The 72089-nt window shown below is 39.3% G+C and overlaps 1 pseudogene; it reads right to left on the bottom strand.

Moving 5' to 3' along the window:
- Nucleotides 1–36347: 36347 nt before the first annotated feature.
- LOC144368345 (KH domain-containing RNA-binding protein QKI pseudogene) lies at nucleotides 36348–71857 on the bottom strand (annotated as a pseudogene).
- Between the last annotated feature and the right edge of the window lie 232 nt (nucleotides 71858–72089).

The raw sequence follows: 72089 nt of genomic DNA, 5'->3' as shown, positions 1-72089 counted from the left end.
AGCTCTATCCTTGGTCCTATGCTGAAGGGCCTGACTAGAGGGATCTGAGAATCAGATAGTGGTGGTCATTACTAACAGAAGGGTCCCAGGGAAGGTAATGACCAGGGGATGCCCTGAGCAGAAAAGTCAATGACTAGCCAGGTGTGGTGGCACACACCTGTAATTCCAGAGGCTTGGGAGGCTGAGACAGGAGGACTGCAGTTCAAAGCCAGTCACAGCAAAATCAAGGCACTAAGCAATTCAGTGAGACCCTGCCTCTAAATAAAATACAAAATAGTGCTTGAATGTCCCTGAGTTCAATCCTCAGTAACCCGACCCAAAAAAAGAGTAGATGACTGAGTGAGTATAAGTATCCTCACTTCCTGTGGTCCTACAATTCAGAGAGGCATCAAGGAGACACCATTCAGCCTTTCAGGCCTTCCTGAATTTATCCATTGTATCTACAACCTGGGAATGCCCTCCTCTTTCACCAAGAAATCTTGCTCATGGATTCATTGTAGAATTACTACAGGGCCAGTGCATGTGGATGCATGACCAGTGTGCATTTTTATCAAGTAAAGGTTACCAATTGCCTAATATCCATATCTCCAAATAGCCTTAGAAAGGTCCACATATGATGTCAATAGCAGGGAACAGTGGCATACACGTAGATGACAAAAGAAGATCCTAGTGTTATTTTAACACTAACACTCTCTCAGAGGTCCTCTCTAGTAAGAGATTAAATATTTGCTTTAGGTTCTTCTTTAAACTTTCCCTTGGTTCCTTATTTCTTAAAGCATATGTATTAATTTTATAATCAGAGAACAAACAAAAATGATTTAAAATACAAGCTCTTCTGAAAACAATGTCTGAGATCTGAACAGCATGGAAAAGGTGTGGATGTAGTGTTATTTCAAAGTTGTCATAAGACAAGATGTGAGCTTGGCACAGTGTTGTGCACCTATGGTCCCAGCAACTCAGGAGGTGGAGGTAGAAAGATCACTTTAGCTCATGAATTCAAGCCAGCCTATGTAGCATAGCAAGATCCATCTCAATAAATAAATAAATATATTAGATTTGACATATATATATGTGTGTCTCTATATCCATTCTATATCTATATCTATATCTATATCTATATCTATATCTATATCTATATATATATATATATATATATATATATATATATATATCCACAGCTCTATCCATAGTTAATCACTGGGCCACTTATGGGACTGGAACTACAGGTCACATTGGCTTTCTCTTGTACATTTGACTTCTCATTTTTCAACAATGATCATAGACTTATTGTGTAATTATAAGAAATAGAAGACTTATGTCACTTGAGTCTATTTCTTTTAATTCACTTATCAATTCAATAAATATTTACTGCTTTTCTACCACAACCTTGACAGGTAGAGTGCAGGATTTGGTATTACACTAATGAAAAAACAAGAGTGCCATCTCTCTCAGGAAGTGGTACAGTAGAAGAATGTATGTATGGAAAGAGGTTCTCACAATTCAAATATGGATTCTGAGATTCTAAGACTTAGGTTCTGCCCAAAACCAAGAAACTGTGTCACAGCTCTACCCAGCAGATCAAGGCAGGAAACAAAGAAAAAGCTGGATGAGCCATAAAAATAGAAAGAGAAGGAATTTCAGAATCAATGAGTATGGAGCAGCATGTATTTAGCAAATAGGATTAGAGAAAAGAAACTCTTTAAAAGTAAAAAATGGAGCAAAATTAAAATAGTAAACAATTGCATGACAAAAGTTTAAGAAATTTCTGCAAAGAATAATAAGTGCCTTACTACAAATAAAGTAAGTTGGCATGGGACAAAGTCAGGTCAGGATCAATTCCAATTATAAAAACAAGATACACTGTCTGGGGGCTGGGGTTATGGCTCAGTGGTAGAGCACTTACTTAGCATGTTTGAGGCACTGGGTTTGATTCTCAGCACTGCATATAAATAAAAGAATTTAAAATAAAGGTCCATCAACAACTAAAAAAAATACACTTTATGAACACTAGAATGTACTTCAACAGTTTTTACCAGTTCTTTGCACAGGATGATGTGGTTGACAAATTTCTCTACCATTTAGAGATGACAATACACTTTGACAATCAATCTCTCTCCTCATATTTTGTTCTAGTCAATGTTGATAATATTAATAGCTGTCTTACATGTATATTATGAGAAATACATGAGAGAGTGTGCATAAATTCCTTAAAAGAATATGTGACTCAAAAAATGGTAGAAATAGGTTAAAAATTTTTATTGGAGTTCTCTGCTTTCCATTTGCCAAGTCCTGAGACACTTTCCTCCCCCACACCCTTCTTCCATGGTGTTCTACCTCACCTCAGACCAGAGCTATGGAAAAGGCCAACCATGGACTGAAACTCAAAAACCAGATGAATCCTTGTTTGATTTATCTGGGACCTTTGAAAAAAGAAAAGGAAGAAAAATGTTATAAGATACCTTACTCATAGTTGTCTATACTATTGAGAATTTTCACTCAAGATACAAAATTTCATCAAAATTAATGTCACAATAAATCAAGAAGCTGAAGAATTATAAATGCTTCTCAATCTCATTAGATAAATTCTAATGTCAAATGGCAATTACCTCTTGTTATTATTCTTTTTTTAATTTCTCTAAAATTATGACACATTGGGCCAAGATTATTTCAGAGAAACTATGAAAGATTTGGAAATTTTCACTCTAAGGAGGACAATGGTTTGAAACTGAAAAACTTAATGTTGCTCAATGTATAGAATAACTTTAAAAGTGTGGCAAATAAATATATCAGTTTGAGTGTGACAAAATGTCATTTGATGACATTTTCAAAAATGTCTCAAAATATAGTTTAACAGTTAAATGCAGTCCCTTTCCATGTCTCCACACTATTCATCTCACCTCCAGAAGCCAGTAACTTCAAGGCTATCAATCAAAGAGGAAGGAAAGGAAGGCAGGGAGGGAGGAAGAGAGAGATTGGTAGATGGATAGATGGGCAAATGGAAGAATGGTTGGCAAATGCATGGATAAGTGGGCACTTGGATAGGGGAATGGATGAATGGTAATGATGTAGTGAGTAAATAGATGTGTGAGAGGTGAATGAATGATTGATGGATGCATGGGTTAATGAATGAGTGATGGGTGGGTAGATAGGAGGATGGATGGATGAATGGATAGATGGCTGAGTTGGTAGATTGGTAGGTGCATGCGTGGGTGGATAACAAGTTAGATAAATGAATTAAAGGTGAGTGGGTGGCTAAGTGAATCTTAATCATGAGAAACATGGAAACTTGGTGCCTGGAAGTTCTGTGTAAAGGGACTAAATTCAATACTTGAGTTCCAATACCAGCTCTGATCCTAACTCAAAGTGTGACCTTGAGCCATTTCCTTAATGTCCCTAAGCCTTGTCACCTGGCCAAAAGGATGTCAATACCTGCTCTGCCCACCTCACCAACTGTTAAGCAGGATAGTAAAAGGACAGTGATACATGAAGATACATTTAAAACCCTGGAGAGAGAAAGGTGGGATCTCAGTATTGGAAGGACCCAGGAATCATAAATCTAACTCCTTCAAGGTTAGATCATAGTTTGTGGTGAGGACCTGAGCTTGGAATACAAACAGACCAGGGTTCAAGTCCTAACTCCTGCCCAAGTGTGTAACTTTGAGCAGGTGACTGTCCCCTCTGCATCCTCCACTGTGATGTGGAGGTGATAACTGTGACAGCTATCCCTCAGAGCTGTGCAAGGTTTTGGTAGCATAATTGTGGAAAGCATTTGACACAGCTCCTGGCAGCTGGGCAATTATGAATCCAAGGTCTGCTCTCTGGAGTCACAAAGAAGATGCCCAAATACCCCTCCCTGGAGGCCTCAGGTTTGGGGAAATTATTTAGGACATCTAACCCAAGAGTTCACAAAACCCTGAAAAGTATCTATGAAGGTGCATTATGGGGAGAAATATAGGAATTTATACAGAAAGAGACCATGACTCATAGAGGGTTAACCACATTGATCTAATCCAAGACCCTCATTTAAGAAACAGAGACCAAAAGCCCATTCAGTGGATTAAAGCACAACAAAATCCAAACATCCAGCCTACTGTGGAGACTCTCCCAACCCAGGAGCAGAGACCTCTTGGGATGCCAGACTTGGGGTAAGATTACTGTCACTGGAATCAGTATGCATTGGCAGGGGTAAGAGGGACAGCAGGGCCACTATTTGTACGGAGTAATAGGATTTGTGAGGCATTTCAACTTTCATTTTAAACTTGTCCTCAAGGTTGTTATATAAGGGTTTTAATAATTAAAGTTTGGAGAGAAAGAGGTAGTAGCTGGTGGCAAAAATATCTTGACACACTCTCCCAAGGGACTATCAGTTCTCTATTTCATGAGCTTATACTAACAAACAAAAAAAAAAAACCACCCAACAAGGGCTGAAAGGAAAAGAAATCAAGTGTACCAAACATACATGTGACATGGAGTTGACCAAAGAACCTGGAACAGATATTCCAGGAAGGGAGTCATCACCTCTAGGAGAGATTTGTCTCTTGTCTATAGGGCCATTCTAGCAAAGAGATTCTGGGTGTTTTCAGGGCCCCCAAACTCCAGGTTCAGGTAGAGGCAACAAGGCGTAGCTGAGACTGAGACAACACAGGTGGCAGCTCAGCATAAGAAAGCATTGTCTTGTTTGTTTTCTTTTTCCTAAAATACATGTTATTAGTCTTGGTCTTTGGTTTCAAAATAATAACTGCTCACTGTAAACAATATGGAAAGTTCAGAAAAAAATTAAAAAGAGGAAAACAATTAATTCAGAAAGAAGAGCCACTGCTAATATTTTGATACATTTCTATTTTTGTTGCAAACTACAAAAAAGTATAATGAATAAACAAGTGCATTTGTAAAGTTTGAAAAATAATTATAACAGTAGTGATGCATTGGATGATGTTGTGAATGTACTAAATGCTACTGAATTGTATACTTTACAATGCTGATTTCTTTTTTAAAATATTTATTTCTTAGTTATAGATGGACACAATATCTTTATTTTATTTTTAATTTTTCTTAGTTGTTGATAAACCTTTATTTTATTTATGTATTTATATGTGGTGCTGAGAATCAAACCCAGTGCCTCACACATGCCAGGCAAGTGTGCTACTGATGAGCCACAGCCCCAGCCCCTCTTTATTTTATTTTTATGTGGTGCTGAGGATCAAACCCAGTGCCTCACACATGCTATGCAAGCAAGCACAATAGGTGAGCACTCTACCTCTGAGTCACAACAACAATGGTGATTTCTATGTGATGTGAATTTTACCTCAATTAGCTTCCCAGGCTAAGAATATATCCAAGACATCAGGAGCCCCAGAATTAATTTTCTCTTTCCTCTTCCATATAGTTTTCCCTTCTCTCCATATACCCTTCAACAAAACATTTTTCAGCTTGGCCTGTTTCTGAACTTCATGTAGATTAAATAAGGCTGTATATATTTTCCATGATGTGATTCTCAACATGGTATCTTTGATATCCACTCCCATTGATGAATTGCTTGTTATCGCTACGAACTACTGAGAATGAGTCCATCGTGAGGAGGTGCCACTACCCAGCTGTCTACCCTGTTGCCAGATGACACATGGGAAGTTGTTCCCAGGAGCAGGGTGCCATGGACACCCATGTGGGGTTCAGGGTGAGGGTTTCTCTGGGGTCTTATCAGTCTGTAGCACACCCATTTAATTTGCTTTTTCAAAATCAAAGATAGTTTATTCTGATTACAAAAACAATAAAAAGATTCTTTTAAAATAAAGCAGGGAAGAAAAGAACACAGCCTGGTGGTATGTTCTGGTTTATGTGGTGTGTGTCCTTCCAGTTCAACCCCGCATTTCACATAGACTGAGGAGATGTTTATGTGACAAAGACAAGGTCTATTATCTGTTATCTACAACAGGCTATATTTATATTATGATTTCCTTGTGATATTGATTTTTACCTCCTAATATTAGACTATCAGTTTAAGAAATGTTCTCGTTTATCCTGGCAATAGAGTCTCCTTGGGCCACAGCTATATCTACTGTGAAATTGGAAGACTTGTATGGCTTTCTATTTTTCTTTTCAAATTAAATGACATAATAACAGAAAGGGTCTCATTAATTGAAAAAGGCTCAGCCTGGATCTCAGTGATTGTGGCGATTCTTGGAGTCTTGTTCTTACTCTGGAGAAATGTGGGAAATGGGATCAACAAATAGTTGTTTTTCTGTGTGGTGGGAGAACACTTTCCCCAGAGAAAAGAGAAGAAGTCCTCAGTTTGAAGAAAGGACACGTTGAGCTGATGGAGAAGTCCTCCCTTATGCACTGCAAATGTGGGTGGTGGAGTAAAATAGTTGTAGCAGAGGTGATAATGAGGAGGAGGAAGAAGATGGTGATGGTGACAGTGATGGTGATATACACACGGTTGGACTGCTGCACCAGAGCAACAGCTGTTCTGATAACATTGCTACTACTGCTATTGGAGCAGAGGAAAGCATCAGTCTTGATTCCTGCATAAAATGTGAAGGAAGTAAATGCATCAACATGTGTCACAAAAATTTCTGTGGTCCTGGACACTTTAAAGAATAGCTATAGTTTATTCAATAGGCTTCATTTTCTATTAAAACACAAGGCTAAGCGACAGGTTTTTATACTAAGACACAGCTACAGGAAATACACCAATGTCCCTCCATGCACGGGACAAAAGCTGCCTCTCTGTGCTGTGCAGGACAGGGTACAGCTGGCTCAGTGAGGCAGCACTCCTGTCTACATTATTCCAGGTACAGAGGCTTTTGGTTTCATCTAGAGGGAATGACAAGCTCTTGGTCTCCTCCATCAAAGAACAGAAACAGAGGTACTACTCCAGGTCAGAGGATAGAGCTGCCCAGGAGAGACAAAGAGGAGGCCAGTGTGGCGGTCCAGAACAGGAGATTAAAGGTCAGGCACTGAACTGGAAGTCAGGACAGTCCATCCTATGCCCTGGGCTACTGTAACCCAGGTCTAAGGGATGAATCTCTGTGTCTCTTCAGGACATTTAAAGAAGTCCAGGATATAGAACAAGACTCACCTAAGAAAGGCACTGGAGGAACCTGGCCTTAGGTATCAGCCTGAGTAGATTTTATAGGGTGAAAATCACTCAAGAGACAAAGCTGAGGTACAGGTATCTTAGAAGGGATCTCTGGAAGGTGGATGTATAAATATCCCTTCAGCAAAGAGGATTCTTTCACTTAAGCAAGTTCAGGCCCATGATCGTACCTGAGGCCCTGAGGCAAGTGAGATTATAGATCACTCTGCAGAGTCTCCTCAAGGAGGCTGTGCATGCTCCATCTAGGGAAGGGGCCCAAGTGTCCCCTCCCTCATCTGTTACTGAACATGATCTGATCAAAGAGCCTTATATGATGATGTGAGTGAACATGGGAGACTTAAGCAAGATCTCTCTCTTTTTTAAATATATTTTTTTCCAGTGGTCAAGGGCCTTTATTTTATTTATTTATATGTGGTGCTAAGAATCAAACCCAGTTCCTCACACATGCTGGGCAAGTGCTCTACTACTGAGCACCACCCCAGCCCCTTAAGCAAGATCCCTTAATCTCTAAATAATTATTCCTTAACCAAAATACAAGGGGACATATTATGCTCAAGCATAAATTTGGGTTATTGCAAATGTTGGGGTGAAGTATCTTGTTTAAGATGCTTGTCAAGGAGGCTGCAATACAATAATGGTGAAGAATTGATAATTCTGCATGAACTGATGATGCACTTTGGGTGCCACTTATTCTGTGAGCAGCAGGTGGCACTGTGAGACTCAGGATGGGAACTCCTAGAAATGCTCCAGTGCAGAGGGCATCATTCATTCATGATTTTCGTCTGAGGCTGCTGCTTCCAGGTAAATTGCCCTTTCCACCCCTAACATCCACATGTACCTCTTCTTTTTATTTTCTTTCTGTTTTTTGGTACCAAAGTTTGAACCCAGGGGCATCAGCCTTTTTGATATTTTATTTACAGACAGGATCTCACTGAGATTCTTATGGCTTCACTAAATTGCTGAGGCTGGCTTTGAACTCAAAATTCTCCTGCTTTGGCCTCCAAAGCTTCTAGGATTCCAAGCATGCACTACTGCAACTGGCACCATGTGGCCCTTCTTCTGAAATCAGAAAAATACTAGCACAAAGCCACCAGGCTCAGTGCTCATACAAGAGCATAGACAAACAAGCTGCTGAAGAGAACAAATTTGCATCCACTGCTCCTCCTGTCTCTAGCTGCAAGAACACAGGATGAAAAAATTATTGCCTAGTCCAGGCCCAGCTGGGCACCTCGGGACATAATGTTTGGAAATACCTCCTGTCCACCTTGGACTGGCTTCACACTTACTTCTTGCTCCTTGTTTTCTCCATAGGCCAGATATTCCCAAAGCATTATGGGGATCCTCTTGGTATGTCCCTCCAAACAAATCTTCTAAGGTTAAGTCTTTCCCATTGTTTTAAGCACCCACTGTCATAAAAGTGTATATTCTCAAGACTTTGTGCCCTCCTTCCCCATCTGCTTCTGCCTCACTTGGGAGCTCAGCCACAGTCACCTACATCCTGAGAAGTGAACACAGCAACAACTTCATATGGTGGTATAAGCAGAGGCCAGGAAAGAGCTGCCAGTATGTAATGAAGGTGAACAGTGATGGCAACCACAGCAAGGGTGACGGGATCTCTGATCATGTCACAGGCTCCAGCTCTGGGCTAATAACTACTTAACCATTGCCAATACTCAGGCTGAGGATAAGGCCCAGTACAATGGTGGAGAGAAACATACAATTGATGGCCAGGGGGGTGAACCACAGGAACAAAGGCAAAGGAGAACTGAAGCCAAAACCTCTTTGCCTTTCCTCCTCCTCCTCAGAGACTTGAAGTTACAGCCCCACATTCCTCTCCAGAACCCTAATACCCATGACTTTTCTCCTTGTAAACTCCCCTTACTCTGCAACTCAGCTCCCAGGACATTCCTAAGGAGAGGTGACTTGGGTCATAATTGAGGTCATTTTGACAACATAATGTTGTGGTCCTTTAATATCAGCCAGTGGGGATAAGAATGTGAGAGAGGAGAGCCGTCCAGGGAAAAATTTGTTCTGGGGAAAATGGTTGGGCTGAGATGATCCTGTGTCCAAGAGGCCCATTAGGCCTTGGGATCCATCTGGATTTCTGTTTGTTGAAGGGACGCTGTGGGAGGTTTTCATAGGTGACAATGAAAGTTGGCTTCTGTGAGTATGGCAGTGCCTGGTCACCATGTAGTGCAGCAGGATCCGTCAAAATTGAGGATTGCTAACCAAGAAAGGATAAATAAGATTAAGCTCATAGTGAAGACAGATTCTATTCAGGTAATGAACAGATTTGCATATCAGGAAATACAGTTTCGGTTAGAAACCCAGCAAGTGTTCTGTCAAGGTAAAGGCAGACTTGGGTTTTAAAGAAAAAATAGGGATCAACAGGTGAAGGACCTTGTTTTTAAGAAACTTCAATTGATTATTGCTTTAACCAAGTTGTTTTGGAAGAATTTGGATTGTTTATGAGGTCTGTTCATACATGGAGCTACACACGCTTGTTTGTTAGGGGCATATCACAGGGGGGATTATCAGCAAGCTCTTAATCTTTTAAGAAAGCACATGTCTCAGGAATAGAATTCTGTTACAGTTGGTAGTCTTATGAGCCATTTTTTTCCAAAAAAAAATATTTTTTATCCAGACATTCAATCATGAGTCTTTGTCTAAAAACAAAAGGGAAGCCTGTCAAATTCTGACCTCTGAGTCTTCCACAGTCTTTCTCTCTCTTGACAAGTGTGCAGTCATTTTAATTTTTCAGGATCCATCAGGAAAGACTTGGCCCTCAAAGAGACAAGACAGGTTACTTGCCCCTAGGGGTGAGTACAGAGCGATGTCCAAAAGGAAAGGGTGTGCATGTCAACAAGGTTTTGAGCAGGACCACATGGAGCATAGTTTGGCCTCTAATGCTGTTGTAGATTCTATAATACTATTTCCCTGTATTGAGAACCATGTCCTAGTACATATAATGATTCATCACACATTGTTCTCCAAGATATTTCCCATGGCATTCTGTGTGTGGGGGTCTGTGTGTGAGTGTATGAGTGTACACACATCCTCATCTGCATCATAAAGAGTTACCAAAGAGGGAGCCCTCAACTCATGATCAGTGGGGATCCCCAAAAATGTTGCTGAAATGAATTGAAGGAGACACCACTTAATGCATAGAGATTGATTTAGGAAAGTGAAAAATAAACATGCAAAGGAGGATAAGGGCCATCTGGAGAGTAAACAACACTTTTGTGGTTCTCAAACTCTTCTTTTTTTTTCTAAGTAAATGCTTTTATTTTATTTTCTTTTTATTTTCTGCTTTTATTTTCAAACTCTTCTTTTAAAGGAAAAAGAGAGGTAGGCATGGGAAGGGATGTGGAGATGACAATCTCTGTTGATCACAAGACAGTTTATGGTGGTAGGGACATTCTCGGGATCATTAGGCTAATGTGGTCTCTGATATCTGAATAGTAGATAACAATGTAAAGTCCCCTATATTGGAGCTTCCTGAAAAAATACATTCTATCTTTGATTTTGAATCTCCTTTCACTACATTTATTCTAAAAATGGATGTACTTATGGGTTAAATAACAGTACATAGGGAAATTTTCAAAAGTCGGTGTATTTTCATTAACTTTAAAATTATGCAGTGAGCATTGGCTGGGTGAAGGTGTGGTCCTGAGTATCCCAATGTGCCTGTGATAGTTTCCTTGTGGTGCATTCACTCACTTAAGTGCTTATGAGAAAAACAGTTCCATGTAATCCATGTTCTTTTATTAAATTTTTTGAAGAGTACTTTTAACTCTTGGAAACAAAAATCTGCTTTTTTCCATAAGCGCTTTTTTTAAAATAAATAAATCAAACATCACACACACACACACACACACACACACAAAAAAAAAGATCACAAACAGGCCAATTTAGTTGATTAAAATCTGGGGTATTTCTGCTGGTAGATTCTAAGCAGCCAAAGGGCACAGATATTGCCACCCTCCCAGGTCCTGAGCCACCCAGGGTTTACTTGGGGCAGTGCCTCCATAGGAAGTAGGATTAACCTGGCTGAGTATTCAAAATATATATACACTTGCTGAGCCCACATGTGTTTCCTTACTTAGTCAAAGTGATTGTTGTCAGTCTACAGACATGGACTCTCATCTACTTCTGGTTAATGCTCTGATCATGAGACTTCTTTTGTTTCATGACATTATGTCTCTGATTGGAGTGATGCCTTACTACCTACCCTCAAGAGCTTACCTCTGTGCAACCTCATTCCTGACAAAATTCACAGAAACCATGGGGACTCAGTGCATTCCTTAGGCAAGTACAGTTTTTGGCACTTGGACTATATGAAGCAATAGGAGGGGAAAAAAAAGAAATTCCCAGTGACATTTGACAGTCTACTGTGGTAAGGAGGCTCTCAAAGAGAGGAACAAACATCACCTATGAAATTACACTAGATAATGTGAAGAATCAACAAAATCAGGAGATTGCTTAATAAAGAGAATGCCATTTATTAACTCATTTCAAAAAATGAATGAAATATAACAGTGTCACATTGCAATGAAATCGTAATCAGTGAACACAAGTTAATGGGGTGACCCAGAGTATAGGAGGACAAGGTTGATTTTCTGCTGAGTCAGATTTTATCAGTCGTCTCAGCTGCCCAGCTTCATCTAGGGAATGCTCCAGGAATGTCAACAGCCTTACTGAGCTGGGCCTAGGGCATACGATAACCCAGTAGAGTCAGCGCAGGGGTCATGGGTCAATTCCTGGAAGGATCCTCTGACCTGGGTCCCTGGAGAATAAGGCTGATTTTATGCCCAAAAGAGTAGATGAAGGAATCTGGGGCTCCAACTCTCCCACTTTGTCTTCTCTAGAACTCCAATGCTCAGAAGAAGGCTCCCCAGTAGTCCTAAATCAGCTGCTCCATAAGAGGAGAAAGTTTGCATAATCACCAAATACTAGTTGCTCCCAGAATCATGAGAGAGCATAAGATGATTTGAGAGGACAAGATATGCTCTGAACATCAGGAGTTTGAGCTCTGGGAAATTTCCAACTTGGCCTGGCTCCCCATCCTGTTCCCATCTTTCTCTGTACAGATGACTTGCTCAGTCCTGTCTCTAGTCTCACCCTTTTCAGGACCCTCAACTGAACCCACCCTATACCCTGACTTAGCCCAGGCAGAACCTCAGGATGGAATGTTGGGATGGGTCCAAGCACCCTTTCTTCTATCTCTTAGAGGCTCTGTGGCTGTCTTAGAGCTGACGCAGGTGGCCTTGGGGCCAGTTGCTGTGGGACAAATGGCCACCATCATCAGCTCTGGAGACAGCCTTGCCAATGAATATGCATGGCACTGGTACCTATGTGGATTAGCCAGCTCTTGGTGTCCACAGCTTCTCTGGTGTTAGCAGAGGCAGCACTGCCCATGGGGCCCAGGTCCCTATGTTGTAGAGCTAATTCTCCTGTTGGTGGCACCAGTGTTTGTCAGCCTTGCCCTCAGAGTTCAGCTTCTCCACCCAGAAAACAACCAGCAGGTTCCTTCTCAGGTACTCCAATGCCTCCTGCTCCATGCTAGGCCTGCAGAACAAGGAGGGCACCAGCAGACACAACCTTGGGGAGGTGGGGTGCACAGGTGTGAGAGGTCCTATCACTGCCACCTGTATCAGAGGCTCAAACAACAGATTCCAGAACAGCTTAAGTCCCCCTTTTCATGTCTTGAACTCATTTCTTCCACCACACTCTTCTGCCAAATGTTCACACTTGCCTCAAGACCTAAGGAATGGAGTCAATTGTTTATGGATTGAAACGTAGGAAACCTTGAGAATCCAAATAAATTTTTTATCCTCTAAATGTTGTGTTTTTTCCTTTGTCTTTCCTTCTTTTCTTTTTTTAACAGTAGAATGCATTTTGACAGATTGTACACAAATTGAGCACAACTTTTTCCTCTGGTGGTTCATGTGGCAGAGTCACTCCAGTAGTGTAATCATACATGTATATAGGGTAATAATCTTTGTCTCATTCTACTGTCCTTCCCATCCCCACAGCCTCACTTCTCTTGTCTGTCCCCTCAACACAAACCAAGGTGCCTTTCTGATTCTGCCTGATCCTCCCAGCCCCATTATGGATCAGCAACTGCTTATCAGAGAAAACTTTCAGCTTTTGGATTTGGGGGATTGGCTTATTTCACTTAGCATGATATTCTCTAGTTCCATCTATTTACCTTCAAATGCCATAATTTCATTCTTCTTTTAGGCTGAATAATATTCTGTAGTGTATATGTACCACATTTTCTTTTTCCATTCATCTGTTGAAGGGCATCTATATTGGTTCCACAGTTTAGCTATTGTTAACTGAGCCACTATAAGCATCGATGTGGCTGCAACACATTAAGCACACAATAAAATCATATGTATGCTGATTTTAAGTCCATTGGGTATAAACTGAGGAGTGGGATAGCTGGGTGCTTCTAGTCTGTTTTCTGAGGTATCTTCATAGTGCTTCACATAGTGGCTGGACCAATTTGCAGTCCCACCAGCAATATATGAATGTAACTTTTTTCCCACATCCTTCACAACACTTGTTATTACCTGTGTTTTTGTTACATTGCCATTCTGGAGTGAGATGACATCTTATAGTAGTTTTGATTTGCATTTCTTTCATTTTTAGAGATGATAAACATTTTTTCCAATGTGTGTTGATTGATTGTATTTCTTCTTCAGTCAAGTTTCTGTTCAGTTCCTTAGCCCATTTATTAATGGTGTTATTTGGCTTTTTGGTGTTCAGGTTTTAAGTTCTTCATATATCCTAGAGATTAGTGCTCTACTGAGGTCTGTGTGATAAAGATTTTTCCCCATTCTGTAGAATCTTTCATCATGCTATTGCTTGTTTCCTTTGCTGAGAAGAAGTTTTTTAGTATCTGTCCATACCATTATTGATTCTTTATTTTACTTCTTGCACTTTAGAAGTCTTGTTCAGGAAGTCAGGTGAGGAAGATTTGAGTGAACTTTTTCTTCTATTAGGTATATAGACTCTGTTCTGTCAATCTTTGGTCCACACTCAGTTGATTTTTATGCAGGTGAGAGATAGTGAGTGGTTGAATGTCATTTTGCTACATATGTATTTCCAGTTTTCCCAGCATCTTATATTGAAGAGGCTATGTTTCTCCAATGTATATTTTTGGCACCATTGTCTACTATGAGATATAACCATATCTATGTGGATTCATCTCCGTGTCTTGTATTTTAGTATTATTGTTCCACATGTGTCCTTTGGTACCAATACCATGCTGTTTTTGTTACTATTGCTCCATAGTATAGTTTAAGTTCTGATATTGTGATGCCTCCTGCTTCATTCTTCTTGCTGAGGATTGCTTCTTCTATTCTAGGCCTCTTATTTTCCCAAGTGAATTTTGTGGTTCCTTTTTCTAATTCTATGAAGACTGTAATTCATTGGTAGACATGTAATGCAAATCAAAAGTACTCTAAGATTCCATCTCACTCCAGTCAGAATGGCAGCCATCAAGATTACAGACAACAATAAGAGTTGGCCAGGATGTGGGGGAAAAGGCACATTCATACATTGCTTTTGGGACTGTAATTTGGTGTAGCCAATCTGAAGTAAGTATGGAGATTTCTTGGACACTTGCAACATAACCACCATTTGACCTATCCCACTCCTTGGCTTAGACATAAAGAACTGAAAAACAGCCTACTACAGGGACACAGACACATCAATGTTTATAGCAGCACAATTTACAATAGCTAAATTGAGGGACCAACCAGATGCCCTTCAATAGATGAATACATAGAGAAACTATTGTATATATACACAATGGAATATTACTCAGAACAAAAAGAGAATAAAATAATAGCATTTACAAATAAATAGTTGGAGTAGGAGAATATAATGCTAAGTCAATTAAGCCAATCCCCAAATTCCAAAGGCCAAATGCTTTCTTTGATATGAGGATGCTGACTCATAATGATGACAGCAGGCCATGGGAGAGATGGAGGAATTTTAGATAGGGCAAGGGAAGGGAGAAGGTACAAATGATGATGAGAGGGCATGGGGGTACAAATGATGGTGGAATTAGTTAGACATCGTTATATAAAGACATAAATGGTGTGAAAATACTTGTGTACAACCAGAGACTTGAAAAATGGTGATCTCCATGTATAATATGAAATGAATTGAATTCTGCCATCATATATAACAAATTAAAATGAATAAATATTTAATAGAATAGTGAATAAATTAACAGGGGGAGGACATCCACTTTGTTTTCATGAAATCAAGAAATAAAGGCCACAGCAGCAATGGCAGTGGAGTTTGTGGACCATGCCAGGGGCTTTTGCCACAAGGAGGTGGTCCAATTCATTAATAATGAAGTTCTCCTGAATGGTGGTGGCCCAGAGTTCTACATGGCCTTTTGGTCTCATCCCTAGAACAAGGTAGAGGACCCGCTTTGTACTGTGGTGGTGGCTCTCAGGTGTCTGGAGATCTCAAGAGGGTATGCACCTGGAGCACCCTGGCTCTGGGCATTCAAGTGGTGGCAAGGCTGTGGGAGCAGCAGGGGAGTGGGGTCTGTCAGCTGCAGGATCAGGTGGAGGAGTGTGAGGCAGCTTTGGCCTCTGAGCTGCAACAGCTGTGTGAAGAGTGTGATGATGCTACCACTCGAGGCACAGGTAGCCTTGCAGTAGGTGATGGATGAGCATGAAGTATTACGTTGGAGGCTACTTCAGGCTGAGAGGTCAGCATTGGCAGATCCATGGCCCCCAAAGGTTGTACAGCTTGGTGCTGTGGCATGGTCCCTGGAAGGACAGGAGCAGGCAGAGGTGGTATTGCCTGGAGCACAGGGCATGCCACTTTTGGAGGCCCAGATGCCAGCCCCAGCACCTTTGCTTTATGTGCCAGGACACCTATATCCTTGGTCCCAAGCAATACAACCCATGTGCAAATGTCTGTGCCCCATCCAGTGCCAATACCAGTGGGATTCTTATACTCAACACCTCTATAAGCCCCTGTAGTAATGGAATCAGAATCAGCAGGAGCAACAGCCACAGCAGTGGCAGCAGGTGCTTCCTGTAGTTACCTATTCACTCGGCTTGTGGCCTCCAGTGGGGTGCTAGGAGGGAATGGCTCCTCAATGTGTCCAAAGTTGCTGGTGTGTCCAGAGTTGCCAGAGTTGCCTTGTCCAGAGTTGCCTGAGTTGCTGGGGCCAAGAAGAATATCCTGAGAACTTCTCAGGCAGATTCAACCTGGGAGATAGAAAAAGCCCCAAGCAAAAAGAAGGTCCTGAAGGTCCCCAGGGAATAACTTCCCTGAGGGAAAGCATAAGCCAAAGCCAGAAAGAGGGTCAGGAGAGGCCCCCAGGGGAAAGACCCCATGTGGGACAGCATTAGCCTTAGCCTGGTGTTTTTAATAAAAAAGAATGTCATTGAGATTTTAATAGGAATTGCATTTAATCTTTCTAAAAGTTTTTGTAGTATAGCCATTTTGGCTATATTAATTCTGCCTATCCAAGAGCATGAGAAATCTTTTCATCTTCTAAGATTTTTTTTCAATTTCGTTCCTTAGTGTTCTATAGTTTTCATTGTAGAGGTCTTTCACCTCTTTTGTTAAATTGATTCCCAAGTATTCTATTTATTTGAGTCTAGAGAGAATGGGGAGGTTTTCCTACTTTCTCTTGCTGTGGATTCATCGCCTATATATAGAAATGCATTTGATTCATGGTTATTGATTTTATATCCTAATTTGCTGAATGCATTTATTGGTTCTAGAAGCTTTCTGGGGGATTTTTGGATCTTCTAAATATAGAAGTATGTCATCAGCAAATAGTGATAATTGAAGTTCTTATTCTATGCAAATCACTTTAATTTCTTTCATCTGTCTGATTGCTCTGACTAGAGTTTCAAAGAGGGCAACCCCATTTTGTTTCTGTCTTTAGAGGGAGTGCTTTCTGTTTTTCTCATTTAGTGATGATATTGGCCTTGGGTTTAGCATAGATAGTTTTTACAGTGTGAAGGCATTGCATACATTGTTTGTATAGATCTTATCATGTGCGTGTTCAACCATGACTTTTTGTGGTATGAGATGACAGGGTAGGATGAGAAACAGAAGAATGGATTCCACAGCAGGAGTCATGGAAGAGAAAGTTTAATTCAAATGACTGGATTAAATCATACTAAATAGAAAAAAAGTTTTGTTTTTATATTTCAAATAAGGAGGATGTGATTTAAAATTTCTTCCTTTGGAAAATTTCTTCAACTTTTAAAAGATAATACTTTGTATATATTTTCATTCTGAATCAAAAAGATGTTTTAATTTTCTCTATCTGCAAATGATTGGAGATTCACAAAGATTGAGACATGTGTAGGTTTAGCATTACAAACCAGGAATGAAATCTTCTTTTATTCTTAAAAAGGTAGCTATGCTTCCCTTTCATCCCATGATTTTATGGTCAATGAAGTCATTTTGGGAGTAAATCCTTTTTTTCTGATTTAACTAATTTTCATAAGCAGGGAATATTAATGTGTGGGTCTAGGTTTCAGTTTTTGAAGCAATACACAAACACTTCAACAACACTCTTGGACATGTAAAATACACCTACTAAGAGTAGCAGCTCAGAATGTGGCATGTGCTCATAATGAAAGTTCCATATTGACCAGTAACCATGGTAATGGGGGATGCACAACTTACCTTCCATTTCCACTCAGTCGATGTGGTGAGCGAAGTGGTGTCAGTTAAAGTTGGAGAAGATTAGGGAGATTTTGAGTTTTTGGTTGACCATGGGAAATCTAATCTGCTGTGGGGAAGGTATGCTGTCAGTGATATTTTCAAGGCTGTTTCTTCAAAGGACAGTTAAAGTTTACTGAATATATTTTCCTCTTGATTTTTTTCATCTTAACACTGAATCTTCTCTCTTGAGATTTAAGTGTTTGGTGATATTATTTTATCACTCAATTCATATATTTGCTTGTTCTATTGACCTGGTTACTGAAAAAGCTTTTCTAAATTTAGAAATATAAACAATTCCTAATGAAAATATCATTTGTGCCCTTAAAGTGAATTGGAGTAGGAGGACATTGACCTTGCTTTCATGAGATGAATAAATTTGAGAGAGAGTATATGGATGCTAAGTAAGGCAATATATATCCCATGAAAGGACAATTAGAAACCAAACTCGTCTCAATGTATATGAACATCTAAACATAATATTAGAGAAGTCTAAATCAAGACATTTGTAAAAGAAAATAGGACTCAGATTTCAGGATTGGTATGACTACAGGATCTCTGGTGTTTGGGGGCTACTGGAAAGGAGGCAAAAAGGACAGTGCCTTGAGGTCAGTGGAGTGGATGTCCAATAATGGAGGAAATGAGGGCCTCCGTGGTCTTCAGGGAGGATCCATTGGTGGAGGTTCACAGGTTGTAGTTAGTGGTGGGTCCATATAGGCAGATAAATCTCTGTCCCCTGGCCCTACAGGATCTAGGAAGAGGTTTGGAAGGCCAGGAGCAGAAATATGCCTGATCAGAGCTGGTGCATCTGGAGAAATGATGTTTCAACCAGGCCTTGTCTGGCTGCTCAGATGGTGGCTCAGAATATTAGTCTGCAGAACTGGGGGCAGGCCAGCTTCTGACACTGAAACACCAAAGCATCAGCCCAGGGTATCTGTTTCCCCCCATTAATTCACATTAACAGGCCATCTAAGTGGGGAAAACACAAGGAAACTTCATTCTTGGCACAGCCATCAAGTGGCAGTTGGTTTACAATGTCCCAAGTTCTGAAACAGTTTGTGTGCCCTATAGAGCCCTGATGATTTGGGTGGTCAACTACTCATCAGGCCTGCTCACTGAGAGGCAGTTGCATTGAGAAGACCCTGGGAAAGGACTACAATGTGGACTCTACCCTTGACCTTCAGATAGGCTTCATTTGCATGAAATAATCATTTTTAAGTCAGTAATTGTAATGAAGTGACAGGAGCCTGGGTTATAACTTGAACATTTCTCCTGGTGTCTGCTACTGAAACCTCATACCAAGGAGGCCTGAAGGAAGGAATATTTGAAAAGAACTGAGAGGAGTTCTGGGTTCCTGGTTCTAGGGTATCCACTAGAGGACTCAAGTGCTCAGGAATCTCTGGTCCTAAGTAAACAGCTACATTCCTGACCCACATCCACCACTCATCACTGTTGTGAATCTGGGAAAGTAGAATAAAATCTCCAAATTACGAACATCTAAACTCAAAATTGTGGTGGACAGACTCTGCTCCACCCATCCCTTCAGGCTGATGAGTCACAGGAGGTCACAGATATTCTCCATGAGCTTTACAGATATCCATCTGTAAAGAATGAGGAATAGACTTTCTTCCCCCATTGCTCTGGAGGATGACCTCTGTTTGACACCTCTCTGTTCAAACACTGTAAACGATTGAGCTTATTTTTCCACACATTTAATGAAGTGTCCTATTTAATGAAAGGACACTTTAGCACCCATATGAAGCACCAGTCTTCTTAGGATGCCTGGATGTGATCAATGTCAGCCTTATTTCATGGATCAGATGCACACTATTGCAAACAATCGAGAAACAGAGGGGTTTATTTAACTGCACAGGTATGTAATGTTTTGCAGTAGGATTTGAACAAAAGCCAGATAACCACAGCTGATGGTCACTGTCTTCTCTCTGCCTTTCTATGATTCTGCCTTAGTAATTGTTTTTGCACACACAATATTGTGTTGAGTTTTAGACCTCACACATTACAATGTTATCCTAAAGCTCAATCTGACTCAGGTGCTTTGCTGCCCCAATGGTGAAAAATGAGTTCAGTAGTGTAAAATCTAATGACATTCAAATTCCTCCTTCAAAATTCATTAAACATAGATTTTATTATTTTTTTAAAAAATTATTAGTTATTCTTGAATCTTTATTTATTTATTTATTTAAATGTGGTACTGAGAATCAAACCCAGTGCCTCCCACATGCTAGGCCAGCACTATCCAAATGAGCCACAATGCCAGACCCAGATTTTATTTTTTTTAACTCTGCTCACAGACTGCAAAAATACATCAGAAGTTTTTTTCTAATATTCAATTGTAACATTATCTCCCTGCTTTTCTAACTAATATTCTACCCTCATGTTTATGGTCAATTTTTCAGTTTCCATGACAGAGTGATATTAAGCAGCATTTTTCCTTTGTCCCAGACTTATTCCTACTAACATAATTATCATTCTTGTTGTTGAAAATGTCAGAATAAAAAAATACAAGAAATATTTAAGTTGCTGGGCATGCTATTAGTGTATAATAAATACTTGAATTCAAAGCTCAAATTATATCCCCAGATATTTACAATTATCACTTATCAATTAAAACTGGTTGAACTGTTATTTGAATTACTATTGATGACCCTATGTTTACTTGCCAGCACATTGTAAACAGCTAACTTTGTTTTATCACATTTCCCAGGCTGTTTTCTCCCATATAAATGTAAGAACCCCCAAAATGCAGAAGACTTCCACAAGCCTTGGTCCAGAGGAGACGGCCTCTGGCCACCAAACAGTGTTATGCCCAAGGAAAAGTCCAACAAATGTACTGTAGAAATCCTGTCATTGTGTCCATTCTGCAATAATGACTCTAGTTGATTCAGAGTTCCAATTCTTCTTTTGTTTAACATGTACAAATTTATGTGCTTTGAGTCATTCAGCAGTGCTATAGTTCCAGAAGATCTAGTTACCTTTTAATTTTGTGCACTTGATTCCTTCAACTGGTGATGGACATCTGGGTTGATCTTACAATGTATTTATGGTGAATGCTACAAACACTGAAGTGATTGTATCACTATATATGCTGACTTGTAGTTCTATAGAATAAGCAGAGAGGAGTGTAAGGGCTGAGTTCTGTGGGTTATACTCTCAGGCTTTTCAGGAATCTGCCCATTGCTTTCCAGAGTTGTCATAATAATTTACAGTCCCACCAACATTGTGTCAGTGTACCTTCTTTCTGCTACGCTCCCCTGTATTTCTATGCTTATCCAGTTTCCCAGCACCATTTGTTTAAACCATGATGTCCTCTCTAACATGTATTTTGGTGGTCTTATCTGGTATCAGGTGGCTGTAAGTATGAGGTGGGTTGTCTCTGTATGGTATATTCTATTCCATGGATCTTCATATCTATTTTCAGTTCATTAGATACTGTTTTTGCTCCTCATCTCTGTAGTAAATTATAAGATTGGGTATTATTATGGCTTTCACCTTACTTATTCTTGCTCAAAATTGCTTTGGCAAATAATAATAAAAACAACAATTATTATTTTTGTTATTATTATTATTATCATCCCAAATGAATTTCAGGGCTGGTTTTTTAATACTATACTGAATATCATTTGTAATTTGAAGGGGATTGTATTGAATTCATTGAATCTGGATATTGCTGTTGATAGTATGGCCACTTTGACAATATTGATTCTGCCTATCCAGGAACACAGAAGTTCTTTGCCCCTTCTGAGGTCTTCTTCCATTACTTTTTCAGTGTTCTATAGTTTTTGTTGTAGAAATCTTACACCCTGATTGGTAGATTTATCCCCAGGGGCTTTTTTACATTATTGTAAAAGAGATGGTTTTCTTGAATTCTATATCAGTGCCATCAACGTTGGAGTATAGTCACTATTGATTTATGAGTGCTGATCTTTTATTCTGCTACATTGCTAAATTTATTAGTTCTAGAATTCTTCTGGTGAAAACTTTGAGGCCTTCCAAATATAGAATCATGTCACCAGGTAAGATGAACAATTTGACTTTTTCTTTTTGTATCCTTTTAATTTCCTAATTTTGACTGATTTTTCTGACTTTACTTCAGAAAAATATATTGAATAAAATAGGCAAAATTCTAGTCTTGTTCCTGATATGGATGAAGGCTGTTCATTTTTATCTCTGTTCAGTGTGATATTGGCTTTGCATTTCTCATATATGGCTTTTATAATATTGAAATTAAGTTTCTTCTATTCCAGGTTTCTCCATTATTTTTGGAATTAATAGTTTCCCTTTTTTGTCAAGAGCTTTTCTACATTTAATGAGGTGATTTTATGAATCTTGTTCTTATATCCAACTATGGGTGTGCTAGTCAGCTTCCCTCCACCCCCGCTGCCTGTGATGTGACCTTTCCATGCTTCCTGGGCTTATTGTCTGGGAAGCTCTTCACAGGAGCCCATTTTTACACCAGCTCCTTCAAACTCTCAACCCCCTTCACCTGGTCCTGGGAGGCACCAGACTCAAGGGGGAAGGGACCAGAGTTTTCCTGCACATCTCTGACTTGAGTTCTCAAAGGGAAAATGCTCTCCATTCCTTTTGCTCTAGCTCACCCAGGCAAAGCCTAGGTCCTGTGGCAGGTGCCGTTCAGGACCATGCATGCATACCTGCTCATATCTCCCAGCTCCAGGCTCCTTCAGTAGCTGCATCAACTTGGCTGTGTCAAGGTGGCTTCTGCCTTGCTCTTTGGGGACACCGAGAATCACAGAGCTCCCTTCTTGCACCAGTGTACAGTGCAAAGAACTCTCTTCTTCAGCCAAGGAAACACTGCCTCTCTGATCTCAGGATTTTCATACTGAATCTTTCTATTTTGTTTCTGTGCATTTTCCCTCTTTCTGTGATCTAGCAATGCCACTATTCCTGCTGCTGCGGCTGATGCTTCTGCCACCATCATCTTGGATCCAGTGTACTTTCTTTTTTTGTCTTTGTTTAATGTACCCAAGTCTCTGATTCTCTAAGACTCCCTGAGTATCCACTATTGAGTTTTAGTGAAATCCCTCTTTTGTCCACCTGAGAGGAAGGAGTAGTATTCATGCTGTTTGCATTACAGGTTGTGGAGCTGCAAAATATAAAGGTTCTCTCATGTTAAATTTGCTTCTGTCTTGTAATGCATTATTTCTTTTACTTAATATTCTGACTTTATATGCCTCTAGGATTTTTTTTTATTCACTATTAAGTTTTGGTGAGTTCCTTTAGTCCCCCTGCCCACTCACTGAGAAGCAGTCTTCTTGCCTTCTAAGTCTGGCACTGAAGAACTGCCATGGGTGCATCCTGCCTACAATTTGCCAACTTCTCTTTTCCTGACAGCAAATTTGCACAATTTCTCAACACACGAAGGAATGTTTAGGGCCAAAATATACTCTATCTTGATGAATACCTCATGTTAACTTGAAAACAAATTTTATTCTCTCACTGTTGTATGAAGCATTTGTATAAATGCCATATAGATCTATGTGATTGATAATGGTTTTGGTAAATTCCTAGGGTTGCCATATCTAAGTACCAGCTTTCTTGGGTTGAAGTAATGCAACTATACTATCTATTCCCTAGGAATCCCACATTGACCTGTTAGCAGGAACATGCTACTTCTGAAAACTTTAGGGAATAATTTTTCCTGCCCATTCTTAACTTCTGCTGGTTTGGTGGCCATCCTTGATCTGCTTGGTTTTCAACTGCAGCACTTTACTCTCTGCTTCCATCAACACAAGGTATTAGTCCTTCATGAATGTGCCCCATCTTCTTATGAGAACAGATGCCCTATTTGGAAAACGGGTCCACCCTGTTCCAAGAGGATACCTTTAATTGCTAATATCACAATGACTTTCATTTCAAACCCAGTAAAATTTGGTGGTACTGGTGTTAGGACTTAAACTTGTATTTGGGTGGAAGTAATTGTACCCATAACAGAGATGATTGATTCAAAATGATACTTTTTCTTTTCTTCCTGATAGATCTGACAACTGTCTTAAAAGAATGATGAAACCTTCTAGTGTAACAGTAGAATATTTCATTTCTCATTGTAGTTCCTTCCATTTTTGTCTATTTTTAATTTTTATTTCTTGATATGCTCCTTCTCTTGCCATTCAGAAACAATCATGTTCCAGCAGCAACTGAGTCACTCTGTGTTAAACAACCATATCCATACACTCCAGACCCATATCCACAGTAAGGAAGACCCTGGAGTAATTCATCAGCAAACCAATGTACTTACAGTTACACTGTATTTCCCTAGATTGCTATTGAGTCTTCATGGAGGTGGCATCAATTGATTTGGGAGGAGACCAACCAAATTATTTTGCTGAGGTAATGTGACCCTTCTTTGTCTAAGATATAAGTGTTGTTTTGTTCCTTTTAGTTCAAATTTATGCATGAAAATATTAAAGTGTTCATATTTCATGAGGTGCTTCATACAATTTCTTTTGTGATGGAATTACAACTACACATCTATTACCTGTGAGAATGATTCAAGATGATATTCACATATGACAATAACCATTGTCAAATGATTGTAGTGAGCATTTTCCTCAGTGGCACTTTTCCTTGGTAGAAAATGAATTTTGTGCATGTCATCAAATTGTACCTGAGAAATCCTTCGTTCAAAGCTCATGTCTTTTTACAAGTGCCCTCTCTGCCTTACTTTGTGATCTTTGCCTCAACTGCTGCTTCCCATCTATTTATCTAATGTCACCACAGTCAAAAGTAGACTTGTGCAAATGATCTCCTGCTCACATTGTCTTCCTTTCTGAAACTACAGGTAGCCTCTGTAGCAAATGAGAAATGTAAGTATTCTCAGCTCCCTAACATGCTGAGGAAAACCTCTATATTTAGATAGGTCAGACATTCCTTCCAGTTTCTATGTAAAAAGTTACCCTGAATTCAGATTTCTTTTGGAAAGGAGCATTGGGATGTGGTGAAAAAGTGATAATCCAGTGAAGGATTATGGCCATCTACTATGATCCTGAAACAAGCTGTCTTTTTGGTGGTGTGCATATGTGAATGAGCTTGTGGAGGTATCTCTGAGCATGTCCATGTGTAATAATTGTATATGCGATTATGAGGCTGTGGGAGCTTCTTCAGAAATCCTCTTCTAACATGCCCAGAACAAGCATCCATTTTCTAAAAATAAAAACCCACACTAATGCATGATTTGTTTGATATAATTTATTCCTACTTCATGACACCTAGATATAAAGTTCTGGTTACTAGGCCCTCTCTGGTAGACAGAGATGATGCTGAGCCAAAAGATCCAGGTTCTTCACTCTGTAAGTCAAAGAAGCATTAAGAATTCAGGAAATTATCCTTATGGTGATGCTTTGGCATACGGAACTGTATTCATCAGTTATCAATATATTATACTCCAGGTTATTTCAATATATTAGTGTACTCATATCTCCTACAGAGGTGTGAAATATTTTGCATACTTTTAAAAAAATTTGGAGGTACTGGTGTTAGGACTCTAAAGATAACCACAAGTGGTCTCAGTGGTCATCTCTAGAGGTGATATACGCCTAGGGGTACAAAATATGAAACACACATATCACACCACGTTCCAGTCTAGCTGAAAACCCAAAGGCTCTGCTTCTCATTCATTCTTGTTCTTCCCTTTGCTGTATATTTTCACCGCTGTCCATATCAAGAAATGCCCTGAACAATTCATAAGCAATAAATCAGTATACTAATAGTCATTCTGCATCCCCCTAGTTCCCCCAAATGGCATAGTGGAGTTCATTCCTGGAGAAAGCATGGGTCGAGAGACCCCATTGAAAGCCATGGTAAGGTGGCTTTTCTTCCTCTGAAATATAAATGTTGCTTTTTAGTTTCTCTTTCTCTTATAATATGATATGATTTCCTGGAGATGACATACACAATTTCCTGAGTGTGCGAATTCTCATGGGGGTGTCTGTTACCAACTGAGACCTCACTGAAGACAACTTTAACAAGAAACAGTATTAGCTTCACACTGTATGATAGCAAGCTTAGTGCGTGGCTGTGGTTTTCCCTCCTGGCCTGTTGGCATCACAGTTTGCAAGTCAGCTTGGTCTGTTTCAAGGAGAGAGTGATAATGTGCCAATGGAAGGAAGTAGTTAAAATTGGACTCCTTACAGCTCCACTATCTCACTAGAAGATTTTCAATTGTTTGCAGCATCCTGTTTGAGGCCTCTGACTCCCCAGAGCTCATAGAGGGTCTGAGAAGCCAGAACAGAGATCACAGTGATCCTGACTATTAATATTAGTATCACTATGTTTTTCTTTCTAATAAGGAAACCCTGAAACTGAATAATGTATTCAGGTGTATTTAGCTTACACTTCTGGAGATACAAAAGCATGGCACTGGCAAACACTTGGCTTTAGTTAGCATGATTGCTGGTGTCAGCATGGATGTAGGTGCAGGAGGGAGACATCACATGGGGAGACAGGAAGCCAGCAGGGATCAGATGATTCATTTGCTCTTCTTATATAACCAGGATCTAACAAGAGTTTGAGAAATCTATATTCTTACTTCTGAGTCTCATACCCTCAAATGGCCCCATCACCTCCAAGCAGACCTTTCCTCATACAGGTGTCACAACTCTCATATGGCCATACTGAGGACCAAGCCTCAATCACACAATCCAGTGTGGGATAAAAAAAAAATCCAACCCTAGCAACTATCATGAGCTTAATTGTGCAGAAGAAAGCATGAGACAATCTTAAGTAACTCTGTTGTTGATGTTTGTGTCTCTAAAGGTTGGACATGGAGCAAAGATTCAAGCAGTGATGAGGAAGAGCCTGCAGATAGGAACAGCCCTTGGGGTATGGCAAAATGGGAACGGTTTCATGGTAATATTTGAATTCACCTACTCATGTGGGAAATGGGGAATGGGAATAGAATAGAAATAAACAGAAATATGTATTTCTTTTATAAAAATAAGAGTTAGCAGACCTACTGACATCCTGTTCATTAGAAGACAACCTTTTGCTTTGCCAGTTAAATGTAATCTTCCATGTTAAGTCCCACTGTGTCCTAAATTTGCCTCTTCTAAGCATCAAGTAGCTTGGCTTTAATTATTGAGTATTTTTTGGCATTGTGCATGAAAGAAACTAGATCTTCATTTTAGGTTTGACCCATAACGGAAAAAAATCTAGTGGTACATACTTTCTTAGAGGCACTTTGTGAACCTGTAATTGTAGCTCTCACTAGTGTTAAGCAGTGAGTAAGAAGTCACAAATCCCCTCTGAATGTTCTCTTCTTAGAGCAGCACTTTCTCTTCTGTGTTTTCTCTTTCTGGATGAAAATAAACTCCAAAATATGGGGGACTTAAAGAAAATTGTTTCAGTTCTCCCTGGAGAGACCACTGTGTTCTCCTGTAAAAGAGTCAGAAGAAGTTCCTACTTGAACATGTTTCTAACTTCCAGTCTTCATCTAATTGCCAATCCCTGGAGGAAAATCTGAATTTGCTTGTATTTACGAGGCCTAAGTCCAGAAAATCAGGAAGACTGTGTTCACCTCCTGGAGGAACAGGATGACACAGAATCCTTACCAAGTACAGTGGCAAAATGTGACCTGGAAAAGAGCTCTTGGGATCCTAGATCTATTCCTCAGTGCAGAGGTGAGGTGATGGAGGCCAGGAGACAGGAGTGCAGACAAGAGGAGGAATGAAGAACTTTGACTGTGGGCTCTAGAACAACAACTCAAGTTCTCACCTTGACTTTATGTCTGCTTTCCTTTTTCTAAAGCCACATCATCACCATCACAGCCATGGTTCACAGAGAAGACATAGAAACTGAGCTAGAGGATGAGGAGGAGGAGAAAAGGACCAGAAATCTGCAAGTAATTGATTTTCTATTGGTTTCTCTTATTAATTCTTTCTTATGTCAAGAATCTATAGATTTTCCATGTTTCATCTTTCCCACTTTTATGACTTTTCTAAATGTGCTTTCCTCATCCAGATCTTTGAGGTCCTTGGCCCTTCAATGTCTGTTAAGTCTCCCTGCACTAACATTCTTATCTTGCCCTGGTTTTGACCACAGGCGACAACACTGAATCATGCTGAACAATCCTGCATGGCCATGCACTTAGCTTGCATTGTAGGGGGCATCAGAAATACTGAGTTGTTGCCTGATCCATGAGACACAAACAATCTGGCTCTGTTTTAGTGACCACTGAATAGCTGGGTTCTCCTGCCTTTGCTGGCTCTGAGCATACATGAATGTACCCTTCCTTTCCTAGGTCAAGATTATAAAACTGGAATGTAGGTCCCCTAACACAAATTGTTTCCAGGGGCCCTCTCCTGATTTAAAATGTGGGCTCAATGCAGCAAAGGTAATAAAGCAGTTTAGGAAGAGAAAATGTGAATGTGGAAAGAATGGGAGGGCGAGCAGAAGTAAAATCAGTCCACATATTCTCCATTGCTTCCTTAAGATTTTTTGTTGTACTTTAATGCAATCCATCAGAAGCAATTAGACCATTAAAGGTGCCATAGTTGCATATGACCATGGCCATGCAAGGGAAGGTACAGTTTGGTTAAAATCAATGCAGGAAGCTGTCTGAGAAATGGTACTACAGAAGGTAGGGCTGGAGAAGCAGGGTCCTTGTTCCAACCTTTGTCATCACAGGTGCTGCTCCTCAGAGTCCCAGATATGTGCTACTCAGCCTTTACACCCAAATGTCCTAGAGAACCCTTCCCATTGCCTCATGTTCACTCTCTTGGGGAGCAGCCTCAGAAGGATCTGAAGGTGAATGTGCATGAGAATTTGCTCCTGAGGACATTCATAGACACTCTCTGCCCACAAACAATATCCTCAGCTGAGGGCAGCATACCAGCCTCAGTGCTTCCTGCCCAGACCCCAGGAGAGATCAGTTCCCAAATTCATCTTGCATATCCTGAGGCAATTGTGGTCCTGGACACTCTCTGTGGCCAGCAACTAATCATCCCAAGTGCCATTTTTACTTTGTTCTGTTTTATAGACTCCATAAGACACCTGGGAGAGCAGAGATTTTGGTGCCAGGACATAGGAGAGATGATACCTGCAGTGCACAGCAGCTGGAATTAACCTGCAAGACTCAGAGCAGGAGGCTTGTTTTTTGGTTTCAAAGACATAACTGTTTACATTGTATAGAATTTGCAGATTTGTGTGTTCTTTGTTTAATAATTTTAATATTTGTACTTCATGTTGTATTTTTACATTAAATTATATTTACTTGGTAACAGATGCTTTTTAAATTCATTCTGTAAATTAAAACACTCTAAACAGAGGTAGATGTTCCTGAGGTAGATCTCAATAAATTACAAAGCAGTTACCTGGTGACTTCTATCACCATCAGTCCTCTCCTCCCATACCCCTCAGTTTGCTTTTTTGGTTGTTTTTTAGATTGGAATTATGACATTCACTAAATTATTGATGTGTGTGAATAGATACAATAAAGAATAAATTATTAAATTGCAAGCTAAGTTAAATCTCAACTAAATTTTATAAGTGTTTAATTAATTTATCCATTCATTAGTTAACTAAATCTCAAGTCAATAAACCCAATATAACAAAGGGCTGGGAATCAATTAGCAATATTCATTTATGAAAAATTGTGGTTTTACTTTTTTGTCCTTTTCTCAATCAAGAACAATATTTTTGTAATATATCACATACATTTAAAAACAAATTGGAAACATACATTATAAACTGTAACAACGGCTTTAAATACATTAACATGTTTCTCATTGGAAATAGGTTGGTTGTTGTATATATAGAGCATGAAAACTACTAAGATAATGAAGTCTAGACAAAATACAAATGTCTGCTCTATGGTAACATATGAGCATCACTCCAATCTAACCATACTAAAAGTTACGTAATACTGTAAAAATGTCTTAAAAACTATATACTTTAATAAGAAATAAATTCAATAAAGAATGATAATACTGGGACTGGAGTTGTGGCTCAGTGGTAGAATACTGTCCTCACACGTGTGAGGCCATGGGTTTGATCCTAAGCACCACATATAATAAACAAATAATATAAAGGCATTGAGTCTATCTACAACTAAAAATATTTTTTAAAAAAATATGATTGGCTGGGGCTGTAGCTCAATGGTAGAGCACTCTCCTAGCATATGTGAGGCACTGGGTTCGATTCTCAGCACCATATAAATAAAAGTCCATTGATATCTTAAAAAAATATGAAAGAAAAAAATAGAATGATAATACTGAGAACCAAGGCATTCAGATTTCAAAATTCGTGCTTCTTTTCGGGTGATCCAATATTTTGTCAAGTTTTCAAAATTTGTTCAGAGCCAACATTATTCATATATGTTACTCATCTATTATTTCCTATATTTATTTTCCCCATAAAAGACCTTTGATAAACATTCAAAATATTCAGGTTAAATGTATTTAACCTAAAATTAAGCTGAAAGAAAAATACTGGTATTATTTTTCACTGTGACTCAAGTGTTTAAGTATTACAAGTTATTCAACTAGCACAACAAAGTTAAAATCATAATGGCATAGCACGTATTGTAAATAAGTAAAAAGAACAAGCATGTGTAACACAAAGACAGAGCAGTGGCACATTAAATGAAAACTAGCTGAATACAAACAACTGTCTACTGCAGAGCATAAAATTAAAACAGTTCAAGTAAGACAAGGTGATGGAGAGGTCACCATGAATGTGCCAACTGATGATTCTGTTGACCACTTTTTTCCATAATGAAAATAAAAAAATTGTATTTGTAAAAACTTTGATAGGTATATAATTATCTGCAGTATTTTAAAAAATTAAAGATTTCCAAAGCATTTGCCTTCTCAGAATAGCATGCATCATCTCTAAGTTTGTCCGTCAACTGATATTTCAATCACACATAATTTTTACCTCTGAATTCTTTGGGTTGACATTGCTGACTCTAACAACCAAAATTAGCCCATGATGACATGTTTTTAAAAACTTTTTTAAAACTTACTACTCAGATATTAGAACAGTTATCAATTTTTTACAGTATCAAATTTGTCAAATTTGCATTAATTTGAATAACGTGGCACACATCATGTAATTCAAATCCTCAACTCATTTGTCCCTGTCACACACACACACACACACACACACACACACACACACACAAATATACATATACCCACACACACACATTTCTTCAATAACACCCTTGTATAGCAAAAGTATCTAGCTTTTGTTCATTTTTTCAATGCAATACACTTCTATTACAATTTCATTATATGCATACAGCAAAAAGGCAATTATGAGTTTTACATCCTTCATGATATTTTTCTATACAGGGAGGTTTAAAACAGCACTTCAACAGTTTACCCAGTAATGTGACACAGAATGATTGATTGTACATTGTTCTCAAATTTTAATAAGGAGGTATAAAATACAGGTTCAGTAATTTTAACTCAAGTATCCATCTTTTTAAAAATAGTGTTGCAGTGTTGTTCTTTGCATTACTTTTAAAACTTTTTAAGTTTTTCTCTCATGGCACAATCTTCTAATACTTCAGATATGAGAGGCAATTTGAAAAAAAAATGCAAATTCTGCCCTTGGAAGGGCACTGTAGTGACCAAACAGCATATGATTTTTTTTCTTTATTGATTTTATATTTTTAAGTATATGACAGTGGAATGCATTAAAATTCTTATTACACATATAGAGCACAATTTTTTATAAATTTGTAAATCAAGTATGTTCATGTCAATTTACACCTTATACAATTACTTTATGGGGTTTTTTTGCATTACAATTCTTATCACACATATATACCACAATTTTTCATATCTCTAGTTGTATATAAAGTATGTGACCCCCAATTTGAGTCTTCCTGCATATACTTTGGATAATGATGTCCATCACATTCCATCATCCTTGATAATCCCCTTTTCTCTCCTTTTCCCTCCCACCCCTATTTCCTATCTACAATTCATCTAATCCTTCCATACTCACCCTCCCTGTCCTTCTTTGAATCAGCCTCCTTATATCAGAGAAAAAATTCTACTTCACTTAGTATTTTCTTCTCCAACGCCATCCTTTACCTCCAAATGTCATGATTTTATACTCTCTTATTGCTGCATAAAATTCCATTGTGTATATGTGCCATATTTTTATATCCATTCATCCATTGAAGGACATCTAGATTGGCTCCACAGTTTAGCTATTGTGAATTGTGCTGTGTCCCTGTAGTATGCTGTTTTTAAGTTCTTTGGGTAGAGTCCGAGGAGAGGGATAGCTGGGTCAAATGGTGGTTCCATTCCCAGATTTCCAAGGAAACTCCATACTGCTTTCCATATTGGCTGCACCAATTTGCAGTCCCATCATGAATGTATGAATATACATTTTTCTCCACATCCTCGCCAACATTTTTGTTGTTTGTCTTCATAATAGCTGCCATTCTGACTGAAGTGAAATGATAAATCAGAGTAGTTTATATTTGCATTTCTCTAATTGCTAGAGATGATAAACTTTTTTTCATATATTTGTTGATGGATTGTATATCCTCTTCTGAGAAGTGTCTTTTCAAGTCTTGGCCCATTTGTTGATTGGGTTGTTTTATTATTTTTTTTTTTATTTTAGTGCTTAGCTTTTTGAGTTTTTTATATACCCTAGATATTAGTGCTCTCATCTGATGTGTGAGGGGTAAAAATTTGCTCCCAGGATGTGGGCTCTCTTTTCACCTCACAGATTGTTTCTTTTGCTGAGAAGAAACTTTTTAATTTGATTCCATCCCATGTATTGATTCTTGGTTTTAATTTTTGCACTAAATGAGTCTTATTAAGGAAGTTGGGGCCTAATCCCACCTGATGAAATTCAGGCCTTTTTTTCTTCTATTAGATGCAGAGTCTCAGGTTTAATTCCTAGGTTCTTGATCCATTTTGAGTTAAGTTTTGTGCATGGGGAGAGATAGGAGTTTAATTTCATTTTGTTGCATATGGATTTCTAGTTTTCCCAGCACCATTTGTTGAAAATGCTATATTTTCTCTAGTGCATGATTTGGGCACCTTTTTCTAATATGAGATAAGTGTAATTTTATGGGTTAGTCTCTGTGTTCTCTGTTCTGTATCATTGGACTACCAGACTGTTTTGGTGCCAATACCATGCTGTTTTTGTGACTATTTCTCTGTAGTATAGTTTAAGGTCTGGTGATATAGAGATGCCACTTGCTTTACTTTTCTTGCTAAGGATTGCTTTAGCTTTTCTGGGTCTCTTATTTTTCCAGATGAATTTCATTATTGCTTTTTCTATTTCTATGAGGAATGCCATTGGGATTTTGATCAGAATTGCATTAAGTTGATCTAGTGCTTTTGGTATTATGGTCATTTTGATAATATTAATTCTGCCTATTCAAGAACAAGGTAGATCTTTTCATCTTCTAATGTCTTCTTTGATTTCTCTCTTTAGGGTTTTTTAGTTTTCATTGTATAGATATTTCACCTCTTTCATTAAGTTGATTCACAAGTATCTTATGTTTTTTTTAAGTTATCGTGAGCAGGGTCGTTTTCCTCATTTCCTTCTCATAGGATTTTTCACTGATATACAGAAATGCCTTTGGTTTATGGGTACTGATTTTTATATCCTGCTACTTTGGTGAATTCATTTACTAGTTCTAGAAGTTTTCTGGTGGAGCTTTTTGGGTCTCCCAGGTATAGAATCATATGGTCAGCAAATAGTGCTAATTTAAGTTCTTCTTTTCCTATATATATTCCTTTCTTTCATCTGTCTAAATGCCCTAGCTAGTGTTTTAAGAAATATGTTGAATAGAAGTTGTGAAAGAGTGTATCCCTGTCTTGTTCCAGCTTTTAGAGGGAATGCCTTCAATTTTTCTCCATTTAGAATGATATTGGCCTGAGGCTTATTGTAGATAGCCTATCCAATGTTGAGATATGTTCCTGTTACCCCTAGTTTTTCTAGTGTTTTGAAAATAAAGGTGGTGCTGTGTTTTGTCAAGTGTTTTTTCTGCATCTATTGAGATTATCATATGATTCTTGTCTTTAAGTCTATTGATGTGATAAATTGCATTTCTTGATTTCCATATGTTGAACCAACCTTGCATCCCTGTTATGAATCCCACTTGATCATGGTGCATGAACTTTTTGATATGTTTTTGTATTTGATTTGCCAGAATTTTATTGAGAATATTTGCATCTATGTTCATTATAGATATTGGTCTTAAGTTTTTCGTCTTTGATGTGTCTTTGCCTGGTTTGGGGATCAGGGAGATATTGGCCTCATGGAATAAGTTTGGAAGTACTGCCTCTTTTTCTATTTCCTGAAATAAATTGAAGGGTATTGCTGTTAGTCCTTCTTTAAAGGTCTTGTAGAACTTGGCTCTGTAATAGTCTGGTCCTGGACTTTTCTTGGTTTATAAGCTTCTAATGGTGTCTTTTATTTCCTTACTTGATATTGCTCTGTTTTAATTGTGTACACCTTCCTGACTCAATCTGGGAAAATTATATTACTTAAGAAATTTGTCTATGCTTTCAATGTCTTCTATTTTATTGGAGTATAAGATTTCAAAGTAATTTCTAATTATCCTCTGTATTTCTTTAGTGTCTGTTTTGATATTACCTTTTTCATCAAGTATGCTGGTTATTTGAGTTCTCTCTATCCTTCTCTTCATTAGCATGGCTAAGGGTCTGTAAATTTTATTTATTTTTTCAAAGAACCAACTTTTAGTTTTGTCAGTGTTTTAAGTTGTTGCTATTGTTTGGATTTCATTGATTACCACTCTAATTGTAATTATTTCTTGTCTTCTACTGCTTTTGCTACTTATTTGTTGTTCTTTTTCAAAGGCTATGAGATGTAGTGTGAGGTCATTTTTGTGTTGACTTTCTCTTCTTTTAAGGAATGAACTCCATGCGATGAATTTTCCTCTTAGTACTGCTTTCATGGTGTCCTAGAGATTTTGATATGTTTTGTCTATGTTCTCATTTATCTCTATGAATTTTTAATCCCCTCTTTGATGTCTTCTGTAACCCATTGTTCATTCAGTAGCATATTGTTTAGGCTCCAAGTGATGGAGAAATTTTTATTTGTTATTTTGTTGTTGATTTCCAATTTTATTCCATTATGATCCAATAAAATGCATGATAGAATCTCTACTTTTTGTATTTACTAAGAGTTGCTTTGTGGCATAATATATGGTCTATTTTAGAGAAGGATCCATGTGCTCTGAGAAGAAAGTTTATATGCTTGATGCAGGTTAAAATATTCTATATATGTCAGTTAAGTCTAAGTTATTGATTGTGTTGAGTTCTATAGTTTTTTATTCAATTTTTGTTTGGAAGATTAATCCAGTGGTGAGTACAGTGTGTTAAAGTCACCCATGATTATTGTGTTCTGGTTAATTTGCCTCTTGAACATGGGAAGACTTTGTTTGATCAACACAGCTGCACCATTGTTTGGGGCATATGTATTTATTTATGTTTGTTATGTCTTGTTGGTGTATGGTTCCCTTGAGCAATGTGTAATGTCCATCTTTATCCCTTTTGATTAACTTTGGCTTGAAGTCTATTTTATTTTATATGAGTATTAAAACCCCTGCTTACTTTCATATTCCATGTGAGTGGTATGATTTTTCCCAACCTTTCACCTTCAGTCTGTGTATGTCTTTTCCTATCATTTGAGTATCCTGGAGGCAGCATATTGTTGGGTCTTTCTTTTTAATTCAACCTGCTAGCCTATGCCTTTTGATTAATAAGCTTAAGACATTACTTTTAGGGTTACTATTGAGACATGGTTCTTTGCATTACTTTTAAAACATCTTCTTCAGTTTTTCTCTCATGGCATAATCTTCCCATACTTCTCATATGAGAGGCAATATAAAAAATTGCATCATCTGCCTCGGAAGACACTGTAGTGACTGAGCAGTATATGAAACTTGAATACTTTTCAAATCACTTCACCAATGACTTGCCTGACTAAACTTCATGAATATTGCACCAGCACACAGTTTATTCAGAGAGAGTGTGACTTTGCTATGAGAAGAAAAGTTTTCTAGAACTCTGTCACAGTTACTCCCTCTGTCACTGTGTAGTCAAGGGCCACCTGTCTCCCTTGGAAGCCTTCTTCCCATTCTTTTGGGGTAAGACATTGAAAGATAATCAGTGCTGTGAGATTATTTGGGCCCTAATACTTTACTACTATTCAGTGCAGGTTCTAGAACCCCTTCCATCCACACAGGGTTAGAATTGGTGGATAAAAACTTGAGTTAGAAGACAACATTTTATTGGTGTTTTGTTTGCCTAGATAGTAAGACAAATGAACAGATAAGTCCTTCATCTTGCTGCACTGACCACAGGCAAGCAAAGGCAATGACCACTTAAATGATCAACAGGCAGGCATGATCAGGTCATTATTGGGCAAAGAGTTCAGAGACAAGAAGTTCATAGGTTAGTTGCCAGTATTCAACTCCACCTTCAGTCACAATCCTTTGTAAAGGATGGACACACATATCGTGCCTTCGAACCTCAGTAGCCACTGCACTTCACACACCTTTGGGTTCAATAGGGTACTCAAGGACTGAAGTGGCTGGTGCCAACGTGTAAGGTATTTGTAGGGTGTGTAGATTAACCCAACCTCTGGCCCTGGAGGGACAATCACAGCAGAATGGTGAGGAGTTCCTTTTGGCATGAAAGAGGTCTGTATTTGTCTGATAAAATGTATTATGGTAGAGTCAGCTGAAGACGAATACTCAGGGTCACTGGTGAGAGAAAAGGTGCAGCCCCATTTATGATCCTAGGAGCACCCTGGGCTGTTGCCACACAGAAAAACCAAGCAAGGGCTGATGATTTATTGTTGGCATCTCTGCAGGTGTCATTCAGAATCAGAAGCTCCATCAGCTGCATCTTCTTCCGTTTGCCCAATACATATTAGATGTACTTTATTCTCAAAATTTTATGAAGGATGGATAAAATTAAGGTTCTATAATTTTAACTCAGTTTGAACTGTTTTCTTTTTCTGCTGAAGGTACCAGTGTTTGCTTCCTTTCTTCAACTTCCCTGTATAGTTTTACTTTGCTCTAAGGGTACATCTGAATCTTCATGTATATGCTTCCAATTCAGTTTGCTCTATGTTGTTCCTCCTTTATCTGTCATTGATTCTTTGCCTTAGGCCATTGTTTCACATCCAGTTTCTGCCTCAAGCTCTTTAATGGTAAATTCTCTGAGGCCAAACATCCTCCCAAAAAAATTATATTTAAAACTTTTGAATTTTTTACACAAATAGAAACTTATTTTGTTCTTTGATATTCTCCAACTCTGTCCATTTACCTTTCAATGCTATAATTTCATTCTTCTTTAAGGCTGAATAATATTCCATTATGCATATATACCACAGTTTGTTTACACATTCAATTGTTGAAGGACATCTAGATTGTTTCCATGGTTTAGCTACTGTGAAATCAGCTGCTATGAACACTGATGTCACTGCATTACTATGGTGTGATTTTAATTCTTTGGTGTATACACCTAAGAGTGAGAATGCTGGGTCAAATGGTGGTTCCATTAAAAGTTTTCTAAGGAATCTCCACTCTGCTTTCCAAAGTGGTCACACCATTTGCAGTCACAAAAATTTGAATATTCTTTTACAGACACATAGTTTCTCTCATGTTCGGAACAACAGGCCTCACATAATCAGAGAATTTTGCACTCCTTTTCTTTTTTGTACTGCCATTTAATGTGTGTACATGTCTTTAAGTACTCTGCTAAGTTCTTCCTCTGGCATTCACTAGAAGTGGTTGAAGATCCTGCAGAATTTAGACAGGATGCTCAAGAGCTTCTTACCCTTCACCAACTGCATCAGGTTTTCTGGGATTATCATTTCCCTTGTCAATATTCCAGGCTCTGCAGATCACATCCCCTAATGTCTTGGCACCAACACCAGAGAGGAGGAATGGGCAGGGGCAACACCTTAGCACTGTCTGCTGGTGACCCAGTGTTTCTCTCTGCACTGACTCCTGCTCTGGGCTCAGAGCTGAGGCCCATGGAGGCTGGCTTGTATATAAGCTACAGTGAAAGTTGAGGAATGTGTATGTCCTCCAATGTGTGGAGACACAGTGACATTTACCACAGTAATTATGGTGGCCCAGCTGGATGGACAATCTTATCTCCTAGATGTATGCTAATAGAGGACTTGGTGACAGGAGACAAAATCTGCTGTTTAGGGCAAGCCCTCCAGGAGAATCCCAATGTAGACCATGGGAATTTGGCAACAGTCATGTCACCTGCTGCAGAGAATTACACATCTTTTGAAGAACAGCTCATGGTGCAAATCTTTTTGCTGGTAGGTAGAAAACAACATCAGTCATCACTTGAACATGAGGCCAGAACTGTGTGATTGCCAGTCAGAAGGTCAAGGAGGCTCAGCATCGTGGATATTTGCATCTGGGAAGGAACAAAAGCAGGGCTCCATCCAAGTATTCTGCATGAGTACATGGTAAAGGCCACATGTCTCCAACTTTCCAGTAACCAGACCCTCTCCCAGGAGTCTCATACATGTCCCCTGGGTGGATATGAGGCTCTTTGTACAAGTTGAGTGTGACACTATTGCTACCTGAGGACTCCAGTTCAACACTAATAAGAATACACAGAATTATGATTATTCAATGTCTTCTAACCACATTAAACTTAAAAAGGCATGCATAATTATTTTAATAATGTTATATAACCCACTATATCAAAAAGTGTGATTTCCACAAAGAATTGATGAATACTTATTTATGATATAATTTATATTCTTTTCTCATGTTGTTTCTTTGAAATACATTTTATATATTTATGTTACATGTCAATTTGGACAGTAAAATATTCTCAGAAATGTTTGATCTGTTTTCTATTTTCTCATTAACATTTGTTAAGGTAGATTTACTCTACCAAATAACTGAAGCATGCTTGGAACTTTTCTAACCACAGAGTTGTTAACAGAAATAATATTTACCCTTTGATATTTACATCCAGATATGTAAATGTGATTTGTTTATTAGAAGAAATTCTACTTTGAAGGAAATGGATGTTTGTTTCAAAACCACTGTTTGACCAACTATCTTATGAAGTCCATAATTTAAGTAGTATATTAACACAACACTTCTATATAGTATAATTGTTTAAAATTTTTATTTCTTCTTTTTAGATATACATGACAGTATTTGTTTTGTGTGTGTGTGTGTGTGTGTGTGTGTGTGTGTGTGTATGGAATATGATTTACCAATCTTGTGATTATACATGATTCAGAGTTACATTGGTTGTGTATTCATATATAGAAATAGAAGTTATATAAATAATTTGGGGGTATAAAAAAGCAGTCTTTTCACTATTCAATGTTACAAGTTTCTGCTATTTTCACATTTATGTTCACAGAAATGTAGTCTTGATTTTAAATGACTGTTTTCATCATGATGTTTTTAATGTAAAGAAAATAAACTCTGTGTTTGCAAAGTAATGAAGGTATTTTGGTACCAGATCATAATCACCAAAGAGTGATCTGAGAAGAAAATGATCCTGATGATGAGGTAGATCTTAATTCAATTGGTGTGTCTCAGGTGGCTTCCTTCCTTAGACACACACGTTTTCCCCAGCAACTCATGAACAAAATGTCCATGCTTTTATGAAGAGAGATTATCCATGTGGTCATGACAACGTATTTCCACTCACAGAGGTGACTGCCTATAGCCATGTAGAAACAGCAGAATCCATCCCTGAGTTCTAATATGAGGTTATTCCCTATGGGATGTACCCAGGTACCTCAGAGCAGATGGATGACATTAGACTTTTCATCATGGCATATTGATATTAGTTCTCAGTGAAATAGGCATTTACCCTTGAGAGACCTTGTTTTCCTTGCCTGCAGTGCTTCTGCCAAAACGGTTATCCATGGACTTAGTGAACAGCTTAACCACCATTGTGGTTTTCAACATGGGTCTTCTGAGCACAATGCTTATGTCACAGCCAATTAAGGGTGGAAATCAGGTATATTCCGGCCATTACTACTCTTACATTTTCCCAACATTCTAAAACACTTCACAAAAAGGTTGACTGGATTTTGAGGAGTCAAAGATGAAACTTGGTGAGTGGTTACACCCATATCCAATACATGATGATGTTTGTGGCATAGGCAGGATTCCCGGAACTGGAATGAGGGCATGGGAATGGGAGTGACTCCATTAGTAACTCACTAGCACAATGTTTGTTTCCCATTTCAGTAAATTAATCCTATATTGGTCTAGTGCAGAGGACTTAGTTCCAAACAGAGGACACAAGAATGACTGCTCTAACCTAGGTCCAAGCCTCCCTCTTGCTACTCATGACAAGGAATCGTTAGACCAAGTTGAGGTTATTGGGTCATGATTGGTCCTGATAATCAGAGAAATTAGTTTGCCACTGCTGACTCAAAATAAGGAGACAATGCATGGAAATAAGCATGTTCTCTAGTCCTTCCTTGGACTGCAGTTAAGGTCAAAATACCAAAACAAACCAACTGAGCAGGGATATTGCTGCACCAATGTTTTTTGAATTGACACTACTAGCTAGAGGTCAACACTAGCCAAAACTTTTTTTTTTTTTTGGTGGTCAAGGGACTTAGAAATGGGAAGTGAATGAAGTACCAGTGATGATCAGAGGAATTAGAATTCTATGGGAAAACATTTATTTTAATGTGAATGTATTTGAATATGTTTTCCTTCCCCAGTCTGACCTAGTGTCATCTAACATAGGTGTGTTAAAAATAGGTAACTATCCAAGCCTGGGAACACATTCTCCTGAGTTCAATACCCTGTACAAAAGCAAGAAAAAGTATTTAACATTTTATTTCAATATTTAATTTACAGACTATCATAGATGGAGGAAAATGAAACACTTGAGGTCAAAAAGTATACTGTATTCTCTTGCTGGGAAAAGATGCACATTTTTCGTTTTGACACTTTGATGGGTCATCTTATTAGATATAGCCTGGATGTCATTATTATCTTTAGGTAGAGACTGAGTGATCATGGAAATGGAAATGAGTTTCTGGTTGACACAGGTGGGATACGGTGCATTTTTCAGTTACAAATATAATAGCTTCAGTGTGTTTCTCAAAATTCATGACATGTATATTTCTGGTAGGAGGAGGAATGTTTTCTGTTGTACAAGCTATAAAGGATAGAAGTGAAGCCCTTCAATCCTGTGACTCATACCTATATATTTGTATCTGTTGGGTCACTATATAGAGAGGAGAGCTCAGGTTGTTCACATGTCCTTGGTTCACCTCCAGCATGGTTCTGATGCTTCAAGTCTTTCATAACCCAGAATAACTAGGAAGTCTGGGTCTATTTTCATTTTGCCAAATGCAAGGAATGAGTGGTACAAGATGGGGCATCAGGATATTTACCATGGAACTTAGCAGCATAGAGTAGCTTTCTGAGTATAGTGTGGCCTTCCTGGTCAATGATTAGTCAGGTATGTTGTTGGTGTGATGAAAAACCCAACAAGAATAAATTAGAGGACAATTTTTTTGACTCAGGCTTTCAGAGTTGTCAGTTCACATATGGCCATCTCAATTGCTCTGGGTCCAAACTGAGGCAGAATATCATGGCTGAATGACATAGAGAAGGAAAGCATCTTGAATCATTAGAATCAGGAAGCAGAGAGACTCCAGTCTCTTGAGAGAACAAGAACAAAATATAAACCCCAAACTCTCATCCACAGTGACAACTTCATTCAGCCATAGTCTACCTGCATATAGTTACCACCTATATCATTGGATTAACCACTGATTAGTTTACACCTCACAACATCTTCATTTCTCCTCTCAATATTTTTGCATTGTCTCACCCATGAGCTTTTGTGGGACACCCTATATACAAATCATAAGAGTCCCTCTATACCCATGTGGTAGATGTCTCTCTTCATTGATTTCTGTCCCCAAATGCATGGCACAGCTGGGCTCTCTGAGACCTCCACATGGCTGCAGTTCTGAACTTGAAGGGATGCATTTAAGATCTTATGGTATAACATTCATCTTTAGATTTTGAGAAAGTATGTATGGGTCACCATGAAAATGATGAATCTTCTGGGCATACTATTAATAGGAAGCCACTCATATAACCTGAAGGGACAAAAGAAGAGATTGAGGAGGTAAAGGTTTAGCATTAAACTTTTTTTCAAGTTTCTTTGGTCAAAATATCACCCTTGACTTCCCTTCTTCCTTGACTCAGGTTACAGTCACTTTCCAAGTGTTGACCCCTTTGCCACTCTTTCAATTCTTCTAAGCGTCTTTTTTTTTTAATCTGGGTCTAATTCAGATGGGCTGTTGCCCTTCCATGTTCCTGTCCATGGATAGGGCAGCTCCCTACTGAGAGACTATTGATGCCAAGTGACTCAGCATAAGGTCACCATGGGTGCTCACACTCCTCATAGTTTTCTCAGTAGCTCCAAGGTGGACTTTGGTTTTATCTTTGACATTTTATTTAATATCCCTCTTGCTGTTGATATGCTTTTATGGAGTATAAATATTATACCATTTTTACTTATTCAACCACCTTCTTTTATGGATTTACTACCAATTTTGGGATCAAACATTGTGTTTGACACATTCTACAATGGGCTATAAGTGGCCACATTTATTCTTATTTTTTAATCATCCATGCTTTATGTGGCATATTCAAATGCACCAGAATTCAGACCTGATAGACAAAACAAATTTAGGTTCCTTATTGTCTGTGAAGTTCATCAGTGTCAGGTTCCAGGGCTGAGCTCTGCAAAATGAGTTGCCAAGGATTCCTCAAGCAGGGAGGATACTGCCTTTCAACCATGGTAAATTCCAGTTCAGGGCTATAAACTGAGGCAGGTGAGCATAAAAGTCTCCTCAACGAGTCTGTCCATGTTCTATGCAGGGAGAAGTGACCAAGTTCCCCCTTCCCTCATGCAAGACTGCATAGAAAATTCTTCCTGAGGAGAGGTATGGTTGGAGGGGGAGGAAACTCCAGAAAGGACTGTGCAGGCATCTTTGGAAGACCCTAGGGTACAGAAGTCTTCCCAGGGATGACTTCTGGAAAATGATAATTCCCTGAGAATATCAGGAGGCCCATGCAGTAATGCGTGCCCTTCCCAGTGTCCTGGGGTGACCCTGGTTTAGTCTGATCCTCAGAATATGTCACTGCAGCCCCAGATAGAGTTTAAACTCTTCTGATGTCCATTCAGGGACTGAAGTTTGACTCCTCTTGTTCATCCCCAGGGCTGGTGTCACTCTTGAATTCTGTACAACCCCAGCAACTCTTCTGGATGCCTCTACTGCCCCTTGCTGGTTGAGGATTCACAGAGTAACAAACCCTCTCCTGGGGACCCTAAAGCCTCTGTCGCTGGAGAGCTTGGTGTCAGGATGTCCAGCTTCACTCTTTGCCAGTTGAGCTAAAATGTACCCTGTCCTGTGTTTCAGATTGGTGGCATTCACAGTGCATGGGAAGTCATGGCAGGTCAAGTTCCTGCTACCAGGTGAATTTTTTCTATTACAAGAGAATCCATCAAACTCAAGCCTACTACCCCACATGCAATAATTTAGAGAAATTTTGTCAAACCTTGTGCACATGCCTGCTTCTTACATATTAAGAAACCAAGACTCGTGTTCCATCTATGTCATTACAGATAATGAAAGACTGTTGCCAATGTGATTATTTCTATATGTGTTTTACCTTTTCTTAAGTTCCTCACTGCTCCATTACAAGCTTCCATTGTGATTGCTTTATTTTCCCCATCATACCACTTTAGTTACCTTTCATATCCTTTTATCTATATTTTAAATTTATTTTCATAGTGGTTTCTAATGCTTTATATCCACTGTTTTTCATCAATACCAATATAGTTTGCAATGATGCTGCCTGAGTTCTATTACCATGTTCCCTCTCCTCCTACCCTCATCTATTCTTGCATATGATGCTGTTGTCACAAGTATGATGTGCATACTGGCATTCTTGTGCTCATTTCCATTCTTCATTCAAACTATGAACATTTTTCTCCTGTCTTTTAATTCATATGGTAAACTGTTAATTATTTCAGGTGTTTGTTAGAATGATGGAAAGCTAACACAACAAGAATGTAGAACCACAGTCTAGTCCCTGCATCCCGCCTCCTGTAGCTTCCTCTGCTGCCTTTCACTGGATTCCAAGCCTCCTCCCTGCAGAAGCGCTTCAACTCTTTCTGGTCTTCAGTTCCCAGCTGGTCTCTGCTGCCACCTATTGGACTCTCTCTGTCAGGGAGGATTTTAAGCAATTGGATGGAGTGTTTGAAGTTAAAGAATTAAAATTGCCCTAAACACCACCATTGGGTTCCAGGCTGACTCCATCCCAAGTGTCAAATGCCTGATCCTTCCAGGTCTCTGGCTGGTACTGGTCAAGTGCCAGGACACTGACTTTACACAAAGATGCCGTGTGTCTTAACATGAGAAACCCTCCCTCTCTGTATCCCCATTAACTCATCAATAGAAGGAACTAGAAGATCATTGAGAGGGTGGTAAGTCTGATTCCTGAGGGAGAGCTATGGAAGAGTCTACACATCTTACCAAAGATCACCAGAGGTGCCAGTGTTCTTAGGTTCTCAGAGGCCTCTCCAAGGGGATTGGATCTAGAGAGCTAGTCCCTAACTGAGAATTGTGAGACTCAAAACCATTGTTCTGCCCCCAGAAAAATACTCAGTCATCCTCTGCCTCAGAATCCCCAATTCCCCACTCTGTAGTGGGACCATCATACAACATGAGAAGAACCATTGGGGATGAAAGGGAGCAGGAAGCTGAGGACACCTGGGCCTAGAAAAGATGAGTGTCCTAAAGCCACAGGCAGAGTTTCTGAGGCCTGTGAGTAGAAATCAGACAGCTAGGAGAAATCAGGAGGCTAGAGCAAGTCCTTCTGACAGGGGTGCAACTGTAAGGGCATACCTATTCCTTTTCCCCAGGAGAGACAAGCCAGGCTCCAGGGACACTGAGAAAAGGGCCAGCTAGACCCAGACTCCTCTGTCAGTGCCAGAATTCAGCTCTCAGTGTATCAGCTTGGAGCAGGGAAGGGTGTGGGCATCTAGAGCCGCAGCTGTAACAGCTGGAGAGATCCTCTGCCCAGCCCCCTGAGGATTTCCCGATATCAGGCCAGACCTGGACTTTTGAATTTCTGAGTGTGGCCATCATGTGAGGATGTGGTCTGTGGTGAGACATCTGCTGCCGGTGCAGGAGCTGGTCAGGGGAGGACAACTGAGGCTAGGGGAATTATAGCTGAAGATGCTATATTTAGGGATAATTCCTTTTATTCTCCCTGAGACTTGGGACAGTTCCTAGGGGAAAACACAGCTTCTGGATCCATATAAGGGTGCTGTGGATGGAACAGCTGTCACAGAATCCTAGGATGGAACTTGTCTCCAGTCCCCAAGATGTGAAGACTCTTGGGCCTGAAGTAGGAGTGAGACATGCACCCGAACAGGAGAAAAGCTGAACTGTCTCAGGGACCTCCCAGGGATTGTCCCCTGAGCCCTGCATGACATCTTTTATGCCACCTTGTTCATCTATAAGTTCAGTGACATGTGAGGTTTATTAACACCAATCCTGGCCCTCAGAACAGGAGAAAACAACATTGTGCCAAGGAAAGATCCAACCTGAGGATCCTCCTCAAAATCTGATCTAATGAGTTAAAATCATTCAGTCATGAATACCATTTTTCATTTTATCTCTTTCTTCCTTCTCTTCATGACCATCATTGATAATTGTGAAGATTCTGAGACTTTACCTTATTTGCAAGCTAAAATGCAAGCCTGCCACAGTTTCACAGATGCTGCAGAACACAAAAGACTCTTAGATCAGAGATAAAAAAACAGATTGTCATGGCAATAACAGGTGCCCCAAAGCAGCATTTTCTTGCACTGTTTCCACAAAGCCATGCAAAGAAAGTCAGGTGATGTTTGTGAAACTGAGTTGAGCACCCCAAATCTTTTATTTTGAACAGCAAGCCTACCTGTTCTTTGCTCCAAAGGGAAACACTCTATCTTCCAAATTTGCTCACTATACAAACATCCTTGAAAATATAGTCCAGAATGAAAATGTTCAACACTTTGGCTTAAGAGACATGAAGAAATATAGAGCCTCATGAATACTTTTTCCTGACAACTATGATCTATACCAACAATGGGAAATCCCATTTCCATTACCACATCCCATGGATATTGCTAGATTGATTTTCATCAAACTTAGTGGGAATTTTGAGGAGTTTATAATTCAAAACATGGGCCAAGCATCACTTAAAAGAGGTATTTCAGAAAATTTACCATCATTGGTCCTAGGAGGCCCCTTTAGTAATTACTAAAACAAAACAAATTACCACAGGGCTGCAATTCTGAACCTGAAGGGATGCATTTAAGATTTTATGGTAGGGTCTGGGATTGTGACTCAGCAGTAGAGTTCTTGCCTAGCATGGACAGGGCCCGGGTTCGATCCCCAGCACCACATAAAAATAAAAAGGTATTGTGTTGTGTCCATCTACACCTAAAAAATAAATATTTAAAAAAAGATCTTATGGTATAACAAGATAATTATGATTGACAAAAATTTATTGCATATTTCAAAGTAGTTAATAGAGAGAATTTTGAAAATTCCCCACACAAGAAATAATAAATGTTTGAGGCAATGCATTTGCCTAGTCATTTTAAATGTATGTATAAATATAAATACACATATTTAAACATCACACTGTAACCCATAAATGCGTATAGATATTATGTATTATGTATTAACATTAAATGTTTCTCAATGAGTTTTCTGGCAGAAAAAGCAACAGGATATTTCACAGGACTGCAGTCTTATGAGTGGCAGAGCAGGGAGCTTTCACCATGTAAAATCCAAAGTCCTAAGGATCTTAGACATTTGTACACTAATCTCCAAGGCATCAGAGTACATAGAGAGGAAGTAGCCCAAATGTCACCAGTCACAACATAGAAGAAAGCTCTATTCAATCAGGTTCAGATTGGGCTGATATTTAACAGAGCAGCTACCATAGACTGGACTCTGAGCTTTGAGTTTTCCCATGCACTGAGCAGCCTGACACCATCAGGAGAACAGTGTCATCATCAACAAAGAATGCCCTGGTGCCATTCAAAGACCAGGCTACAAAAGACCAAGCCTGGTTACTTCTTGGCCCTGTGATATCACAAAAGTAGGGAAATGTCCTGAGCATCAATTTCCTCATCTTCAAACAAGGGAGGGTTAAAGTGTGTAAAGCACTCAGCCAGTGTTAAAGCATCACTATTACCATTAAATTATGAACTATATACCTCTCCCTCAATGGATCCCAACTCTAAGCCTGTGCCCATCCCCCTCCTCCATCACTGCCTAACAGAACCCAAACTTTGGCTCAGCAGGGAGCCAGGCACAAGTCTTCCAGGTCTACCAAGGACTAGAAATGCAAGAGACAAGCTCATTTCTAGTTTCTAGCTCATCCTGCACCCCACTTCCTGAACAAATTTGGACCCTACATTCATCTTCTCTGGTTCTTACTTTTCTCATATGTAAAACAGGAACATTTTCCCCAAGGATACCCCAAGAGTTGTTCTGAATCCCAAAGTGAGACAGCAAACAAGGTAACCTGCATTCATCAGACACCTGCTGGTCTCACTAACCCTCGTAGCCTCCCTGATGCACAAGAACACTCTCCCCACTTTAAAGACAAGAAAACTGAAGCCCAGAAGTGACCTATGCCTGAAGGGACTCAACATCTTGATTTTACCACCACTGCTTTCCTGAGGGGTACAGAATCACTCCCTGTAGGGAGGATCCTTTCCTGATTCAAGAGAGAGCCAGACAGGAGCAGGCCAGGCTTGGCCAACCCAGCCAAGGTAGGGTTAGTCTAAACTGGCCAGAGTGCAATGTGTAGCAGTCAAGCCCAGGGCCTTATCAGAAAAGCCACAGCCCTAACCCTCCTCCTGAAATCAAGTCTTCTGGGACTCCTCTTTCATTGAGCACTCAGCAAATTTCCACAGCCTCTCTAGGACCCTGGGTGACATTCCACAAACCCACAGTGCTCTTGGGGAACTAAGGAAAGATGTAAAAGGTGGTTCAAGAGGACCCCATCCAGGGCTCCAGGTGTGGGGCCAGACAAATGGCTGCCCTGAGAAGCAATTAGGCCCTGAATCCTTATCATATCAGGGCAGTTGGCAGATATCTTTCTGCAAGAGACACCCAGGGTAACAGCCATGGGCCCTGGATCAGGACAACTGAAGGCAAAGACCAGAGCCAATCCAGGATGAGGATGGGAACAAGAGTCACATGGACCTGTATATACTGAAGCAGCCACTGCCAGCAGGAGGACCAGGACTATCACCTTTATGGACCCCATGCCACAAAGATGTCTCTGACCCTGAGAGCAGATTAGGCCCAGGGTATGCCACCCATGGTAGAGGCCACAACTGTAGCAACTGGGAGTGGGCTTTGGGCCCAGGAGCCTGATCATGAAGCTGCAGAGCCTTTTGAATAGGTAAGGAGTCTTGGGGGAACATGGGATTCTCAGCTGAAGCTGGAAATGGGTGGAAGAGGAGGAGGGCAGGAGAGGTGGCAAAAAGAGTGAGAAAGGATCAGCCTGAGACACTGGTCTAAAATGCTGATTTTTTTCCATTGTGGGTTTGTTTGAATTAATTTTCAACATCCTATTGAATTATTATTTATCTTGGCTCCTCAGTTTTTCACTCGCTTCCATAGTCCATTGGCAAAATCTCCCATTTTCACAGCGTTCATCCTTTAACTCCTCCTTCTCCCTGCTTCCTCTTGGCTGTGTTCTGCACCCTTATGGTTTGGCTGATCCACTGATGGGGGGAAGCAGGGATCAGACCATTAGCCAATGATCCTCAACCAGGGATTCATCGTGAGGTTGCCTCCTCCCCAGAACTGTAGATGCATGACCATGTCTTGTATTTTGTGACAAAGAGAGAGGTGCTGGGGAGTGAGTGATTGGCCCACAAGAAGCCCCTCACAACTAATGAGCTACATTGCCAGCTCTGTCCTATGATGGTCTAAGAGAAGGGGTGTTCTGCAAAGCCCTCCTCTGAGAATGAAGTGAGGTTTTAGCTTGGTCTCCCCCAAGGATGTGCCCTCACTGCCTTGTTCATGAACATTTCCTGGGGGACAGGCCTGTAGAAAACAGAGAGGGCTTGCCTATGCCAAAGGACCTGTCTAGTCATTGGGGACAGACTCATGGTCCTTTCTAGGAGCCATAGAGTTATATAAGGGATGCTCCCTGGGTGGCTTGATGCCCAAGTTCATCTCACAGAAGAATACGCACTGGCTAGTGATGGGGTAGCCCAGCAGAGACACTAGAACTCCATGGAGAGGAAAGGAGGTGGGCACCAAGGGAAGCAGGGAGTTGCTGGGCTGAAGCAGGTGGAACCCTTAGGTCTGATGCCCCAGACTAGGTTCTGCTGTCTGGGTGCAGCTTTGGGGGATTTAAGTCAGAGTCAAATGTGTTTTTGAAAAACTGGCTCAGGTTTGGAGTCTGTTGTGAGGCCAGATTGTGTCTAGAGACAGATACAGAAGACAGAGATGGGGCAGCTGCTGGAGATCTGGGTGGTGGTGGACTGGGACCACAGACTGCTCCTGGGCATAGAGAGAATGTGCTAGTCCACTTGCCAAAATTGCTATGAAATTGATAAATTAATTTAGAGCAATGATACCTGGGAGGAATGGGCACTTTCATGGACTGTTTATAAGGGTTTAGATGTACAACAAATTTAGCAATAGGCAGCAAGTCATGAAAGAAACTGGGCTTATCTAAAGTGTGTAATTCCACTTCTCGAAATTTATCCTAAGCAGGAAGAATAAAGGCATAACCAATGATTTACAAACAAGGCTGTCTATCTAGCTCAATGTTATTAATAATGGGAGAAAACTGGAGATAACCCAAATATCCATGAGAAAGGGTATGACAGAGCATTGTGACACATGATCATAAAGCATCTTACACAACCCTTCACAATTTTATTTGTAAGGTAGACTCTTGCAACAAGTTACTGCTTAATAATATTATTTTAATATTGTCATGACAAAGGCACCAATTTCATAAAAACAGTTTCTGAAGCATCTCTAGTAATGAAAAATTCTTTTTAAAAATATAAGTTGGCAATTTACAGACTCTTCTCAGTACATGATGCCCTTCTCAGGAGCCGCCACCCTAAGAAAAGATCTCACCAAAATGTCAACTATATCTTTTCATGTTCTCCATGGAAGAAGCATTTTTTGGGAAAGGAAGAAACAGAAGTACTCAGTGACAACTCCAGGCACCCATGGGCTGTGTGGCAATTTGAAAAAGTACCAGAACCAATAGCTCAGCTCCTCTTAGGTCCTGTCTGTCCTGACCATCAAACAACTCTAGCCATCAAGTGACCATAAATATTCTTCACCTGGAAGCTTATGGTCCAATCTTTCAGGGTTTCATTCCAACCCCATGATATTGTCAACCTTAATCTCGATTTCACATTCATTGGATCATACAGTGGTCATTCCTGTATGCTTTTTCTTTACCCTATGTTCCCCTAACTATCTTCATGAAATATGAGTCTCTCTGAGAGTACTATAGAACTCCCAAGAGTGGAGAAGCAGGTCAACACAATGTGGAAAATACTGTTTCATTATATTAGCTGTTTTTCCTACTGCAGAAGTTATATCTTTATTTAGCTAACATACAATGTGAAAGGCTGAGAAATGCACATGTAGACTTCATTTTTCCATGATTCCCTGGTGATGACAAACTATGGAAAACTCACTTGGTCAATAGTCTCCCAAAATAGTTCCTCATAGGAAATGGGAAATTTAAACATTGTTTCTGCTAAGACCATTAGTTTGGCTCAAGGGTCTAAATATGCATCCCTAGCTGTCTCTATTAGTCCTCTGTGACCCAGCTGCTCATAGGCCCCCTCTCTGTCATATTTCTACTTCTAGCTTGTAGCTGAACTTCTGGAGTTCCCTTTATTTTTCCTTAATTTCACATTATGGCCAATGCCATTTTTTTAACCAGGCCTATGTCCCTTCCAGGTAGGCAAGGTAATTCTGCAGGGATAAAATTTATGCTCACAGTCCCCACCAGCATAGGGAACTAACTCACCAAGTCTATGGTGGGTTTGGTATATGGTATGAGAAGAATATGGCATCTCACAGAACCTTTGGCTCTGTTGTGTTCTTGGGACTGCTCTTCACCCCCAGACTGTGAGGCACAGCAGCCCTTACCTTACCTTACACTCTCTGATGACTCTTTAAAAAACTGCAGTTGTAGATGGACAACATGCCTTTATTTTATTTGTATATATTTATATGATGGTGAGGATAGAACCTAGTGCCTTGGACATGTAAGGCAAGTGCTCTGCCCCTGAACTACAGCCCCAGACCTTGATGACTGTTGATTTTACCTAGCAGCCAATTTGTTCTCTGAACCTTTCATTTGCTTTCTCATTTCTCATCTCCTGGGTTAATCATACATGCATTCCCTTTGAGGGAGGCAGGAGTCTGATGCATGAATCAGGAAGGCACCAAGCCCCAGGGTTTAGGGAATCCAGGATCCTGAGCAATGAATTTTTTTGCCTAGAGACATAACCAGTTACTAGTGGCACATTAAAAATGTGAAATGATACACGATTAGGTCTTTATTGATGAGATTTATGAATGAGGAACATGTGAGATCAACCTGGTGTGATCTTGTGTGTTGAGGGCTCAGAAATACAGTAGACAGTTAGGAAAATGGGTATTTGGTTGAGGAAAGTATCTCCTGGGGTTATTCCCCAAGAGAAGATCCAAATAGCCCTAATTTTCCTACTGGGTACTGTAGAGAGCCACAGCCAAAGGGGCCCCAGCAAACTTCCAGCTACCAGCAAACTTCCAGCTGATTGGCTCACAGCGGCCCCAGCAACATCTAACTGATTGGCTTATCTGTGGTGATGTACATTGGGCTGTTTCCCTGCCCTTCAGACTGCCAGCTGATGATGGCTCACAGCGGCCTCAGCAACATCTAGCTGATTGGCTCCTCCATGGAGCTGCTCATTGGGCTGTTTCCCTGCCCTTTCAGACCACAGAGCTGCTCATTTGGGGACTTCTTTGGCTCCACCCACACGACCCAGCCAAACGGCCTCAAGAGCAGGAGGATTGTGGGAGGTGGTGAGGCTTGTGTGGGTGAGAGGCTTGTGGAAGCCGGTGGTGGCAGTTGGGCTCTGAGGGTTTTTTCCTGAGGAGTTGTTTTGTTTGGTGTTTGTAGTTCTAAAAATAAAGTTAGTTTCTTTTGACAAGTGGCTCCTGAATTGTGCCCAGCCAGACTGCGGCATTTGGTGGCTCGCATGGGGAGCGACTAAGGGTAAGTAAACTGCTAGCCCCTGAGGGCAGGGCGAGAGGATGGGTAGCCATTCTTAAGTTTCCTCTTTTGTTTTGCTTCATTTTTGTTTTAAGTTGCCTGTCCCTGGAGATGAGTGAGACGGAAGAAAAACCGCTCACATCTGAGGAAAAACTATTTGTGTCTGAGGAACAGATAGGGAGAAAGGACGGATGCACATGTCAGGAGGATAGAAAGGCTATAATGAATTTTTGTTGTTCCATTTTTATTGGATTCTGTCTCGGTTTTGTTTGGTGTTATCTTGTTGGGTTGTATTATAGTAGAAATATGGGATCAGAAATTAGTAAAAAACAAACCGAAAGACTGTTAAGTAAATTGTTAGAGGAAGGAGGCATCTCAGTAAAACAAGAACAGTCAGGGCATACGTTAATACAATACAAAAATATAGCCCATGGCTTTTTAAGGAGGAGTTGTTAAATATATCACAGTGGGACCATCATGGTGAAGATTTAAAAAGAATAGAAAAAAACAACCCAGGGGCTCTGCCAGTTGGCACATTGCCATGGTGGATGTTGGTATCTGGTTTGCTTAGTCCAAAGCCTTAAGTTCAGACAAAAGTAGAGGAAGGAGAAGACATATTGATTCAAGTAAAAGAGAAGGTCTTTCGAGCTAGTGAGACAGAGGAAGGAAGTTTAGAGCAGAAAAAGCCATCAGGGGAAAAGTTACAACAGGAGACTGCTAATAACACCTTTCTATCAGAGAGCGTAAGTGTCCAACCAACAGCATCACATCTACAGGAGACTGCTACTAACAGCATTCTATCACCAGAGGGCATAAGTGTCCAATCAACAGCACCACCTCCACATGCTAGGAGGCTCCCAACCCCCACAGTTGATAGTTGGGATCCTGAGACAGGATCTCAAGTATTAACATGCCCTGTATTTGAGGTAGGAGGGCAGCGAATTTACCAGGGTTTAATTTTCAAAACAGTGAAGGAGCTAAAAGAGGCTGTAACAACCTATGGTCCTCAAGCACCCTTCACTGTAAGCTTGGTCAAATCCATTAACAACTTGAACATGACGCCAGAAGATTGGGCTAAAATGTGTAAAACTGTGTTAAATGGAGGTCAATACCTGTTATGGAAGGTTGCCAATGAGGAATTTTGCAAGGAGAAGGCTAGGCAAAATGCAGCAGCTGGTTATCCTCAGAGAAATCTAGATATGTTGTTAGGAAAGGGACCTTATAAGGATCAGCAGCAACAAATTGCATATGATCCTGGCGTATACTCACAAATTGCTGCAGAGGCGATTAGGGCATGGAAGACTTTACAAGGACATGGAGATATACAAGGTCAATTATCTAAGGTAATACAAGGAGCTAATGAACCTTACGCTGAATTTGTAGATAGGCTTATTCAAACAGCTACCAGAATTTTTGGGAATACAGAACAAGCAATGCCATTAATAAAACAACTGGCTTATGACCAAGCGAATCGTTGGTGCAGAGATATCATTAGACCATGGAAACAGGAAGATTTAAACACACATATTAAATTATGTAGAGACATTAATGAACAAAAGCAAGTCATGGCAGCTGCAGTAAAACAGGCTTTAGATGCCAGAGACATTAATGAACAAGGGCAAATTGTGGCAGCTGCAGTAAAACAGGCTTTATATGTTCACAATTGTGAACAAACAGGAAATTTTAAAAGGAATTGCCCCATAGGAGGAGGGTTTAACAAAACTAGGTATCAAAGGAGTAGAATACCGGGTATTTGCCCATGATGCTGTAGAGGGAGACATTGGGCTAATGAATGCCATTCTCAAACCACCATAGAGGGTACTCCATTATATTGGACTAATGAATGGCGTTCTCAAACCACCATAGAGGGTACTCCATTATCAAAAAATGAACAAGGACAAGGTGTTTATCCACAATATCGTGGACAAAGGCATCGAGCTCCGTGGCCAAAAAATGGGCAGGGGGCCCCAATGCTCCGGGGCCCCAAACCACAAATATACGGAGCACTGGAGGAACCCAGCAACCCCATCAGGGTAGTGACTAGGACACATTGTCCATCAGATCCCTCATCAGACTAACCAGAGGGAGCACAGGGTTGGACATCTTCGCCTCCGCCAGATCAGTACTAACTCCAGAGATGGGAGTTCAAATCATTCCCACAGGGGTAAAAGAACCTCTTCCCAAAGGAACAGTAGGCTTATTATTGGGACGCAGCTCTTCTACTCTAAAAGGACTTTTGATAAATCCTGGGGTAATTGATCAAAATTATAGGTGAAATAAAAATTATAGCCAGTTCTCCAAAGGGTATATCAGTAATTTCACCAGGAGATAGAATAGTACAGTTACTAATAATACCAAGCCTACATGATAAATTTTCCAGTCATGCTGTAGAAAGAGGTTCCAAGGGATTAGGCTCCACAGGTGTAGATTGGGCTATGCTTTCTTTAAATTTAGATTCTTGCCCCATGCTAAAACTAAATATTCAAGGACATGAATTTAATGGGCTACTGGATACAGGTATAGACCTTAGCATCATCTTTCATCAAGAATGGCCAAAACATTGGCCATTACAACAAGCCACTCAAATGCTTCGAGGCCTAGGAGTGGTGACTAACCCTATAGAAGTGCAATGGTATTAGATTGGAAGGATAATGAAGGATGTGAAGGAACTATACAGCCATATGTATTGGATCATCTTCCCGTAAATTTACGGGGATGAGATGTCTTAGATCAATTAGGTTTGACATTAACAAATAATATCAATAAAAATGCACCCACTATTATGGCTAGACAAGGTTTTAGGAAAGGAAAAAGATTAGAAAAACAAGAACAAGGTATAGCAGCACCAATACAAATAGATCAAGGAACAGACAGACATGGGTTGGATTTTCACAAAGGGCCACTGAGACAATAAAAATTACATGAAAATCAAAAAGACCAGTATGGGTTCCTCAGTGGCCCTTGACTAAAGAAAAGATACAAGTAGCCCATGATCTGGTCAAACAACAATTAGCGGAAGGACATATACAACCTTCTGTATCTCCCCATAATACTCCCATTTTTCTCATCAAAAAGAAATCTGGTAAATGGAGATTATTGCAAGATTTAAGAGCCATTAATAATTAAATGGTCATTATGGGACCTGCTCAATCGAAGATTCCTCAATTGTCTGCTTTGCCAAAAACTTGGTATGTTTTAGTTATAGATATTAAAGATTTTTTTTCAATTGCAATTCATCCTGAGGATAGTCCACATTTTGCATTTACTATCCCTGCACTGAATCATGAAGGTCCTGATCAGAGATATGAATGGAAAGTATTCCCTCAAGGGATGGCTAACAGCCCAACTATGTGTCAAATTTATGTTAACAAAGTAATCCAGCCACTTAGAAATCAAAATCCTGAACTACAAATATTTCACTATATGGATGATGTATTATTAGCACACAAAGCTAAAAACACATTGCTAGAATGTTATGCCACACTTACAAATTTATTAAAAAATTATAATCTAGAGATAGCAATAGATAAAGTACAATTAAATTTTCCAATTAATTATTTAGGAGTTCTATTATCCTCCACCATGGTCCATCCACCAAAAATTCAAATATGAGTAGATCAACTCAAATCACTTAATGACTTTCAAAAGTTATTAGGAGACATAAATTGGATAAGGCCTTATCTAGGTATTCGAACAGGAGAATTGGGACCTTTATTTGATATTCTAAAAGGTCCATCAGATCCAAATTCACCCCGAATGTTAACGCCTGAAGCAAGAAAGGCATTAAAAATCATTGAAACATATATGGAAAATATGCATGTGGATAGAATTGATATGTTTGCCTTTATTATTTATTGTACTACCAACAAAAAATATTCCTATAGGAGTATTTTGGCAAGAAGGTCCATTATTGTGAATACATTTATCTTATTCTCCTAACACTATTCTTACTAGGTATCCTGAGGCTGTAAGACAATTAATACTCAAAGGAATAAAAAAAGCAAAGGGAGTATTTGGAATTTCTCCCAATAAAATTATTATTCCATATACTATGAATCAAATTGATGAATTAGCTAATGAGGTAAACACTTGGGCAATAATCATGTGCAAATATAATGTTTCATTTGATAACCACTTACCATCTAATCCTTTATTGTCTTTTTGGTCATTGCATCCTGTAATTTTTCCAAAAATGACAAGAAACACACCTATCATGAATGCTCCAAATATATTCACTGATGGGTCAAATAATGGTACAGCAGCAATAGTTACACCTGATCAAACTTTTACATTTTTAGCACCCAAACAATCAGCTCAAAAGGTAGAGCTTAATGCAGTATTACAAGCTTTTGTGATGTTTAAAGATTCTGTATTTAATTTTTTTTCTGATAGTCAGTATATAGTTAATGCTATAGTATCCCTTGAAGATGCTGGTAGGATTTCCCCTTCTTCTACTGTTTTCTCTTTGCTTTCCACTATACAAAGTCTAATCTGGGACAGAAAAGATCCATTCTTTATAGGACATATCAGGGCACATACTGGATTGCCTGGAGCCCTTAGTTTGGGCAATGATTTAGCAGATAAAACTATACATGACATACATATTTTCTCTACACTAGAAGGTTCCATGTCAATGCTAATACTTTACAAAAGCGTTTTAAAATAACTAAGGAACAAGCTAGACAAATAATAAAACAATGTCAAAATTGTGTGACTTTTTACCACAAGTTAATCTTGAAGTCAATCCTAGAGGATTGATACCTAACCACATTTGGCAGATGGACGTCACACACTTGCCAGAATTTGGAAAATTAAAATATTTGCATGTTACAGTTGATACTTCTTCTGGATTTTTGATGGGCTCCCTTCATTCCAGAAAAAAAAAAACTAAAGATGTTATAGCTCATTGCTTACAAAATTTTGCCACTGTGGGCATTCCAAATGCCCCTGGTTGTACTTCTACCTCTTTTAAACAATTTTGCTCATCATTTGGCATTACTCATATAACAGGAATCCCATACAATCCACAGGGACAAGGCATAGTTGAAAGAGCTCATCAAACTATTAAAATGTACTTATTAAAGCAAAAAGACGGAATTGAGAAGGGGTATATATTCCCCAAAGATAAACTTAAAATAACCCTTTTTACTCTAAACTTTTTAAATTTGGATTCATCAGGACTTAGTGCTGCAGAAAGGCATATGTGTCCAAAAAATGTACATAAGCCCAAGGTACTTTGGAAAGATATTCTAACAGGACAATGGAAAGGTCCTGACCCAGTAATTGTCTGGAATTGGGGGTCTGTTTGTGTGTTTCCACAGGAAGAACAGCAGCTGATTTGGATTCCAGAGAGATTAACTAAAATCCTGACCCAGTGATTGTCTGGAGTCGGGGGTCTGTTTGTGTGTTTCCACAGGGAGAACAGCAGCCGATTTGGATTCCAGAGAGATTAACTAAAGTGATTTCTACAGACCAAAAAGAAGATGATTTGGCTCAAATCCATAACAGCTGATATCCAAAACTCCAATTTAGCTATCCTTACATCTGCGACAGAACCAGGATGCTTTTTTCAATATCTATTTTATTATTGCCCTTTTCCATATCATGAAGTTCTATTTTGTTTTTTGAGCTCATACAGACCTAGTTAATGTTTTGCTGATGAGTTCTATTTTTTTTTTTTGACTATAGAGTTTTTAAACATTGCAATGGAGATTTCACCTGTAAAAAGTTATAAGGCCTTTACTATTATGTTATGTGTTTTATGTATTATATTATGTGTGCACACTTGTGTTTTGTGTTATATGTTTGAATGTACGTATGTTCATATATCATATATGATGAGCGCTCATGAAAAAATGGATCCAAATATTTTTTATTCACATAATTTAAATGGTTTAATTTATATTGGGTAAATAACTGTTAAGAATTTTTTTAATATGTAAACAAAAAAGGAGGTTAACAGATCTGTTTGTTTACTTTCACCTTTCCTTTTCATTATATTTAATAATTCTCTTCAAGACAATGTAAATTGTTAAGAAAAGTGTTTTCTTTTAGTGCCTTCTGGAATGTTACATAATTTTTTCTTTAGCCATTATTGCCAGAATTCCTATCTTCATCCCAGTGCTGGTGAAGACAAAGATAAAACTAATCTACAGTTTCTGCAATAGCCATCACTGAACTGCTTACAGAACTTGCCTAAACTATGTGTCACTTGTATGCATTGTGAACTCACTTGTATGCATTGTGAACTATCTGTTGGTGCATCGACTTGTGTTAGTGTTGGGGTATTTTTGCTGATGATGTCATCGGTGGTACAATTTTCCCAAAAGGAGCAGTCAATTAGCTTGGTATATCTTCCTCCCTTCTGCTTGTCATGATCATTCAGCTAAAATTTGGGGGCCAACAGAGGTGAGGCAAAGAACCTCACCCCCCCGCTGGTACCTCTCCACAGTTGTGGCTGTATACTGGACTGGTAGTCAATGACGGGTAAGATCCAATTACAATGGTACCAACCTAAGACAGGAGGCTGACGCCCTGAGGTCAGCTCATCCGAAGACGGGTAAGGACCATATGTAGTATTGGACAACCTAAGGCAGGCATGGTCCCCAAGCCACATGCTTGTTGTTTAAACAGAGAGGGGGAGATGTTGAGAGCCACAGCCAAAGGGGCCCCAGCAAACTTCCAGCTACCAGCAAACTTCCAGCTGCCGGCTGATGATTGGCTCACAGCGGCCCCAGCAACATCTAGCTGATTGGCTCCTCTGCCGTGATGTTCATTGGGCTGTTTCCCTGCCCTTCAGTCTGCCAGCTGATGATTGGCTCACAGTGGCCCTAGCAACATCTAGCTGATTGGCTCCTCCATAGTGATGTTCATTGGGCTGTTTCCCTGCCCTTCAGACTGCCAGCTGATGATGGCTCACAGCGGCCTCAGCAACATCTAGCTGATTGGCTCCTCCATGGAGCTGCTCATTGGGCTGTTTCCCTGCCCTTTCAGACCAAAGAGCTGCTCATTGGGGGACTTCTTTGGCTTCGCCCATGTGACCCAGCCAATCGACCTCAAGAGCAGGAGGATTGTGGGAGGTGGTGAGGCTTGTGTGGGTGAGAGGCTTGTGGAAGCCGGTGGTGGCAGTTGGGCTCTGAGGTTTTTTTCCTGAGGAGCTGTTTTGTTTGGCATTTGTAGTTCTAAAAATAAAGTTAGTTTCTTTTGACAAATGGCTCCTGAATTGTGCCCAGCCAGACTGTGGCAGGGTGCCAGGGCTCCTCTAAGTCTGCCACCTCCTCATTACCAGGCCCTTTGCCTCTGCTGTGTTCTTGTAACTTCTCCCTGACCCAGACTATGGTACAGAAGCCCTTACCCACCCTCAAACTCCCTGATGACTCTAGAATTCACCTAGCACCCAAGTAGTTCTGTGAGTTTTCCATTTGCTTTCTCATTTATCATATTCTGAATTTAACATGTGCTTTGAGGAAGGCAGGACTCTGAAGGATGAACAATCAAGGTCTCAATCCCCAGGGTTAAGGGGCTCCAAGGACAGAGGAGGCTTTACTTCTTTCTGAGGACTACCCTGGGAGGGTTGAACTCTGGTCACTTTGCCTAGCCTAATCTGGATCTGAAGCCTTCTGCCCTCATGGCCCATTAGAGGACTAGACCGGTGCATCTTAGAGTGAGCCAGATCTCTCATGATGTCTTCTGTTGGTTTCTATTTGTGGTAAACTTTTGAGTGCCCAGGGACTAGGTTCCCAACTCCAGTCTTGGCCCTGGATGTTCTGTGAAGCCTTCCCAAGCTGGATGAACATCCAGCCCTCAGCCTAGATTCTGGAGGCTTGTGAAGTCTCACTAAGGCCTAGTGGCCCCTAATTAAACCTGGCTCCTGGTCTCCCCTTGGTAATCATCCCCAGAGGAGGGAAAGGGGCCCTGTCTCTGTCTCCAACCCAGGCCTCCAAGATAAGGCCATATCCCACTGTTGGAACCTAAGGTGGCTGCTTCTGCTGTTGGGACCCTTACTCCTGGCTACCACATGACCACCAACCTCCCCTATACACCATGAAAAAATGTAAGTTGTCTGTCCCTAAGAGAGAGAAAATAGACTTTCCCAAGACCAGAGGATATGGAACAGATTGAGAAAATTCAGAAGAACCACTTATCTAGAATAGTAAGACAGGTCTCAAAGACATACCACAGTGATTGAGGCTTGGACTAAAACCCATAGGTCAACACCTGGTGTCTGCTCCCTAAGGGTTGGGCAAGAATGGAAACCTATTGGGCTTGATGGGTGGGGTTGTATCCTTGGCATAATTCAGGTTGTTGACTGGTTCTCCAGACACTCATCCCCCTGTCCCAGGCATGCATTCATTGCCCATGGCCTTGGAGATAACCTATGTGTGTCCCCTATCTTTGGGCTTCTCAGTGTTGACAGAAAGGCTAAAGCACAGTTGCTGCCAAGAAAACCCCTTATTGATGCATATTCTTAAGTGGTTATGTGATGTGTGGGAGAGAGTCCTGAGCTGGCTTGGACCTGCTCAACCTCTCCTGGCCTCATTTTAGGACTTCTGAATCTCCTTTGGATAAATTCCCAATTGTACAGCCCTGACAGTTTCTTACCTGGACCCACAGACACTGGGTCATGCCTGACTTAAGGAACCTCCACATGGAGATTCTTCTACTTGCATTTCTACCCATGGAGACATAGTGCAGTCCCACCACATTCATGAAACCTTCCCTGATCTCTTAGAGGACTCTTTGTATCCATTAATACTTCCATTTATCTATCCATTCATTTATCCATAAATCCAAAATATCTATGAAATACCCACCTAACTCAGGCACTGTTTTGCATGCTGGGGCATGGTAGGACTCCCTTAGCTCTCATCCTCATATTTTCCTGAAACTTCTCAAGTCAATGTCTAAAAGGCTCTTGTGACAATCTGTAGGTCTTTCCCAGTAGCCTGAGGTCTCTGCAGGAGTTCCCTTTTTCTGGTCATTCTTTTCTCCTTGGTTGTGGAGATGGCCCACTCTCTTGTTCCCATAGCTTCCTTTTCTCCCTGACCCACGCATAGCTGATGATCCTAGACTATCACCAGGTGCTTTTTCCTCTGTACTCTTTCCACTGTTTCTGATTTGACCCTCACCATGCACTCACACAACTGTCCAGGAGTCCCAGATCCCTATTCCCTGCTCTGATGTTTCTTCTTGGCTCCAGATCTACATATGTCTTGATTTTTGCTCCTAACTGTACTGGAATGTCTTACAGGCACTTTGAACTCACGAGCTTCCAACTAAATTTATTTCCTTGAAAATTTGATCCCCTGAAGTGTCCTCATTGCAGCAATTTGTATCTAAGTGAGAGGTCTGGAATCACCTTAGAATGTTCTCTTTCCCCTCATTGAATCATCTTGTGTATCCTAGACCTTATACCACAACACAGTATACTATAAAGATACTCAAAAGAAAAAGGAAGTTACAGAAATTATACTCTAAAAATTGATTGGTGGCTTTGTGAAATCTGATTTTATCTTTTAAAAAAGATAGTATATTTACACTGGAAGATTATGCACTACATTGGTCTCACCATTTTTATTTATTTATTTATTTTTTACCTTAGCAGCAGAACTAATCAGCACTGGTTGTATTAAAGATATGTAGGTAGGTTTTTTGAAACAGAATTTAGTGTAATATTAATATGAATCCAATACTTGTTTCTGAATAAAAAGGAAACATTTATCCTTGCATGAAGGTATTCAAGGAAATTTCCTCAACTTATTAAAAAGTGTCTTCCAAAACTTAGGACAACCTTCATAGTTAAAGGAAAAAACATTTTCATCAGAAACCAGGAAAGTTGCTCACTCACACTGTTCAATATTCAACACATTCTACTCAATGTAAGGAGATGAAGGGGAAAAAGTTATAAGTATTCTGAAAAGAGAGAGAAAATGTTTCCTGCAAATAATGTGCTAGTCTACTATAAAAATAACCAACCAACTTAAGAGAATTAGTTGAACTGTTAGAACTCATACAAGAATGAAAGTGGCTGAATGTAAGAGTGACATGTAAAAATGATTACATTTCTCTGCTGCATAAGCAGTAATTCTTTAGGGTGTGAAATTGTGGGAAAATTTTCACTTCAATAAAATTATATTTGAAACACAAATAAATAAGATTTATAAATAAATAACACTAGATTTTCAATGAATAAATTACAAAACTATTTGACTAGAGGACATAAATGCAAGTGAATGGAAAGCATGTCTTGTTTCTGGGTGAAAGTGCTGAGCTTTATAAAGGTATCAGTTAATCTCAAATCAATCATATATTTCAGGAAATTATAAACATTACACCAAAATAATAATTTTTGAGAATTAGGGAATTGATACCAAAGTTCAACAGGAAGTAAGATGGAGAATATGTGTGGATATTTAGGAAAATAGTAATAATGATGGGTTGTTTCCCTAGCAGATACAATAATGTATTATAAAGCTAAAATAATCAAAACAAAGTAGAAGGATGCAGAAACAAACCAATATTTCAAGAGAACCACAGAGAAAATGTGATGTCATCATTTAGCATTTGATAAGTCTCATTTATATTCAACAGATATCTTTCCATTTGGCAAATAAACAAAGTTACATGCCTATGTTCACAAACTCCAGATAAAAGTAAATACACATGCACCAAAACAACAAAAGTACTAGAACAAAATAGAAGAGTGATTTTATCATATCCAAATAAAAATCACCTTCCTAAACTTGGCAGGGATCACAGAAACCATCAAGAAAAAGCTAAACCAATGTGACACAATAAGATTAACAACCACTTTATGGTGGAAGACCTCGTAAACCAAGTTCTAAAATAGACCAAGGGAAAATATTTATAACACATTTTCTAAACAAGGGGTTAAGTTTCTATAGACAATATAAGCAGATACAAGCAAAAGCAGGCAACATTATGACTTCTTAATTCACAGGAGGAAAACACTAAGTCAAAAATAATAAAGAATAACAATTTGACCTATAGATGAATACATTATAAATCAAACACATTCCCTTTATTCTCAACACAAGGGTAAAGTAAAGAAAGATCAACAATATCATATTATTGGCAAGGAGGTGGGAGAGAGGGCACTGTCACTCACTGTAGTGAGTATAAATTGGAACAGCCTTTGGAAGTAGTTTGGAATTACCTACAAAATCTCAAAAGAGTTCCTCTGATATCCAGAATTTCCACTTTTAGGCATTTAATCTTTAGAGATACATAAGTACAGTATGCTCACCTCCAACCCCCGAATTTTCAATACATCATCCCTTGCGTATTTTCTAGTGGAAACAATCTAAATGATCCTTAAAAGGGGAATGATTACAAAATTCTGGTACATACAAACATTCTCTAGATAGCTATTTATGAGAATTCCTTACATCCATATGAACTAATCTAGAAAATTCAATCATAGATAGCTTTAAAATCTAATTGCAGGGAAGTATACAGAGTATGACTTTATTTTCAAAAAATAATATCTCAACACCAACTTTCTCTCCTTGAGTGTGTGTGTGTGTGTGTGTGTGTGTGTGTGTGTGTGTGTGTTTCAAGAATGTACATACAATGAAAAGTTAAACTATACAGACCAACAAGACAGTGGCCATGGAAAGTGGAATAGGTTTTGGAGGAAAGATGATATAAAAGAGAGGGTAACAGAAAATGTTTGCTGTTTACTTTTTATACATTTGTATATAATATACTTATTATAATATAATATATATCATATATTTATTTATGTTTTTATAATATAATATACTTATTTATTTTTTAAGGAAACTACTTACATTTTTTTAAAAATTGCTTCTATTATATTAGAATTATTTTAGAAGACAAAATGAAGTATTTCTTCTTGTGAACATTTTCATAAAGTCAGAAAACTATAAAACTAAAACTGAAATGAAGTGAAACTACACCAGCTAGAGACATACTATTGAAAAAATTTATACTATTAACAAAAAAATTTAAAAAACTTTTTCAAATTTTAAAGACTGGTTTTTCAAAATGCATACACACATATTAAGGACATCATTGATCATGTACTGATCATCTTTCAGCAAAGGTAACTTCCCTTCATGCAGGTTGCCCAGTTCCATCAGTAGATGCAGCCAGCACAGATGCAGCTGGTTGGGGGAGGATCAGGGCAAGGCAGAAAGGAATTTTTGCACAAGTCTGTGTCATAGTGTAGAGTGTTTGGCAGAGGGACCAAAATTGAACATCCTAGGTGAGTGACTATTTGTTCTCTTCCTTGGGGGAAATTTTCTGCTTGTTTTAATTTTTCTGTGTCCTGTCTCTGTTCTGAGACAAGCAGTCTCTCTAGATTTTATTTCTGGAACACTGAACTCTTCCCTTTATGTTCAGATATTTGTGATTATCTAAGTGGTTTGTAGGCAGCTGATCAATCTCTGATTTCAGAGGCAGGAGACTGCACAGAATGAACTACTAAGATTTCATTTTTTGTCTGCCTGTCTGTCTGTCTTGACCCTATCATCTCATACCATAAGAAGTACTATGATCTGTTGGCCCTTGTTGGGTACTTTTCTGTCTAATTAGTTTGTGAGGGAATTAACTTGAGGCCCAATATAAGGGGAAGAAGAAATAAAAGACATAGTGGGAATGACAAAGGGTGAACGTAAAAAGACTTAGGACACTAAGAACTAAGAGTGGGGAACAACACATCATAATCCAGCCCAGGTATCCTGGACCATAAACTCAGGATCAAAGTTCAGGAAAGAAGTAAGTGGTACAAGGGATTCCAAGTCTTCAAGTATGGCCAGAGTCAGATCCTAGACACACATTGGGTTTAGGGAAACTTAGGAGGAAGAAAAGAAGAGGAGGCTTTGGATAACCTATAGGCAGGAGAAGAGTGACTGTAGATGAGAGTGGTAGAGATGAGTCTCCACAGGGCACATGCTACAGAAGCACAGGCTCCTGAGTTTACACATGGACAGGTCCCAATACAGGAAACTTACAGATATGACCTGTAAACAAGGATTCTGGACTGACTCTGCAAAAAGAGGGGGGCCAAGAAAGACAGACAGACTTTGAGGAACAAAGACCCTTACCCATGGCAGAGACTCAAGAAGAGACATGTTGGGGAGGTGTTTATTTATTCACTTTAAGAGTACACATGATATTGGCATTAGGAATGGTTCATTTTTCTAAATTTAGAAAAACATTTTCAATAACCAGGTCAAATAGAAAAATAGAAAAAGCAAATTTATGAATTGAGTGATTAAAATAATATCACCAAATACTTAAATCTCATGAGAGAAGATTCAGTGTCAGAGATGAAAAAAATCAAGAGGAAAATATATTCAGTAAATGTTAACTGCCTTTGAAGACACAGCCTTTAAAATATCACTGACATACCTTCCCTGCAGCAGTTTAGATTTCCCATGGCCGTCCAGGAATTCAAATCCTCACTACTCTTCTCCAACTCTAATCCCAACTCACTCACCCCATCAACTGAGTGGAAATGAAAAGTAAAATGTTCATCCCACATTTCCATGGTGACTAGTCAACATGGAACTTTCATTGTGAGCACATGCCACATTCTGAGCTGCTACTGTTCTCTATAGTAAGTGTATTTTCATGTCCAAGTGTGTTGTTGGAGAGTGTGTTTATTGCTTCAAGAGCTGAAACCTAGACCCACACATTAATATTCTCTGTTTATTAAAATATGATAAATCAGGAAAAGGGAATTTGCTCTTCAAATAATTTCACTGATCATAAATCATGAGGTGAAAGGGAGGCATAGCTATAATTTTGAGAATCAAAAGAGATTCCATTCCTGGTTTGTAATGCCAAACCTACAGATGTCTCAATCTTTCTGAATCTCCAGACATTTTTAAATAGAAAGATTTAAAACTTTTTTTATTCAGAATTAAAATATATGCAAAACATTATATTTTAATAATTGGAGAGATTTTGGGGGGGATTTCAAGATTACATCCCCCTTATTTGAAATTTGAAAACATAACTATTTAGGATTTAATCTAGTCATTTGAATTAATCTTCCTCTTTCATGAATTCTGCTGATGAATCCATTCTTTTGCTTATCATCTGACCCTATCATCTCATACCACAAGAAGTCATGCTTGAAGATGCCCATGATGAGGTCTAAACAAACAAGGTATGTAATACCTCCACATTGTAAAAGCTATCTATGCTAAGCCCAAGGCCAACATCATTCTAAATGAGAAAAACTGAAAGCATTTACTCTAATAACTCAATGCCCTCTTTCACCAATTCTATTCAACATAGTCCTTAAACTCTAGTCAGCAATCAGACAGATGAAAGAAATTAAAGGAATATGAATAGAAAAAGAACTCAAATTATTACTATTTCCTATTTTTATTGCAAAACATTACAATGCTCTTGACATATCATATTTCATACATTTGATTCAAGTGGATTATAAACTCCCATTTTTACCACATATACAGACTGCAGAATCACATTGGTTACACATCCACATTTATACATACTGCCATATTAGTATCTGTTGTATTTTGCTGCCTTCCTATCCCCTTCCTATCCCCTTCCTATCCCCACTGCCCTCCCCTCCCTTCCCATCTTCTCTCTCTACCCCATCTACTGTAATTCATTTCTCTTGTTTTTTTCCCTTTCCCCTCACATCCTCTTATATGTAATTTTGTATAACAATGCAGGTCTCCTTCCATTTCCATGCAATTCCCCTTCTCTCTCCCTTTCCCTCCCACCTTTCATCCCTGTTTAATGGTAATCTTCTTCTCATGCTCTTCCTCCCTGTTCTATTTTGAGTTGCCCTCCTTATATCAAAGACAACATTCATCATTTGTTTTTTTAGGGATTGGCTAGCTTCACTTAGCATACTCTGATCTAATGCCATCCATTTACCTGCAAATGTCATGATTTTGTTATTTTTTAGTGCTGAGTAATAATCCATTGTGCATACATGCCACATTTTTTTTATCCATTCATCTATTAAAGGGCATCTAGGTTGGTTCCACAGTCTATTTATTGTGAATTGTGCTGCTATAAACATGGAAGTAGCTGTATCCCTATAGTACGCTCTTTTTAGGTTTTGGGGGAATAGTCCGAGAAGGGGAATACCTGGGTCAAATGGTGGTCCCATTTCCAGCTTTCCAAGGAATCTCCATACTGCTTTCCATATTGGCTGCACCAATTTGCAATCCCACCAGCAATGTATAAGTGTACCTTTTTCCCCACATCCTCGTCAGCACTTGTTGTGGTTTGACTTCATAATGGCTGCCATTCTTACTGGAGTGAGATGGTATCTTAGCATGGTTTTAATTAGCATTTCTCTGATTGCTAGTGATGGTGAACATTTTTGTGTATTGGTTGATTAATTGTAAATCCTTCTCTGAGAAGTGTCTGTTCAGGTCCTTCACCCTTTTGTTGATTGGGTTATTTGTTATCTTATTGTCTAATTTTTTGAGTTCTTTGTATACTCTGGATATTAGGGCTCTATCTGAAGTGTGAAGAGTAAAAATTTGTTCCCAGAATGTAGGCTCCCTATTTACCTCTCTTATTGTTTAATATTGCTGAGAAAAAAACTTTGTAGTTTGAGTATGTCCCATTTGTTGATTTTGATTTTAACTCTTGTGCTAAAGGTGTCCTATTAAGGAATTTGGAGCCTGACCCCTCAAGATGGATATTAGAGCCAACTTTTTCTTCTATCAGACACAGAGTTTCTGGTTTGATACCAAGCTCCTTGATCCATTTTGAGTTAACTTTTGTGCATGGTGAGAGAAAGGGATTCAGTTTCATTTTGTTGCATATGGATTTCCAGTTTTCCCAACACCATTTGTTGAAGATGCTATTCTTCCTCCAATGCATGCTTTTAGCAGCTTTGTTAAATATAAGGTAGTTATAATTTTGTGGATTGATCTCTGTGTCCTCTATTCTGTACCATTGGTTCACCCACCTGTTTTGGTACCAGTATCATGCTGTTTTGTTACTATTGCTCTGTAGTATAGTTTAAAGTCTGGTATTGCTATACCCCCTGTTTCACTCTTACTGCTTAGGATTGCTTTTGCTATTCTGGGTTTTTTTATTATTCCATATGAATTTCATGATTGCTTTATCTATTTCTACAAGAAATGCCATTGGGATTTTGAATGGCATTGCATTAAACCTATAGAGAACTTTTGGTAATATTGCCATTTTGATGATATTAGTTCTACCTATCCATGAACAGGGTATATTTTTCCATCTTCTAAGATCTTCTATTTCTCTCTTTAGGGTTCTGTAGTTTTCATTGTATAAATCTTTCACCTCTTTTGTTAGGTTGATTCCCAATTATTTTATTTTATTTTATAGAGGATATTGTGAAGGGGTGGTTGTCCTCATTTCCATTTCAGAAGATTTGTCACTGATATACAGGAATGCCTTTGATTTATGTGTGTTGATTTTATATCCTGCCACTTTGCTGAATTCATTTACTAGCTCTAGCAGTTTCTTTGTAGAACTTTTTGGGTCTGCTAGTTATAGGATCATGTCTTCTGCAAATAGTGCCAATTTAAGTTCTTCTTTTTCTATGTTTATGCCTTTAATTTCTTTTGTTTGTCTAATTGCTCTGGCCAGTGTTTCGAGAACTATGTTGAATAGAAATGGTGATAGAGGGCATCCCTGTCTTGTTCCAGATTTTAGAGGGAATGCCTTCAATTTTTCTCCATTTAGAATGATGCTAGCCTGAGGCTTAGCATAGATGGCTTTTACAATGTTGAGGTAAGTTCCTGTGATCCCTAGTTTTTCTAGTGTTTTGAACATAAAGGGATGCTGTACTTTGTCAAATGCTTTTTCTGCATCTATCGAGATGATCATATGGTTCTTATCTTTAAGTCTATTGATGTGGTGAATAACATTTATTGATTTCTGAATATTGAACCAGACTTGCATCCCAGGGATGAATCCTACTTGATCATGGTGCACAATTTTTTTGATATGTTTTTGAATCCAATTCACCAAAATTTTATTGAGGACTTTTGCATCTAGGTTCATTAGAGATATTGGTCTGTAGTTTTCTTTCTTTGAAGTGTCTTTGTCTGGTTTTGGAATCAGGGTGATGTTGGCCTCGTAGAGTGAATTTGGAAGAGCTCCCTCTTTTTCTATTTCCTAAAATAACTTGAAAAAATTGGTATTAGTTCTTCTTTAAAGGTTTTGTAAAACTCTGCTGTATACCCATCCAGTCCTGTGCTTTTCTCGGTTGGTAGTCTTTTGATGGCTTCTTCTATTTCCTCCATTGATATTGGTCTGTTTAAGTTGTGTGTATCCTCCTGACTCAATCTGGGAAAATCATATGCCTTAAAAAATTTATAGATGTCTTCACTATCTTTTATTTTATTGGAATATAGGGTTTCAAAATAATTTCTAATTATCATCTGTATTTCTGTAGTGTCTGTTGTGATATTGCCTTTTTCATCCCATATGTTAGTAATTTGAGTTCTCTCTCTTCTCTTTATTAGCATGGCTAAGAGTCTGTCGATCTTATTTATTTTTTCAAAGAACCAACTTTTAGTTTTGTCAATTTTTTCAATAGTTTCTTTTGTTTCAATTTCGTTGATTTCAGCTCTGATTTTAATTATTTCTTGCCCTCTGCTACATTTGCTGTTGTTTTGCTCTTCTTTTTTTAGTGTTTTGAGATGAGGTGTGAGATCATTTATTTGTCATTTTTACTTTTTTTGAGGAATGAACTACAGGCAATGAATTTTCCTCTTAAAACTGCTTTCATTGCCCATAGATTTCGATATGTTGTGTCTGTATTTTCATTTATCTCTAAGAATTATTTGATTTTCTCCTTCATGTCTTCTGTAACCCATTGATCATTCAGTAACATATTGTTCATTTTCCAAGTGATGTAAGATTTTTCCTTCCTTCTTTTATCGTTGATTTCCAGTTTCATTCCACTATGATCAGATAAGATGCATGGTATTATCTCCACACTTTTATAATTTCTAAGGGTTGCCCTATGGCATAATATATGGTCTATTTCTTAGAAGGATCCATGTGCTGCTGAGAAAAAAAGTATATCCATTTGATGATGGTTGATATATTCTATATAGTGATAACATACTTCTATAATAGAAGATCCAAAAAAATTCCCCCAGAAAACATCTAGAACCAATAAATGCATTCAGAAAATTAGGATACAAAATCAATACCCATGAATCAGATGCATTTCTATACATAAGCAATGAACCCAGAGCAAGAGAAATTAGGAAAACCTCCTCATTCACTCTAGCCTCAAAGCAAAATAAAACACAACAAACAAACAAAAAACTTGGAAATCAATCTAACAAAAGAGGTGAAAACTCTGCAATGAAAACTAAACAATACCAAAGAAAGTAATTGAAGAATATCTTAGAAGATAAAACACTTTCTCATGCTCTCTGATAGGAAGAATTAGTATAGTCAAAATGGCCATACTACCAAAACTTTTACAAAGATTTAATGCAATTGCTTTTAAAATCCCAATGACATTATTTTTTTTTATTAAAAGCACCAGGCTAAGGCTAATGCTCTCCTATATGGAGTCTTTCCCCTGGGGCCTCTCCTGACCCTCTTTCTGGCTTTAGCTTATGCTTTCCCTCAGGGAAGTCATTTTCTGGGGACCTTCAGGACCTTCTTTTTGCTCAGAGCTTATTATATCTCCCAGGTTGCATCTGCTGGGAGGTTCTCAGGAGATTTGTCCTGGCCCTGGCAACTCAGGCAACTCTGGACAAGGTAACTCTGACAACTCTGGACAAACTGGCAACTCTGGACACATTGAGGAGCCATTCCCTCCTGGCACCCCACTGGAGCCCACAAGCCAGGTAGATAGATCACTACAGAAAGCATCTGGGGAGCAACTGATGCCACTGCTGTGGCTGTTGCTCCTGCTGATTCTGATTCCATTACTACAAGGACTTCTAGAGCTGTTGAGTATGGGAATCCAACTGGAATTTGTACTTGATAGGACACAGACATTTGCACATGGGGTTGCATTGCCTGGAGCCAAGGACATGGGTGTCCTGGCACATAAAGCAAAGGTGCTGGGGCTGGCATCTGGGCCTTCAAATGTGGTATGCCCTGTGCTCCAGGTGCCACCATCTCTGCCTGATCCTCTATTTCTAGGGATCATGCCACAGTACCATGCTGTTGGGCTCCCACAACAGGTAAAACCTTTGGGGGCAAAGGATTTGCCAATGCTGACCACTCAGCCTGAAGTAGCCTCCGATGTCGCACTTAACAATCATCTATCACCTGCTGCAAGGCAACCTGAGTGAAGGTCAGATGAGTGGTAGCATCATCACGCTCCTCACACAGCTGCTGTAGCTCAGAGGCCAAAGCCCAGCAAGGGGCCTTGTGCTCCTCCCCCTGACCCTGCAGCTGGCATACCCAACGCCCCTGCTGCTCCGGCTGCCTGGCCACCACTCGCATGCCCAGGGCCAGGGCACTTCAGGTGCATGCTCTCTTGAGGTCTGGAGGCACCTGAGAGTCCACACCACAGTGCGAAGCTGCTTCTCTACCTTGTTCCAGGGAGGAGAGCGAAAGGCCATGTAGAACTCTGGGCCACCACCATTCATGAGAACTTCATTGTTAATGAATCGGACCACCTCATTGTGGCGAGTGCCACTGGCATGGTGGCCAAATTTCACTGCCATTGGCTTCTTTGGACTTTATTTCTTGATCTCATGAAAGCAAGGTGATTGTCCTCCTCCTGTTTATTTATTCACTTTTCCATTAAAATATTTATTCATTTTAATTTGTTATATATGATTGCAATATGCAATTCATTTCATATTATACATAAGATCACCATTTTTCAAGTCTCTGATTGCACACAAAGTATTTTCACATCATTCATGTCTTAATATATGTACTTAGGGTAATGAT

The sequence above is a fragment of the Ictidomys tridecemlineatus genome, chromosome 2, assembly GCF_052094955.1.
Source record: "Ictidomys tridecemlineatus isolate mIctTri1 chromosome 2, mIctTri1.hap1, whole genome shotgun sequence".
Lineage (NCBI taxonomy): Eukaryota > Metazoa > Chordata > Mammalia > Rodentia > Sciuridae > Ictidomys > Ictidomys tridecemlineatus.
Note: the sequence above shows the minus strand (reverse complement) of the source record. Positions and strands in the feature narration are given on the sequence as shown.